Source organism: Mustela nigripes, chromosome 3, assembly GCF_022355385.1.
Source record: "Mustela nigripes isolate SB6536 chromosome 3, MUSNIG.SB6536, whole genome shotgun sequence".
Classification (NCBI taxonomy): Eukaryota; Metazoa; Chordata; class Mammalia; order Carnivora; family Mustelidae; genus Mustela; species Mustela nigripes.
Window position 1 is genome coordinate 189,650,652 of NC_081559.1, and position 72,089 is coordinate 189,722,740.

The window sequence follows — 72,089 nt, forward strand, 5'->3', positions numbered from 1 at the left end:
GAAGAGTGTAAGAGTGAAGTTTAAGACATACAAATGTCTTTCAGACACATGAAAAAATGTTCATCATCACTGGCCATCAGGGAGATTCAAATCAAAACCACATTGAGATACCACCTTACACCAGTTAGAATGGCCAAAATTAACAATGCAGGAAACAACGGGTGTTGGAGAGGATGTGGAAAAAGGGTAACCCTCTTACACTGTTGGTGGGAATGCAAGTTGGTGCAGCTAATTTAGAGAACAGTGTGGAGATTCCTTAAGAAATTAAAAATAGAGCTTCCCTATGACTCTGCAATTGTACTACTGGGTATTTACCCCAAAGATACAGATGTAGTGAGAAGAAGGTCCATGTGTACCCCAATGTTCACGGCAGCAATGGCCACGGTCGCCAAACTGTGGAAAGAACCAAGATGCCCTTCAACGGACGAATGAAGGAAGATGTGGTCCATATACACCATGGAGTATTGTGCCTCCATCAGAAAGGATGAATACCCAACTTTTGTAGCAACGTGGATGGGTCTAGAGGAGATTATGCTGAGTGAAGTGAGTCAATCAGAGAGAGTCAATTATCATATGGTTTCACTTATTTGTGGAGCATAAGAAATAATATGGAGGACATGGGGAGATGGAGAGGAGAAAGGAGTTGAAGGAAATTGGATGGGGAGATGAACCATGAAAGACTATGAACTCTGAAAAACAGTCTGAGGGTTTTGAAGGGGTGGTGGGTGGGAAGTTGGGCCAGGCTGGTGGTGGGTATTGTGGAGGGCACGTATTGAATGGAGCACAGAGTGTGGTGCGTAAACAATGAATTCTAGTACACTGAAAAGTAATTTAAAAATAAACAAATAAATAAATAAAAAATACTGCTCGAGCAGGGATGCTTGGGTGGCTCAGTTGGTTACTCATCCAACTATTGATTTCAGCTCAGGTCATGATTTCAGGGTCCTGAGATAGTGTCCTGAGTTGGGCTCCACACTCATGGGTGAGTCTGCTTGAAGATTCTCTCTTCCTCTGCCCCGCCCCCTGCTCATCCTCTCTCTCCCTCTAAATAAATAATTAAGTGAATAAATAAAATCTTTTTAAAAAAGCTGTTGGAGCAGTATCTTTTAGGATCCTTTCACAGTGCTTTAAATTATCATTTCATTTTTTATTAATTATTTTTATTAACATATAATGCATTATTTGCCCCAGGGATACAGGTCTGTGAATCATCAGGCTTATACACTTCATAGCACTCACCATATCACACACCCTCCCCAATGTCCATAACCCCACCACCCTCTCCTTACCCTCTTCCCCCCAGCAACTCTCAGTTTACAAATTACTTCTTAAACTATCATTTCATATTATGTTAAAATGCATTTGCAAGAATCTCCAAAAATGTTAATTATTGTTGGAGCCAAAAGACATCCCATCTAGTGCTTGATTTTAAGAGAAAGGGCTTCAGAATTTCTTAGGTTTTTTTTTTTTTGTATTCAGAAATGTGATCAATTTTTGAAGATATTCATTAAGCATATGTAAAAATGTGTAATATACTCAAAGAACACAGAATAATTTGTATACATATATAATTTATAAATGTGTATACAATGTGCAAAGTGAGTAATTCCCATATATATGACACCTGTGTTGCCACATGGCTTTCTTACTGTATGCCTGGTAGATCTTTATATGGTCTTTTTATTTTCAACCTTCTCTACTACTTTGTCTTAAATTCACTTTTGTCAACAGTATGGAGATAAATTTTATCTTTTGAACAAATAGGGAAGGCTTTGCCCATTCACATATGATATAAGAACAACTGGATATGATTTATTCTTTTCACTCTTTATATTTATTATTTATTGCACATTGTCATTTCCAGTTTATATTTCTTTGCTTTTGTTAGTCTGTTCTAGTCACTACACATCCTTGTTTCTCCCCTTTGTTGGCTCAGAATTTATGTCATTCTGTTGTATAGCCCCACCAAATACCTCCCCTTCCTTCACGTCCAAGATCACTCACTATTCTCCTACTATTGTGATAAAGTACGGTAGCAGTTATTACTCCTAACTGAGCTTCTTTAACCTGCCTGCTTACCCATTGTTATCCTCCTACACCAAAGTAATGAGCACTTAGAAATGTTGTCATTTCTCCTCTCTGGTCTATCCCATGTCTTCATGACTTTATTCACAGAAGGAATTTCATTCTTCCAGTTTTAAATGTTTTCTCTGGTAGTATGACTTCTGTTTCAGGAACTGTTCTTTGATATGTGTGTCTTGCATCCCAAGGCTTTTGGTAATTATGTGTATCTGACTGTACATCTATCTTTTTTTTTCTTTTACTAATTATTTCTCTACATTTTACTAATTTATATGTCCTACTTCTGTCTTTACTTACTTCACACTCTTCTCCTCTTCCTATCCTCTTCTGTTTTGAGGTCTCTTGTCAAATTCATTTCTTGGTTGATTAGGGTCCTTACTTCGGAATTTTCTTCAGCGAGGTATAGGTGACGTGTTCCCTGAATTCTTTATATCTGCAGACATATTTCACACCAACGGATAAATACCATCTTGGTTGGACATAGAATTCTTGACTCAAAATTTATTCCTTGAGCTACCTCACCGCATTATTCCATTGTCTCTAATTTGGTGATCTGGATAAGAAATTCCATGCCAGTATGAGCCTGTTTTAACTTTACAAATTATTTTTCTTTCTGTATGGAATATTCCTGAGATTCAAAAATTAAGAGCATTTTCAGAGTTTGTCTTGGTGTGTGACTTCTTTTATCCATCTTGCTTAGAATTGGTTGAGGTTTTCAGGATTCAGACTCAAGTGTTTCTTTAACTCAATGAATTTTTAATGTATTAACGATTTTATTATAACCCATTTTCCAGCTGTTTTTATTCTGTTTCCCTGGAAGCACCAATATATGCAAATTAGCACCATACCCATTTTATCTCATCTCTATCTTTTGCCTCTATAGCTCCTTTTCTTTATATTTTTTATGATTTAAAATTTTTCTTCTATTACGTCTTCCAGATTCTAATGTAACCACTTTCTCCTCGACTTACAAGGTTTTTATTTTAAAAATATTATTATATACCCTCGATCCTCATTGTTGATGGATTCTGTGTTTGTGAATTTGCTTACTTGCTAAAATGCATTTGCAACCTCAAAGCCAATACTTGTGGTGCTTTTGCAGTCATTGGAGACATGTTCATAGTGGAGAAAATTTGAGAAACTCAACATGCATGCTCCCAACTGCCTTCTTGTTTCTACGTAGTGACACATTTAACCACAGTTTTTTGTGGGTTTTTTTTGGGGGGGTTGGTGATTTTGTTATGTAAAACAGCCCCCAAACACAATGGTGTAGAGCAGACGAGGGTCACTCAATACAGAATGACTGTGACAGGCCTTCCAGAGCAAATATATGTATTAGATGAGCTTCTTTCTGACATGAGTTATAAGAATGTTGGTTATAAGTTCAGTGGACGAATTCATGATATGTACTAAACAAGGTGTCTTTAAACACAAACACACATGAAACAAAGGTCTGCATTGATCAGTTGGTGAAAATGCTGTGACCAGAGCCTGGCAGAAACCTATCCCTGTATTTCCTCCAGCAGCAATGGCCCGTATTTGTTAATTCAATGTTCACAGCAAGTGTCTAAAACAACTACCACAGGTCATGAGAATCACCTGTATCTGGTTCTGTGGAGTCTTTTTTTACATGCTATAATGTGATCTTAAGTAATAATGTGATCTTATAATGAGATCTTAATTATTATTTTGTCTCTTTAGGGTGCCTGTTATTCTCCAGTGGTTCTCTCTGGCTTTTAGATATCTTCTGATTAGGTATAAATTTTCCTTTCCCATTCAGTGGGCTCAACTTCACCCATAGGGTACCTTAGCATTGACCCCCAAAGATAAAAAAGGTACCTTGGCCTCTGCCAGACTAATCATCTACAAGATAATAAAGGGACTTAGCTTACATGTTCAGTTCCAATAAAGCTGTTCTGAAACCAGAAAAGTCAACAGGTCTTCCCTTCCCACCCCCCCACCTGCTGAATCTTTGGGTGTGTTTGTGTGTGTGTGTGGCAAGGGTGTCCAAGATCTCCACAAGTCCATATACTGTAGTGCTGCCATGGTTCTCTCCATTCATTTCCAGGCTCTCATCTGAGGAAGAAGAGATCCTTAAGCAGCATTTTCTGTCTTGACTTCTCCATGCCCCAAAGCTTTGCTTACCCTTGCCAGGCCCCTGGTGTCTATGGACACCACATTTAAAGGGGTGGTTGGCAATAGGAGTTGATAAGGGGATGCAAATAGGTGATAAAGTTGCCATTTTTCTAGAATTGGATTCTAAAAAGTATTATACATCAGTGAATGTCACCAGATTTGATGATCAGTCTTTCTCTACAAGTTAACGATTTACAAGTCTTGAAATTGAATTAAATACAACCATATCCCCCCAACTCTACATTGTCATAGGAGACGTCCCTCCCAGTGGTGGTTGTTTCATGCACTGCTGTTCATAATGCACAGGCAGATTGGTTTATCTCTTTTTTATTTATGGGCAAGTTGCTTGCATCACATGGAGGCAGTTGAACTCCGTAGTTATGAACATGAAAGGAAGGGTTCTCCATAAACGCCATATGTTTTACCAACACTGCTGCAGATGAGACTTGCCCACGAGATTTTGATCCTGCATTTGTGATAACTATTCTATGATCATACAGTCTATTATTTTCAGAATGAGGAAATAAACATAAATTTTCTGGCCCGCTAGTTCTTGTTAACACACACAAAATCAATAGCTTCTCCTATTGTACACATACTTTCTATTTGGGGTGATTCACTTCAAGCAGTTCCCACTAATAGCTTTTATATACACTTGGCTGTATCAGTTTTAACTAATGTCAATGTAGGCACACTTTGCCACCTGTTTCATAGTATATTTTTATGACTTTTTTGTTAATTTTTTATTTTTTATAAACATATATTTTTATCCCCAGGGGTACAGGTCTGTGAATCACCAGGTTTACACACTTCACAGCACTCACCAAATCACATACCCTCCCCAATGTCCATAATCCCACCCCCTTCTCCCAAGCCCCCTCCCCCCAGCAACCCTCAGTTTGTTTTGTGAGATTAAGAGTCACTTATGGTTTGTCTCCCTCCCAATCCCATCTTGTTTCATTTATTCTTCTACCCACTTAAGCCTCCATGTTGCATCACCACTTCCTCATATCAGGGAGATCATATGATAGTTGTCTTTCTCTGCTTGACTTATTTCGCTAAGCATGATACGCTCTAGTTCCATCCATGTTGATGCAAATGGCAAGATTTCATTTCTTTTGATGGCTGCATAGTATTCCATTGTGTATATATACCACATCTTCTTGATCCATTCATCTGTTGATGGACATCTAGGTTCTTTCCATAGTTTGGCTATTGTGGACAGGGCCAGAGGGCTTCCTGGGGGAATTCTACCAAACATTTAAAGAAGAACTAATTCCTATTCTCCTGAAACTGTTCCAAAAAATAGAAATGGAAGGAAAACTTCCAAACTCATTTTATGAGGCCAGCATCACCTTGATCCCAAAACCAGACAAGGATCCCACCAAAAAAGAGAGCTATAGACCGATATCCTTGATGAACACAGATGCGAAAATACTCAACAAAATACTAGCCAATAGGATTCAACAGTACATTAAAAAGATTATTCACCACGACCAAGTGGGATTTATTCCAGGGCTGCAAGGTGGGTTCAACATCCGCAAATCAGTCAATGTGATACAACACATCAATAAAAGAAAGAACAAGAACCATATGATACTCTCAATAGATGCTGAAAAAGCATTTGACAAAGTACAACATCCCTTCCTGATCAAAACTCTTCAAAGTGTAGGGATAGAGGGCACATACCTCAATATCATCAAAGCCATCTATGAAAAACCCACCGCAAATATCATTCTCAATGGAGAAAAACTGAAAGCTTTTCCGCTAAGGTCAGGAACACGGCAGGGATGTCCATTATCACCACTGCTATTCAACATCGTACTAGAGGTCCTAGCCTCAGCAATCAGACAACAAAAGGAAATTAAAGGCATCCAAATCGGCAAAGAAGAAGTCAAATTATCACTCTTCGCAGATGATATGATACTATATGTGGAAAACCCAAAAGACTCCACTCCAAAACTGCTAGAACTTATACAGGAATTCAGTAAAGTGTCAGGATATAAAATCAATGCACAGAAATCAGTTGCATTTCTCTACACCAACAGCAAGACAGAAGAAAGAGATATTAAGGAGTCAATCCCATTTACAATTGCATCCAAAACCATAAGATACCTAGGAATAAACCTAACCAAAGAGACACAGAATCTATACTCAGAAAACTATAAAGTACTCATGAAAGAAATTGAGGAAGACACAAAGAAATGGAAAAATGTTCCATGCTCCTGGATTGGAAGAATAAATATTGTGAAAATGTCTATGCTACCTAAAGCAATCTACACATTTAATGCAATTCCTATCAAAGTACCATCCATCTTTTTCAAAGAAATGGAACAAATAATGCTAAAATTTATATGGAACCAGAAAAGACCTCGAATAGCCAAAGGGATATTGAAAAAGAAAGCCAACGTTGGTGGCATCACAATTCCGGACTTCAAGCTCTATTACAAAGCTGTCATCATCAAGACAGCATGGTACTGGCACAAAAACAGACACATAGATCAATGGAACAGAATAGAGAGCCCAGAAATAGACCCTCAAATCTATGGTCAACTAATCTTCGACAAAGCAGGAAAGAATGTCCAATGGAAAAAAGACAGCCTTTTCAATAAATGGTGCTGGGAAAATTGGACAGCCACATGCAGAAAAATGAAATTGGACCATTTCCTTACACCACACACAAAAATAGACTCAAAATGGATGAAGGACCTCAATGTACGAAAGGAATCCATCAAAATCCTTGAGGAGAACACGGGCAGCAACCTCTTCGACCTCTGCCGCAGCAACATCTTCCTAGGAACAACGCAAAAGGCAAGGGAAGCAAGGGAAAAAATGAACTACTGGGATTTCATCAAGATCAAAAGCTTTTGCACAGCAAAGGAAACAGTTAACAAAATCAAAAGACAACTGACAGAATGGGAGAAGATATTTGCAAACGACATATCAGATAAAGGACTAGTGTCCAGAATCTATAAAGAACTTAGCAAACTCAACACCCAAAGAACAAATAATCCAATCAAGAAATGGGCAGAAGACATGAACAGACATTTCTGCAAAGAAGACATCCAGATGGCGAACAGACACATGAAAAAGTGCTCCATATCACTCGGCATCAGGGAAATACAAATCAAAACCACAATGAGATATCACCTCACACCAGTCAGAATGGCTAAAATCAACAAGTCAGGAAATGACAGATGCTGGCGAGGATGCGGAGAAAGGGGAACCCTCCTACACTGTTGGTGGGAATGCAAGCTGGTGCAACCACTCTGGAAAACAGCATGGAGGTTCCTCAAAATGTTGAAAATAGAACTGCCCTATGACCCAGCAATTGCACTATTGGGTATTTACCCTAAAGATACAAATGTAGTGATCCAAAGGGACACATGCACCCGAATGTTTATAGCAGCTATGACATTTTTTTAAATGAATGAACATATCCAAATGTATAAATCTTTTTTCTCTTTTTAAAAATTATTTATTTATTTATTTTTGAATTTTTTTAATTTAATTTTATTTTTTCAGTGTTTCAAGATTATTCATGAAAGACTTTGTTTTAGAAAATGTTTGTTTCATTTAAATATAGATAGCTCTTATAACTCATTATTTTGTAAATACCCTAATTAACTCTATGTGGCCCTAACTTCTATTTCGTATATCTTTAATAGTTATATACAGAATTTGAAAATTTCAGGAACATAATTATATATAAGCTAAATCTGCATTTTGTTAAATATTCGTGAACTATGTTGAAATGTATTCTGGGGGCTAAGTATTTGATACCATAACAAGAGCACGGGATTTAAAAGCAAAAGGTTTAGGTTTAAATTTCTCCACTGCTGAGAAGTTGTTTTGTTCTTTATCTGTGTGACTCTAAGTACTTTAGTTAACCTCTATGAACTTTGATCTCCTTTTAAGTGAGGATGAAAGCATCAATCTTACAGAGTTCCCAGAGTGAGTGAAGACTAAGAAAATGGCTGACTCACCACAAATACTCAATGAAATGTTCGCTGAATTTGAAACCAGGGAGAAATGTCTTCTACATATAATGAGTAATATAAATCCTTTTCAAGGAGAAAGTTTAATCTTCCTAAGTAAATAAGCAAGTCCTTTGAACCATTTAAAGAAACCCAGTTTGTAGCTGAAGTGTTAGTTTACATTCCTGTTTTTATCCATAGCATTATGTCTGCATTATCTCTGTTTCAGGAAGATTTCTTAATTCATTTTCCTATTTCCTATAGCTGTGTTTATTCTAAATTGTGTCATAGCTATGCTTGAAAATAGTCCTAGAATTTAGACCTTTTGCTAAATTAGATTTTCCTTTGCCTCAAATTGAGGATCCCTGACTCTATTAAAATCCTCAAAAAAAAAAAAAAAAAGCAGAAAAAAGTCACCTGAGAATCAGGAGTCTAGGTGAAATATTCCAATATTCCATAACAGAGGAAAAATGAAATATGTATATATCATGTACAGTGCTAGTTGGAGACAGATGGGACACCCAAAGCAGCATTTGAAGAGAACTTAATGACTTGATATCACTATTCATAGAGACGTGGACAGCGTGAAGAAACCCAAAGGATAGAGAAGCATCCAGATAAGCGATAGCAGAATCCTTAACCATGCAAGGCTCTAAAGGGGAGTGGGAGGGATCTGTCTGTGAAAAACAGCTTCCAGACAAGTAATGTGGTCACAGGCAGAGAAATGTGACTTGGTGGAGGGGAACAGGGAGAATCTCTTGCCCTCTGATATCTGCCATTCTTGGAAGCAAATGCAACAGGGCGTGGGAGAGTAAGAGAGCCTGGGTGAAAACCCCTATGTAGCATGGAGCAGAAAACACTGAGAATGCAGTGAACAACACAAGGAGAACCGCCAGTGCAGGAGGAGACAAACCCCAATGGCTTCTGAACATGGAAACGTTCAGGATCACTAAGCTGGTAATGAGTGAAAGAATGACAGTATTTGGTGAGGGGATCAGGTGCTGTTACACTTTTCTATACTGCTATGGAGAGTATGGATTGAGCCAGCTTTTTCTGGAAAGCAACTGAACAGCACATGGGAGACATCTTAAAAATTTGCATTTCCTTAGACCTAAGTTTATCCTAGAAAAATTTAATCTATAGAAATACTTGAAACATAGTCTAAGAAAATAATCGCACAACTTCACAAACATGAATATACAGGAAAATTTATCACATCAACCACTATAATACCAAAACTTGAAATAAATCTAAATGTAATAGTAATTGGTATTATCTAATGATCATATATGTGTATGTATATGCATATATATTTAATATGTTTATAACTATATAAATATATTTAATAGTGGCTTATTATGGCAAACACTGAGAAAGATATTATAAATCAACAATTATTTTCAGAAAAAGACTCACAATATACTGTTAAATGTAAAAAAGCAGATTGACAAAATATTCCTAGTTTGTAGACAAGCTAGAGTCAGAGGTAAAGGGATTTCTCAAGCTCACGCAGTCAGAAAGAGAAGGGACTAAGGTTTCAAACCAAGCTTAAGCAATACACTTAAGCAGGAGTCATGTGCTTTCCACTATGAATGACTGCCTTTCAGCAAGTTCTTCGTGATCCACTTTTGGGAAAGAGGCTTTACCTAAGACTACCTGGAAATTAAACAAGAGTCTCTTGGGTGGGTGGGTAGGGTCTGTGGAGTCTCCTTAGCATCTGATTCTGGTCTCAGTTGTTTCTCAACCTGTCTCAAGCTGTGGGCAAGTTCTAGAAATATATGGATCCTGTCATCCTGAAAGCATTTCAAAAGCATTTCAAAAGCAAGAGGTGTGGGAGAGAATATGGAGGGGAAGGGAGCAGAAGAGAAGGAAAAAGAAGACAGGAGGAGAGGGGTTTGCAGGGAGAGGAGAACCAACCCTTGTCAAGAGTTCTTTGAGCACCTGCCACTTACCAGTCCTGGTTAGGGATGTTGGTACCTGAGGCAGACATGCCTGGCCCCATGGTCGAGTGGGTTCTCTTAACCCACAGTACAGTTGTAATCACTGTACTAGTTTGCTAGGGCTGCTGGGATACAGCGCCACAGACTAAGAGGCTTGAGCAGCAGAATTTGATTACGTCACACTTCTGGAGGCTTCAACCACGTGATCAAGATGTCCAAAGGTTTTGTTCCCATGCCTCTCTCTTAGCTTTTGGTGTTTTTCTGGAAAACTGTTGTGTTCTTTGGCTTGTAGAAGAGCCTCCCCCACCATCTCTGCCTTCACTTTCCCATGGCTTTCTCCCTGCATCTGTATCTGTGTCTACATTTCCCCTCCTTATAAGGACACCAGCCCTACTGAATTAGGGTCTACCCTAATGAACTCAACCTCCAAATTAGGTCACATGATGAAGTCCTGGGGGTTGGGGCTTCAACATACAGATTTGGGGTGAGGGAGGAACACAATTCAACTCGCAACAATCACAAGTGGCGATCACTAGTGGGAACTACTTGGACGGGCATTTATAAAGCCTCCCCGAGGAGATGGCATTGAACCAAACTCTGAAGGAGTAAATCAAGGCCACTTTGGAAAGACACAGAAGCACATTTTAGGCAGAAGGAAGAGCATCCATGAAAGAGACTGCAGTTAGGAGAGATCTAAGCCTGCTTAAGAAACTCTGAAAACAGGCAGCTGAGCTGAACCAAAGTGAACAGAAGAATGTGCCAGATGATATCCTAGTGGTAGCAGGGCCAAGCCGTTCCCAACTCTGGAGGCCACAATGAGAAGAGTACATTTTGTTCAAAATGCAGCAGGACTTTAAGTGCCAAGGCTCCAGCACACCCGCCTGGCGAACTCCATTCTCCTCCTGCTCTCTCCCTGGGGCCTTGAGGCAGCCCTGGCTCCCTGCCGTCTAGCAACACAGCATCCTCGCCTTTTTACTGTCACTAACTCACCCTCTCCATGCCCCACTCAGTTCATCTCTGTGAGAAATACCATGGGACCTTATCTGCCTTGCTCTCCATTGTACATCTAAGTGCCTTGCCCATTGCTGGCCTGAAGGAAGTATTTAGTGGATTTGTTTGAATTAAATTAAAAGACACTTTCCAACCTTGGCTCCAACACTGTGGATCAGTTTCCTTTTTCAGCAACCATTTCCTAAGCTATTAAATAACAGGGTCCTGTACCAGCCAAGAAATTATATTCTGGGTTCAGACTATCAGGTTCACACCCTAGCTCTTTTACACATTTGGTATGAAATGTCATGAGAATCCTCAACCTTTCTGTGTCATTTGGTTCATCAGTGAAAGGGGGATGCTCTTGGTACCTAACTTACAGGAAATTAACTGAATTAATACACACAAATCATTTAGTGTCCTGTACATAGTTAAGTACTGGCAGTCATCATCATTATTAATTAAATTGCTTTTGGAAACTCAGTAAATTCATCTAAACCAGGTTGTGTTCATTAATGACCAAGATAGAATGGTTTAATAAGATAAAACCTCTAATTGCACAGATCAATTTGTTCATGAAACAGTCCTCACATACATCCCTACACTCTATGGGCCCTCTTTCCTCCAAGCTGGAGAACTGTGCTTCAAGATGTTCCTATGGACCCCTTACTCATGTGTGTGGGTCTGGCCTATGCACATTTGTCATCAGGTGGCAGACAGAAGGTACTAGTCCCTATAAGTGCCATGGGTCATTGCTTCATTTTACCAGTGGGCTTTATCAGTGGAAATACATCTTTTGGAACTACAACTTCTATTCTGTTCTTTTTTATTTCAAAGGAAATATTGAGTATGAATGTGTGAAGTTTAAGGACTAAAAGTTAAAAACCAATACAGAGCTTTATTCTGATCATCCATGGAGTTAATAAACATGTATTGAAGACCAAGTGAATAATGGTCATTGAGCTCAGGACTGAAACACTCACCATCACTGAATAGCTGTCTGTCTCTATCAATGTATCTATATTGACTTATTACCTACTTGCTTACCCAGATATCTAGTGAGTGAGCTATGCCCTGCCTCATTCAACAAATGATTGAGGTATTAATCCAGCTTTAGCTTTAAAGCCCTCCAGTGAAGAAAGTACTATTATTATCCATTTTACACATGAGAAAACAAAACCACCTGGAAATTAACTTTCATTTTTCAGTTCTTATTAAAATATTTATAAAATTTAGAACAAGACAGTGCATAATGTTGATAAATATCTTTGTGAAAGCCTTCGTGTATATTTCTGAATTTCTGTCCAAAATCTGCACCCTGAACCAGCCAGAATATGATTCGTGATGGAGCTCTGCATACTTGGCTGATCGAGATCTCTGATATCCCATTAGCAACCCGCAAGAGACTTGACAGGTTTGAATGATAGCAGGCTATGTTCAAAAGGATGGAAATTATATTGGAGACTGTCTCTTGTCCTCACTTCCCTAAAATCCTAGTGATTACAACTATTATTTTGGAGCCCTGGACATGGGTCCAGCTGTGAATAAGAAAAGTATTTCTGAAGCTGTAAATGAAAACTGGTGGCTGTGTGTTTGAAAGAAATTTACAAATAGGTGGGCAGTGGATTCCAATTATTCATCTGGTACACTTAGGGAATTGTATTCCTGGGTTCACCCTCATGCCTTGAAATAGCTTAGTGTCTCTCACATAGACTCTACAATGGAGCATTGAGCCTCCTTCTACCTTTCCCTTTCTGAGGTAGTACCTGAAGGCTGTAGTTGGAGGCCAGAAAGATCTTCTCTGAGCCAAGTTAGCATAATATTAACCACTATCCTGTGGGTGTCACTATGGAAAGAAAAGCCAATGAGCACCCGTTTGCAAGTGTGGGAAGTAGCTGGCTGAGAAAGATGAAGACCAAGTATGTTGAAGTGTTTACTGAAACATGTTTCATCATGGTGTCGTTGGGACTTTAAAAGGTGCTATTAAAATCGTTGCTTCAGAAAGATACCAGTTCTGTTTTTACTCAGCTACTCTTGTTCTGAAATTGTCCCTTGGTGAGGTTTTCTTCAGTTAGATCCCTAAATCCCTTGTGTGTGACTTCCTCCTGGGACACTGAGCAATATGGAGTCCGTGTGCATGTGGAATGACCATGACTGAGTGGACAATGAGGCAAAACTCTTGTTCCCCCTTCCTCACACTTTCTGGGTAAGTTATTGCAGGACTGGGGTGATGACATGCTTGGGTCATTGAGTGCAGGTCAGGGATGTACTCTGAGACATAAAAAAGCATCTGCTTTTCAGCAGTGTGACCTTGATATCAGTGAAGCCCAGAAGGGTTCCCGGTGGACTGAAATTTTCCAGTTTCTACTCTGCATGGGAATTTGCAACTGCAACTGACTCCTGGGACCCAGTGAACCCCTGGGACTTGGATTTTTCATGAGGTAGGAGACATCTAAAGAAGAGAAAATTTAGGACCTTTTCATGGGAGAAGAAATGGATGATGAAACACTTAACTATACAATAAAATGGATTTTTCTTGGAAAGGCCTTATATTAAATGCTCAAAATAAAGCATGCTAATGGCGGGTATGTTGATCACAGAACCTTTTGGCCAAGAAATATCCATTCGTGGCTGAATATTATCAGATATGTATGTATATATAACAGATCTTTATCCATTCAGCCCATTTATTGACGGGCTGCTCCCACAGTTTGGCTACTGTAAATAATGCTTCCATAAACATAGGGGTGCATATATTCCTCTGAATTAGTATTTCTGTATTCTTTGGGTAAATACTCAATGCATGAAATTAAATAAAATAAAGTATAAAATAAAATAAAGTAAAATAAAATATGCATTCATATGTCTTAAACTTATTTTTCCTTGGATTTATTTTGGGAAATTCAGAATTCCTACTTGTTCTGTTCTTGCTATCATTAAATGATCTGTATCACTTAATGGCTTTGAATTTCCCTTCCTTCCTCCCTTTTCATAAGTTTTTATGATCTTCAGTTCAGCAGGAATTCTGCTAAGAGGAATGGATAAAAGAGAACAACACATTTCCTACACTCTGGAAGAGGAGAGTAATATTTACTTAATACCATCAATATAGTTAAGTTCTTTACATACAATATTCCAAAAATACTCTTCCCAACTTTGCAAAGCTAGTAGTGTTATTTCTGATTTTAAAGATGAGAAGATCGAGGATGAGTGAACTCGTGGGCCTTATTCGCACAGCTAGTAGAGGTGAATAAAGGGGCATACTTGAAATCTGTCCTGAACCCTGTGACTTGCCAAGACACCTGTACTGCCTGACTCCCACCTGAGCCCAACTATGTATGGGGGAGGAATGGGCAAAGCGCTAAGAGCCACAGGGAGGATGACCCGGAGAAGGCTACTCTACTTGGAGGATCAGGAAATACTTATTAGAGAATATGTAAATTGAATTGAGCCAGCCTATAGAGGTCCTCTCACCACAGTGGGGAGATCAGCCATGCACACTGGGCTGGACTCTTAGTAGTTGCTCAGTTTGTTAGATTAATGGGATTTAATTTAGCAACCTAAATTAGAGGGGAATTAATATGCTGAGTGCTCTATGGAAGGTTTGGTGGTTGGACCTTCCCTGTCTATATAGGTCATGATTCATAAACAAAATGTGTAGGGAGCTGTGTTGCTCTGAAGAAAGACAGTATATGAAATCAAGGTATGATTATGGCCAATCACCATCTCATCAGGCACCATAAACTTGTGATTGTTTTCCCACATGCAGTTCGTGACAATTCTTATGGTTAGGGACCTATGTTTTATTGCCTATAAATCCTGGATATTATACTAGTTGGAAGCATAATGCTACCATAAGTTAAAAAACAATAGCCCCACAGACCCTGCCAATTAGAATGTCTTTAATGTTTAGGGGCCATTAAGTAGCAGAAAGACATCTCTATGAAGTCATTATACTTCCAACATTTGGACCTAAATGGCAAGTGTTTGGGGCCATTATAGATCAATTCTTCATAAAGACTGAGAGTCAGCTTCATATTGAAGGGCAAGGATTATTAAGTTATCATAGTAATAGGGTGTGAAAAGGACACATGAACACACTACCTTCATGTCATCATACTCGTTAATACAGAAATGTATATTCCTTTAGCAAGTATAAAGGAAAATACACAGTGGTGAAGGGGACATACTTGAGATTTGGGGGGCTGCCAATTATTGTCATGCAAAAATGCAAGCCTAGTGTTGTCATTTCAGTTTCTTGAGAGAAGCGTGATGATGTGCCAATTTTTATACAAAATTTCCAATTTAAAATGTCAAAAAGTTAAAGATACTTGGAAGGTCACAAATCTAGTCACAGTCCAGGTGTCCCCTATATTCTCTCTTTGTATGATTGCTGCCTTTATTTAAATCTAGGATAATGTCATCTCAGAAAGGAAAAGATCAGACCAGAAGGTCAGGAGATGGTATCAAGTGTCTGGGTCAATTCAGACTCAAGGGAAAGAATTCAGAAGCTTGGATAACCAGACCAAGGACAAGAATTTGGCATCATTTTGTGTTCATGACTTTCTGGGTCATTTTTATATCCTTGGAAAGGGCAGAGGAATAGTAGTAGTTCCCTGTTTGGGCTTTGGGGTCAAATAGACCTGAATCTTAGATGAGTTTCTAAAGCTCTCTGATCTTTAATTTGTTGGTCTTATAATGACAATACCTCTATCTCATGGAGTTATGGGAGGAGTAAATGAGATCATTCATCTCAATCACCTATCACAACACTCCAAGCGTGGTAAAGACAGAACAAATGGCCGCCAATAACACAACCATTCTTGTATCTCATTAATTATAGTTGATGATTCCAAAGAGTTAACAACTTATCCAAAATCATAATATATAAGGGAAGAATCAACATTTGAGCTCAGGTCTGTCTGCTTCTTTTTTTTTTTTTTTTTAAATGTTATTTATTTATTTATTTATTATTTGAAAGAGAGAGAGAGAGCAAGCATAGGAAGGAACAGAAGGAGAGGGATGAACAGACTCCATCTTAAGTGTGCAGCTGGACACAGGGCTCAATCCCACAACTCTGAGATCATGACATGAGCCAAAATCAAGGGTCTGATGCTCTACCAACCAAGCCACCCAGGAACCCCCTTCTGTGTCTTTAAGTCGGTTTGCTTCTCCCAACTGACTCACCATCTGGGATGTCTCCATGTACCACATCATTCTGGTGAACATCAGGGCATGTCACAGTGATTGGGCACAGAGACTCTCCAAGACCCCAGGTTCTTGTGGACTTTACACCCACCCACAGAAAGTCCTTTTGGGTAACATAAACCTTTCATTTTATGTGAGCTACTCCCATGGCAGGAATCACATTATAGCTAAGTCACTTCACATTTTCTCATGAGATGATAGACTCCCTGACAGAAGGAGTTTAGACTGTACACGTGTACCCTTTTCCCTCACAGTACCTAATAAGGACTGACCATTTGTTATACAGATCCCATATTCACCATTCTTAAATCCAAAAATCTCTAAATCTCTGTATTTTAAAAAATTCATTTGACAATAAGACCAAAGTGACCTTTACTAAATTAGGGGGAAAATTTGACCTGAATGACTGGCAGGGTATGTGTGCTTTTCATTGATCCCACATAGAATATTCATATGTTTTTGTGCAGATATGTTAATAAATCTGAATAGTATGTTTAGCCCAAATGTGTCAGTACCATTATATTACTGGCCACCCCATGACACCAGCAGGAGATCTACTGGAAGCTAAAGAGGTTTAGACTTCAGGGCTTTTGTGTCTGATACCATATTCAAAATTTGGTAATCTTTTTTCTGAAGAAGTTCCCCAAATTGCATAAGCTTCAGGCCTCACAAGGACTGGCCCTGGAACACTACATTAATTTTGTAAAATTTGAAAACTTTTCAATCTGAAGCATGCCCCACTTCAAGGATTACGGGTTTATGCAGTTGGAGAAAGATGACCAAGGCAGGAAGACAGAAAGAAAAGAAGACATGAGGGAAGGGAGGAAAAAAAGGTAGATACACATAGTTCATTTTGGGTAAGAAAATGCTGTAACAAATAGGCTTTCACACTCCGTGGCTGAAAACATAGCATAACAGTGCAGTACAAGTAATTGATGTGATGCCCTGTCACGTGTCCAACGTGGAAGTTCAAGTCAGGTGCAGTTCTACTCCACCAGATGGTGAAGGAACCCAGGCTTCAGACATTCCCATGTGGAGCCCAGGGTTTCCCTCATTAGTGACCCTCTCAGGCCATGAGGAAGTAGGAAAGCAACAAGTGCACATATGAGGTATTTCTCTTTTTTTGTGTACCTTTTTGTGCCTAGAGGAGATGCGCTGTGCTTCTCTGACAGTTCATTGGCTCTAACTTGGACTTGTAGCCACAGATAACAGTCTCACTGCAAGGGACATGTGGTATGGCTGTGACTTGGGAAGAAGAAGGGATCAGACTTTAGTGGAACAGAAGCAAGATCTGTCACCCTAACCCGTTCTCCAAATGAGGCTCCACAGACAACGGGTGACTCATTACCTCTCATAGTCTGAGAATCTAAGTAAGCACTTTGAGGACTCTCATTCTAGACCCCTAGCTGATGGCCAAATCCCCGGCATGTACAAAAACAAAGCTGGATGTTAAAGAACATCTGCTAGTGGTACTTGGAAAGTTCATCGAGTCTGGACTGGCCAAACAGAGTAGTTTCTTTCCTTATTTTGTAATTTTCCAATCCTGACTTTGTAATGAATGAATAAATGAGGGAACACAGGCCTTTCCTGTGGGCCTAGAGGGTGAAGTAAGAATGAAAGCTAGAATCAAAGTCTAATAATGATGATGGTGGTATGGAGTAGCCTGTCAGCCAGCAATGGACCAGCACGTCCACTTACAAATCAGGAGCGTGTGTGATATCACTGTGATCCTTGCCCCAGTCCTCCCCTGTAGACACACAGCCTATCTTATAGATGAAGACACTCGGGCTCCAGGGCTGGGGTGGGTGGCATGGCTGGCCTAGGATTACACAGCACATGTCCAGGTCTTCTGACATCATGGACAGCACCCTTTTTACACTATCACATGTCCTTGTGTACTGGCCCATGCAAAAACCCCACAGTATATAGCCTGATGGAGCAAAATTCAGGTGCAGAGGGGCCTCCCAGGGCTTATCTTTGCAACCAAGGAACCACCCCAGACAGGAGCACAACATACAGATGCAAGAGAACATTTCAGGGCCAGACTAGAGCCCAGAATTTGGAACAAACACATTTTTCCAGTGTTTGCTTTGACGAGCTCTGTGCTACATGAGTGTTGATAGAGCGGGAGTCGGGAACTGTGGCCCATGGACCAACCTGGGCCCGGCTGCCTGTTTGTTAAATAAAGTTTATTGGAGATACAGCCACACTCACTTGTTTGCCTACTGCCCATGGCTGTTTGCAATACAACAGCACAACGGAACTGCTACCCCAGAGAGCCTCAAAATCTACAATTATTTACTCTCCAGACTTCTACCAAAAAAATCCGTGGATTCCTGAGCCAGAACAGTGACTAGCAGAGAGTCAGAGAAACTGTGAGCAACCATCCAAGAAGGAAAGGCTGACAACAAAAATAGGACGGGGACACAGAAGCCGAGCACAGGAGGGAACGTCATTTAGCACCATTTTGTCTCTACAAGAGAAAAGGGGCAGTGGTCTTCCACAAAGACACAATGAATGACATCTGGGTAGCAGAGTAAAACATTGACAGTAGTTGGCAAAGTGTAGGAGGAATGAAGGCATTGGAGCAGCTCACAGGTGCTAAGGTGCTAAGTCAGGAATCAAAACGCTTTCCTGGGAGCATCCTCTTCAATAACGGAGATGAGACCCAGGGAAGACTCCCCTCTGGTGAGTCAGATGAGTAAGGCATATCGTTATGTGAAATCTGAAAACAGACCCGCCAGGCCAGTCTTACCCTCATTTTACAAAAGAGGGGGCCACAATGAAAAGAAACCCAGTAATGTGCCTCCTCTCTCAGAATAAGAGGTAGTTTCTTCCCAGGCTCCCAAAGTCTCTGCCTGGCCCTCCCCTGCACAGCCAGGTAAGTCACCTCCACCTGGGGCATCCAGCCTTGTCCCCACCCCAGCCAGCCAGCCGCCATGCCTGCTCACCTGTTTAGCCGGAAGTACCGTGGCAGAGGCGGACGTGCCTGCCGGTGGGGGACCCCATCAGGCCGGTGCTGCAGCTGTTGTGACCAGATTAACTCCTGTAATATTGAGGCTGGCTCTCATCTGCGTGGGGGGATAAGCCTAGATTGAAAAGGGCAGGGATCAGTGACCATTAATCATGATGAAAAATGGCCACAGTCACAAATTCAAGATGAGCTCATCTTCGCTGTGCTCCTGCCACCTCCTCACCTTATTTCACTGAGGAGCACTGCATCTGAAGTCTATAATCAACCCTGGTCCCAGGCAGCTGTGGCAATCCGAACAGGTTTGATTATAATCCACTTCACCTTCACACTCCAATCCCGCCGTGAGAATGTGTGAAGGAGCAATGCCTCATTTTATTACATTAATGCATATTTAAAGGACCATCAAGGGAGACAGTGTCTAAAGCAATGGGCAGAGGTGAAAAAACTATTTTTTGTGAAGCTTAGCTCATTTGAGCTTTGAAAATCAACTGATTGTCTGAATATCTTTGCAATCACCATGTTAAGATAGAAGAGTTTCTTTTTCTGCAAGAAAGAAAAAAAAAGTGGTCATCATGGCAACTTTGTAAGAACTATGTTTCATGTGTTTTCTTCTTTTATTGTGGTAGAATACACACAACAAAGTTTGACATTTTATTATTATTATTATTTAATGAATGCTTCTCTTTAAAAAAATATTTTATTGGGGCGCCTGGGTGGCTTAGTGGATTAAAGCCTCTGCCTTCAGCTCAGGTCATGATCTCAGGGTCCTGGGATCGAGCCCCGCATCAGGCTCTCTGCTCAGCAGGGAGCCTGCTTCTTTCTCTCTCTGACTGCCTCTCTGCCTACTTGTGATCTCTGTCTGTCAAGTAAATTAAAAAAAAAAATTTAAAAAAAATTTTTTATTTACTGATTTGAGAGAGAAAGAGAGAGAATACAGAGGGAGAGTAAGAGGAGAAGCAGGCTCCCACTGAGCAGAAAACCCAATGTGGGACTCAATCCCAGGACCCTGAGATCATGACCTGAGCCGAAGGCAGAAGCTTAACTGATTGAGCCACCCAGGTGTCCCCAAGGTTAACATTTTCGATATTTTTCAGCATACAGCTCAGTGGCATTAAGCATATCCACATTGCTGTACATCCATTCATTTCCGGAGCTTTTCTCATCTTCCCACACTGAAACTCTGCTCCCACTAAAAGAGAGTTCCCCATTCTTCCCTCTCCCAGATTCTGACATACACAATACGCCTTCTGTCTCGGACTCTGATTTCTTCTGCGCTCCTCATGTAAGTGGAATCATAGAGTATTTGTCCTTTTGTGGCTGCCTTATTTCCCTTAATTCTCAAGATGCATCAATGCTGTTGTGTGTATCAGAATTTTCGCCCTTTGTAGGCTGAATAAAATTCCATTGTATATATATACTGCATTTCATTTATCCATTAATCTGTCCATGGACACAGGGCCTGCTTCTACCTTTTGGCTACTGTGAACAACGTTGCCATGAACAGGGGTGTGTAAATACCAAATTCCTTGCTTCAACTCATGGGGCATAAATCCATAAGTGGAATTTCTGAATCATATGGTAACATTATTCTTGTGTTTTTGAAAATCCTCTATACTGTTTTCCATAGGAGCTGTACCATTTTGCTTCCCCATCGGCAGTGCACAAGACTCAGTTTTCTCTATATCCTCACCAATGCTTGCTTTTCTGATTTTTTTGACAAAGACGTTCCAAGTGGTATCTCACTGTGGTTTAGATTTGCATTTCCCTAGTGATTAGTAGTGGTGAGCATCTTTTCATATACTTAATCGGCCATTTGTATATCTTCTTTGGAGGCTTATTCAATACACTTACTCAAGATTTTTGCCCATTTTCTAATTGGATCATTTGGGGTTATGTTGTTGTTGCCTCATGAGGTGGAAGAACAAAGTTTGGGCCAGCTGCATCATTTTCAAGAGTGAGAGACACAGCAGGAGAACCTAAATTACCAGAGGCATCATGTTTTTAAAGATTTTATATATTTGACAGAGAAAGAGAGGGAGAGAGAGAGAGAGCACAAGTAGGGGGAGCAGCAGAGCAAGAAGGAGAAGCAGGGAGCCCAATGCAGGGCTCGATCGCAGGACCCTGAGATCATGACCTGAGCCAAAGGGAGCCGCTTCACCAACTGAGCCACCCAGGTGCCCTACCAAAGGCATCATTAATGTTATTCTTCAGGATGTCGGGCCGTTTGCACCAGGAAAGGGAGCCCATCAAAAGTTGGGAGTCCTGCTGATCTGGAGAGAGAACTACACTTAAGAACAAAAGATGATGCTCTGTTTTGCCCTTGAGGAGGACAAGCTGTCCTGCAATGTGGCTAGCCTGATGGAAGGAGATATTATTCTGGAATCTGCTTGCCGTGGGAGTGACATTGGGTCCACCTAACTCATCTGGGACTCCAAATCCCTGAAACACCACAGCTGAACATACCTCCAGCCTTGGTGACCTGAAAACTGATAACCCAGAATTTCTAGTCTCTGCCACGATCTTGAAGACATTTTTACAGAAGCTCAAATTTAGTATCTCCTGCAGGGACTTTTGGTCTGCTATGTGCATTTTCATTTCTAAATTCATTGTGATTTCTTTGACCAGTCTCACCAACCCTAAATTGTCAACCACTTATTAGGAATTTTGTTATAAAGGACAATCAACTAGCTTTACAAAGAACTGAGGAATTTTTCCATTTCTTCTTAGGCCTAAAGCTCATTTTTTATAGTCGTCCAATACCTTAAGGGCAAGACTCTTGCTTTTATCTGCTTAGGAAATTTCTCTGCTACCCCTAGAAGACTTCTCCCCTCTAGAATTCATTCCTGTGAGGTTCCCCTTCATTGTCTTGAGTGAGTCCATTCACTCACTTAAGCTTCTGCTCAAACATTTAAACCTCAATATAACCCATAGATTTTGTGATTTCCAAGGATATATTCTTCCTTTGGCCAGTTTCACTATGATCCTTAAGAAATTTTTAATTTTGTCTTTTCTACTTAACAATATTTATTTGTTTACTTTCTTTGATTTTTTTTAACAAAATTGTATTATAATAAGTTATATTAAATAACAACTTTTATTATCATAAGCTTTGTCACTTACTATAAAATTGGCTTTGAACAATAAGGAAGTTGACTATGGCTTCCCAACTACTGATCTCAGTAGACTTCCAGAGATCTGAGCCTGGACCGCAGACGATGCTGCCCTGTACCCGTGCGTATAATTTCCAAGAGGATCCAAAGGTTAAGCACTGTGCCACCAACAGGATCTCTGCATCTGGAGCTTGCTCAGATATAGAGTGACCAACTTTATAGTAAGATTTCCTAGAACTGTGAGTTTCCTCATGAGGAGGGGCTTTCAGTGTTAAAACCAGGAAAATCTAGGCAACTTGAGATGAATTGGTCACCCTACCTTGAAGGCAAACACACACGTGGCCACCAGGACCAAACAGCAGGGATGATAAAGAATAGCTTTTTTCACAGTTTCCAAGGTATACCTGGAAACTGGTAATATTTTGACACATTGTGGGGGAAACGGGTGGTGTTGCTCATGAATGCAGGTGATCAGCTTATGCATGTCACCCTGTGTGCCTTCCTGGGTCACCATAGAATGTTAAAGACGAAGGGCATTCTCTGTAACCCATTTGATCCCCTCCTTAACTAGGAAAGTAAGCTCCTGGATAAAGGGTGGAAATGTTTCCAAAGGGTACTCACAGGGATTGCCAGCCTTTAGACCAGCTCATCACATCATCTGCTCTTCCTCCCTCTTCACATGACCCCACACCTGTCTCCAGAGAATATGGACATTCCCTCTATATGATGTTGCTCCCTCCCACACCAAAGATTAAGTCCCAGAACAAACACCTAGTACAAGATGACCCTACAGAAAGATGCCAGGTTAGAGTCGTAGAAATTGGGTACAAACAGGGGCATAAGATAATAGAGAAGCTTACTAAGTAAGACAAAGCATACATATTGCTCTGTCCTTACATAAAAATGAGCATTTTACAATGTAGTTTCATTTACCATCTCTTGCTCATTTGTTTCAATGAGATGCTTATGAATAATTTTGTGTATTTTCAAAAATGTACATATGAAGAACCACTTTACACCATTTTCTTGATCATCACATCAGGATAATTGTGATCTGGAGTTGCAATCACCATGGGGACATTTTGTGTTTAAGAACAAAAATTAGGCAGAAGTAACTCAGTGTGTCTGCACCTGAATGTCCCTAAATCACCTAGAATTTAAGGGATTCTTTAAATACTCTCCAAATTGTTTGATCCTTCCCTGCATAGCTCCTAGAGCAGCAGGTCCTAAGTATATACGTGTTTGTACATCTGTGCTTGCATGAGTCTCTTCATTTCCTAAGCTGGTATGGGCTTCCTTCCATGTTTCCTGCTTTCACTTTGCTTCCAGCCACTGCCTGAGCTAATACTCTTCCACCTCCCTTCATTTCCTTATACAGCCCCGGGAAAGAGTTTGTAACAGACTTCCACTGAACATTTGCAGAGCAATGTTGTTTTGCATTCATCTACAAGTTAAAAAAAGATCTATCTTACGCATCCGCTCAAGAGTACCTGGGCTAAAGTTTGTGGAAATCTTTTAGCCTTTCCCTCAGGATCCTAAAACAACTCATGAAGGAAAAAAGGAGGAACAAAGAAAATAGAGAAAGAAGGAATAGTTTCTGCAATTATAGAAGCAGGAATCTTTCTCAAAGATCCTTAGTAAATATCTGCTTGTGTCCCATTCTCTGAAATGTGGCCTCCACTGGCTGTAAGAGGGCCTGGGCATGTAAGTCTTTAACTCCCCAGCCACTACAATAGAGAAAGGGGAAGAAGAAAATAAAAAGTTGGAAAAGTATTGAGTAACCTACCTTCCAGAATCTGTCTTAGAGAGTAGTTCACTGATCATTGTCCTTACTCTGGAGTCGACATTGTGTAAAATTATTATCAGCTGTCTATCAGCTTTCTTTTGATTAGTGTTAGTATGGTATCTCTTTTTTTCATTTCCCTATTTTTAAAATATCTATAACTTACATTTAAGGTGTTTTCTTATAGACAATATTAGTTGAGTCTTGTGTTTTATCTACTCAACCAGTTTGTCTTTTAGTGGGTGTATTTAGACCATTAATGTTTAAAGTGATTATTGAGAAGCTCTTTATAGATCTTGTATATTAGCCCTTTATCTGTAGTGTCATTTGCAAATATCTCCTCCCATTCTGTGGGTTGCCTCTTAGTTTTGTTTCCTTTTTCCTTTGCTATGCAGAAGTTTTTTTTTACCTTGATGAAGTCCCAGAAGTTCATTTTTGCTTTTGTTTTCCTTGTCTTTAGAGACATGTCTTGAAAGAAGTCACCATGGTCAATGTCAAAGAGTTTACTGCCTATGTCTCCTCTAGGATTTTGATGTATTCCTGTCTCATATTTAGATCTTTCATCCATTTTGAGTTTATCTTTGTGTATGATGTAAGAGAATGGACCAGTTTCAGTCTTCTGTATGTAGCTGTTTGATTTTCCCAGCACCCTTTATTGAAGAGACTGTCTTTTTTCCATTGGATAATCTTTCCTGATTTGTCAAAGATTAGTTGACCATGAGTTGAGGGTCCATTTCTGGGGTCTTTATTCTGTTCCATTGATCTATATGTCTGTTTGTGCCAACACCATGCTGTCTTGGTGATCACAGCTTTGTAATATAGCTCGAAGTCAGCCATTGTGAAGCCCCAGCTTTGGTTTTCTTTTTCAACAATTTCCTGGTGATTTGGGCTCTTTTATTGTTCCATACAAATTTTAGGACTGTTTGTTCCAATTCTGTGAAAAATGTCGATGGTATTTTGACAGCGATTCCATTAAAAGTGTAGATTGCTCTGGAAAGCATAGACACTTTCACGATGTTTATTCTTCCAATCCATGAGCAGGGAATATTTTTCCATCTCATTGTGTCTCCCTCAAATTCTTTCATGAGTGTTCTGTAGTTTCTAGAGTATAGATCCTTTACCTCCTTAGTTGGGTTTATTCTTAGGTATCTTATGATTTTTGGTGCTATTGTAAATAGAAGCAATTCCTTAACTTCTCTTTCTTCAGTCACACTGTTAGTGTGTATAGAAATGCAACTGATTTCTGTGCATTGATTTTTTTATCCTGCTATGTTGCTGAATTGCTGCATAAGTTCTAATAATTTGGGGGTGAAGTCCTTTGGGTTTTCCACATAAAGTATCATGTTGTCTGTGAGGACAGAAAGTTTGACTTCTTCTCTGCCAATTTGCATGTCTTTTATTCCTTCTTGTTGTCTGATTGCTGAGGCTAGGACTTTTAGTACTACGTCCTACAACAGATGAATTGATAAAGAAGATGTGATTCATATATACAATGGAATATTATTCAGCCATCAGAAAGGATGAATACCCACCATTTGTAATGACACTATGGAGCTAAGTGAAATAGGTCAAGCAGAGAAAAACAATTATCATATGGTTTCACTCATATGTGGAAAATAAGGAATAGTGTGGAGCACAGCAGAGGAAGGGAGGGGAAACTGAATGGGAAGAAATCAGAGAGGGAGACAAACCATGAAAGAATCTGGACTCTGGGAAACAAACTGAGGGTTACAGAAGGGAGGGGGTGGGGAGATGGAGTAGCCGGGTAATGGGTATTAAGGAGGACAAGTGATGAGCACTGGGTCTTATATGCAACTAATGAATCGTTGAACACTCCATCAAAAACTAATGATGTATTATATGTTGGCTTGTTGAACATAATAAAAAAATAAATTATTGATATAGCTGGATTAATATCTACCATATTTGTGATTATGTTCTATTTATTGTCTTTTTAAAAATCTTCTTCTTTTATTTTGCCCTCCCAGATTTTAACTAAAAATTTTATAAAATTTCACCTTTCATCCCTTCTTAGTATATTAATTGTATCCAAAAAATTTTTGTTTATGTTTGTACCAGGGTTTGTAGTACACATTTACAACCATTATAAGTCAACTTTCCAAATTACACTACACCACTATGTACACACAGATAGTACACATACTCAGAGTATTCCCAATCACTTACTCCTTTATCTTATTACATTGCTTTCCTTAATTTCATTTACATAGAAGCTATAATCACCCAACACATCGTCACTATTATTATTTTGAACAAACTGTTATGTACAACATCAATAAAGAGGAAAAAAGGTTTTTTAAAAATATTTTTATTTATTTATTTGACATAGAAAGAGAGAGCACAAGCAGGGGGGTGGCAGGCAGAGGGAGAGAGAGAAGCAGGCTCCCAGCTGAGCAAGGAGCCGGAGGCAGGACTCAATCCCAGCACCCTGAGATTATGACTTGAGTGAAGGCGGACACCTAACCGACTGTGCCACCCAGGTGCCTGAAAAATAGAAGATTTTATCTTAGCTTCTCTTATGAACTGAACTGCATCTCTTCAAAATTTGCATGGTAAAGGGCTAACCCACAGTAACTTAGAATGTGATTATATCTGAGAAAAGAGGTAATTTTGCTAAAATGAGGTCACTGGGTCAACCTTAATCCAATAAGATTGGTGTCTTTATAAAAAGAGGAAATTAGGACGCACACATAAACACACACATGAATTCAGAGGTAAGGTGTGAAGACACAGGAGAAGACAGCCATCTACAAACTAAAGAGAGAGGTCTCCACAGAAATAATCTTGATGACACCTTGAGGTCAGATGTCTAGCCTCTGGAACCGTGAGAAAATAAATCACTCTTAGATTGCCCGATCTGTGTACTTTGTTATAGGAGTCCTAAAAACCAATACACCTCCATTTATTTCTCTAATGTTCTTTTCCTCTTTATGCAGATTCAAGCTACTGAGCTACATCATTTTCCCTCTCTTTGAAAAACTTTTTTCAAGATTTTTTGCAAGACAGAACTACTGCCCACAAATCACCTTGATTTTTTTCTGAGAAAGTCTTTATTTTTCCTTTACCTTGAAGGGTGATTTTGTTTTACACAGAATTCTAGGGTGTTTTCTTTCAACACTTTAAAAATTTAGCTTCAATCTCCTCTTGCTTACATGGTTTCTGAAGAGAAGATGGATGGAATTATTATCTTGTTCATCTGTAGATAAGGTGGACTTACTTCCCTCTGGCTTCTTACCCCCCATCCCGCCACCATTTTTTATTGTGATAAAATATACATAACAGAAAATCTACCTTCTTAACCATTTTTAAGTAGATTCAAAATGTTGTGCAACATTACCACCATTCATCCCCAGAACTCTTTTCATTTCATAAAACTAACTTCTTTACCAATTAATTCTATACCAGTTCTGTACCAATTCTACACCAATTAAATTCTGTACCAGTTACACGATAATTCTTCCTTCCTCTGACAACTGCCATTCTACTTTACATCGCTATGATTTTGATTAGTCTAAATACCTCATATAAGTGGAATCATATAGTATTTGTCTTTTTGTGACTGACATGTTTCATTTAATATAATGTCCTCATGGCTCATCCATATTGTGGCATGTCAGAGTTTCTTTTATTTTTTGAGGATGAATAGTATTCTGCTATATGTATATACCACATTCTGTTTATCCATTCATCTGTCAATGGACACTTGGTTTGCTTTGATTCTTTGGCTACTATGAATAATGCTGCTATGAAAAAAGGTGTGCACGTATAGGATTGAGCCCTGGCTTTCAATTCTTCTATATATATACCCAGAGGTGAAACTGTTGGATCATTTGGTAATTCTACTTTTTTAATTCTTTTGAGAAAACTTCCATACTGTTTTCCACAGTGACTGCACCATTTTTCATTCCTACCACCAGGGTACAAAGCTTCCAATTTATCCATATCTTCACTGACTCTTGTTATTTTCCATTATTTTGATAGCAACTATCTAACTAAAGTGGTATCTCATTATAGTTAAAAATTGCACTTTTTTAAAAAATTTATCTTTTCAGTGTTCCAAGAGTCATTGTTTATGCATTTTCTTTTTTTTTTTTTAAGATTTTATTTAGTTATTTAATAGAGAGCTAAAGAGCACAAGTAGGTAGAGTAGCAGGCAGAGTGAAAGGAAGAAGCAGGCTCTCCACGGAGAAGGGAGCCCAATGCAGGACTATATCTCAGGACCCTGGGATCATGACCTGAGCCGAAGGCAGCCACTTAACTGACTGAGTCACCCAGGCATTTTCTTAATGATTAATAATTTTAAGCATCTTCTCATGTACTTGTGTATCTTCTTTGGAGAAGTATCTATTCAAGTCTTTTGCTTATTTTCAGCTCAGGTAATCATTTTTTGTTGTTGTTGAGCTTTAGGTGTTCTTTATATATTCTGGATATTAATCCCTTATTGATATATGATTTGCAAATATATTTTCCACTCTATGGGTTGCCTTTTGATTCTTTTGATATTATCTTTTGGTGCATAATTCTAAAAATTTTTCAGGGAGTCAAATTTGTCTATTTTTCCTTCTGTTTCTTATGACTTTGATGTCATATCTAAGAAATCATTGTCAAATACAATGTAGTGAAGCAATTTCCACATGTTTTCTTTAAGTTTGATAATAATTTTATAGTTTTAGGTCTTGTATTTAGGTCTTCTTTCATTTTGAGTTAATTTTTGTGTATGATTTTAGGTAAGCATCCAACTTTGTCCTTTGCTATGTGCATATGCAGTTTTCCCAATACCATCATTGAAAAGATTTTTCCTTTCTCCATTGAATGATCTTGGCATTCTTACCAAAATTCATTTCACCATACATGTGATGGTTTATTTCTGTGATCTTTATTATTTCCCAATGGTTTAAGTGTCTGTCTTTATGCAAATATAACACCTTTGTGATTACTATAACTTTGCAGCAAGTTTTAAAATAAAGAAATGTAAGTCCTACGGATTTGTTCCTTTGGAATTCATTTGGAATTTCTTTTTGGAATTCATATGAAGGGAGATTCCATATGAATTTCAGTATAGGTTTTTCTGTTTCCATAAAAAAGTAATTGCATTTTGATAAGGGTTACATTAAATATATAGATATCTTTGGGCATTAATAGACATGTTAACATTATTAAATTTTCCAGTCCATGAATATAAAATGTGATTCCATTTGTTTACATCTTCTTTTTTTTTAAGATTTTATTTGTTTATTTGACACAGAGAAAGAGAGATCGCAAATAGGCAGAGAGGTGGGCAGAGAGAGAGTGGGAAGCAGGCTTCCTGCTGAGAAGAGAGTTCGATGTGGGGCTTGATCTGAGGACCTGAGATCAGGACCTGAGCCAAAGGCAGAGGCTTAACCCACTGAGCAACCCAGGTGCCCCTGTTTATGTCTTCTTTAACTCCTTTCAGAAATGTTTTATTTAATTTTCATCATGTAAGTCTTTTGCCTCCTTGGTTAAGTTAATTTCTAAGTGTTTTAGTCTTTTGGGTGCTATTGGAATTGGAATTGTTTTTATAATTTCCTTTCTGGTTTTTCACTGTTATGGTATAAACGTGCAATTGATTCGTGTGCCTTAACTTTGCATCTGTTACTTTGCTGAATTCATTTATTAGTTCTAGTAGGATTTTTGTGAAACATTTAGGGATTTCTACATATAAGATCATATTATATATGAGCAGAGATAATTTTGCTTCTTCCTTTCCTGTTGGAATGACTTTCAATTGCTTTTCTTGTCTAATTGTTCTGGCTGGAAATTCCAGTACTATGTTAAATGGGTCAGTTAGACTTTAGCAAAATTCTGGTGAGTTAAACTCTGACAAAACTAGTTTCCCTTAAGGATAACTTTAGTAAAGATAACTGAAAGTTCTGGACATATTTCAAAGTCTTTACTTCTCCTTTCCCTCTGCTGGAAGCATGAGGGAATTTTTCTCCAAAATTCATCCTGAGAAGCTAGTGAGATTCTTGGCAGTAAAGCTTATTAAAGTGTGGGTCCCTGCTAAGAGCATCCCCACCCTGGATATTTTGTCAAGCTATCCATATGGAGACTCCAGCAAATCCTCAAACACAGTTTAATGTATCCCCAATAATACTGTCTCCTGCTGTGGGCTTCTGCTCCTTGTAAACTGTGATTCCCTGTATCCACCTTTTGATGTCTCTAATTTTGGTGGCAGCAGATTGCCCTGGATCTCAATTCTCCGGTGAATCTAAGAAGAATTGTTGATTTTCAATTTGTTTGGCCTTTACCATGTTGTGAGGATGGTAGCAACAACTTTGAAGCTCTTCATGTGTCAGACCAGGAGCTGAAATCCCCTCTGTGTGTTTTAACTTATTGCATTAAGAAAGTATGTTTATTAGTTTGATATTTTCTTACACATAACAAAGCTGTTTTTTGTTAATGACATTACTTTTGAATAAATGAATCAAAGCTTCCCTCTGAATTTGAATTGTGAATATGGAGCTTACTTACACATGATCTGTCCTCACACTCTCTGGGTCCCTTGGCTGACAGGTGCAGAGGGAGTAAAAGAAAGGGCATGGGGTTGGGTGAGACCAGGTTCATATTCTAGCTCTGCACTTCTCTTGAAGTGACCCAATTTCTTTGAGCCTCCCTTTTCTCATTTGTGAAATGGACAAAAATGGAATAACAGTTTGAAGAACTAATGATTAATCATACCCTTCCTCCATTATGGATTTTTAACCAATAAAGAAAAAAGCACGAATTTTATAATAATAAAACATAATATTTATGTTATTACTAAGATGAGTAAAACCATCGAAAAAAGACTGTGTAAGAACTGTGTCTCAGCATGCTCTGAAAGTAGGCAGAGGAAACAGAATTGTTTTTCTAAAACTGTTTCCTCCTAGTAAACCCAAAAGAAAACCCCCTTCCCTCAATTTCCATGTTGATATAAGGAACACAGTAACAAGCGTCTCTGCATCATCACCTTCCCTAACTTGAGGATTAAATAAGATAATATAACGTAATGATAATGAAGACGATTGTCAATGGCTTCTGAACTGTAACTTACTCTATTCCAGGCACTGTACTAAGTACTCTACATGCTGTCCTTTCAATAGCCCTATTAACATTACGTTCCAACATCTCCCTTTCTTCAGAGGACAGGGACCTCTGGGGATTAAATAATTTACTCTAGTCATTCTGCCGGCATGTGGTTCAGCTCAAGTATCAGTTTATAGGTTTATAGGCAAAGGAGTCATTAGAGCCCTAAGAGGAAGCTTGAAATCCCTCAAGGAGGGAAGGAGTAAGCACAGGGCCAGACACAAGAAAAGCATTTAATTAACACCTGTGGACATGAGGGCAGCTATTTAGGAATTGCTGGCTGCTTTACTCACTATATTTAAATGCACTGATATATACCCCACAACCAGATAGCACACACCCTTTGCAGGGATGGAATAACTATGTTACTTCACTCAACCTTCCCTCTGTGGGGCTGAGTTCTTCTCAGTACTTGTTAAATATAAGACTTATTGATTAATTCCAATATTAAAGAATTAATGTAAATAATTTGCAGAAGAAAAGAACAAGGTTAGTCTACTAAAGTAACAGTGTGTGTGCTTGTGTGTGTGTGTGTGTGTGTTTATTTTCTTAGAGAGTCAGGGTAGAGTAACTAGAAGGTGGAGATGGGGAGGAAAATAGCATTCAGTAGGAAATTTCCTGTCCTAGGTGTCCTGGGTATCCTTTTCTCCAGTGGCTCTTTAGAGTAAGAAATGGGACAATTATAGACACTACCACTACCTGGAACTCACTAATCCACCCACATTATTTGAGCAGGAACTAAGTGTAGGACAGGACCTATGCCAGGTACTGGGAAGCTAGTGTAGACAGAATGAAGAAAGCTCCTCTTCTCACAGGGCACCTGGAGAGACGAAGTCAATGAGAATGCAGTGATAAAAGCTAAAAGAATTCTTACCAGAGGCGCACAGTGTGTTCTAGGAGCACACAAGGGGGGCATATTTCACAGACTTGGGCATTACATGGGAATCCTTCCAGAAGGGTGACATCTTATCTGAGGTCTAATAGGTACGTAGGAGAAAGACAGGGTAGGCATTCAAGCAAAGGTTGAAGAATGTACAAAGTCCCAAATCACAGATGTTAATTTTTTTGCATTTTAAAAATTTTTGTAGTTTTTAAGTTTTTAATTTTTATTTTTAAAATTTCTTTTCAGTGTTCCAGAATTCATTGTTTATGCACCACACCCAGTGCTCCATGCAATATGTGCTCTCCACAATACACACCATCAGGCTCACCCAAGCTCCCACCTTCCTCCCCTCCAGAACCCTCAGTCAGTTCCTCAAGAGTCCACAGTCTCTCATGGTTCACCTCCCCCTCCGATTCCCCCAACTCCCTTCTCCTCTCCATCTCCCCATGTCCTCTGAGTTTTTCCTTATGCTCCACAAATAAGAAAGACCATATGATAATTGACTCTTTCTGCTTGACTTATTTCACTCAGCATAATTTCTCCTGTGCATGTTGATACAAAAGTTGGGTATTCATCCTTTCTGATGGAGGCATAATACTCCAGAGATATTCATTATTAATGTTACTATTATTATGTCTTTAGTGTCATGAACTACTGAATCAGTGATGTCCAAGTTCAAATCCTGGTGTTGTCACCTCTCATTGTGTGGCTTTGGGAAAGCTGCCTTATCTTTCTGAGTCTGTCTTGTTCTCTACATCACACATACATAAACTTGTAGAAAAGTTATGGAAAGATGAACATATAGCAGCATGAACCCTAGCACTGTGCCTGGCATTTAAAATACTATAGCACATTTCTCTTTTCATTCTCTTTAAAAAGTTTGAGTTTTTCATCTTATGAATTCAAAAGTCTTCTGGACACCAGATAACTTACATCAACTAACATTTTCTGAAAGATGTGAGATGCTGAACAAATATTCTATATAATTACAGGAGAACAACTAGCTGGCAGCCCATGCAGTGAGATCCCCCTGGGACATTATATGCTAGAGCACACTGTTAATTCTAGAAAGAACCCATAAAACAAATTTGTAAGATAGTAAAGCTGTATTATAAATCAGCACCACAATTCTAGGCTTTTAACTCAAAGTCGGCACAATACTCACACTTCAGCTGACTTTGGACTTTTCTTGAAAATGCATTCTCTATATCTAGAGGAAAAGAATAGCTCTCAAATGTTTTTGGTTCAATGCTTCAGAAGGGGACTGGTGGCAAGTCAACCCCATCCAACTGAAGTTTGAATCTACGCTTCCCCCCAACTCCTTTTAAGTCCATGAATAAATTGTATTATGTTTGACATAAAATCAGTATCTGTCATGCACTCTTAGGCAAATGATAATTTTCTACTGAAAACTATTTCCTTAGCGATGGTAAATCTTCAACTGCTGTTGACAGATTCAATTTTGCTTTGCAAAGCACCAAAAAGTCTAGAAGGTGTGGGGAAGTATAATTCAGCTTAGCAGATATTATTGAGCACTTAATACCTGTCATTTGCTTGTTTGTTCGATCGCTTCCCACCCTTCCTCTGCAAACAAGCTCTCCACGTTTAACTCTATGAGTGAAATTCAACCAATAGGGCGCCTTGGTGGCTCAGTGGGTTAAGCTGCTTCCTTCGGCTCAGGTTGTGATCTCAGGATCCTGGGATCGAGTCCTGCATCGGGCTCTCTGCTCAACAGGGAGCCTGCTTCCTCCTCTCTCTCTCTCTGCCTGCCTCTCTGCCTACTTATGATCTCTCTCTCTGTCATATAAATAAATAAAATCTTTTTTAAAAAAAAGAAATTCAACCAATAAAAATCATGTTAGCGCAAGAACGTTAAGAAGCACAGATATTACTGGTGCCCCATTCAGATCCCTGGGGGATCTTTTAAGTTTGGGGTGCCCATCTCCCAGCTTCTGAGTGTGCTGCTGCTAAAAGCTCATGCTTACCATCTTCTCTGTGGGACTGGCCCCTATCTCATCTGGAATTGGCTCAGAGTTATGCATCCCTCTGGAATGCTTATCCAACCCCTGACTTATACAGGGTGTACAAAAGCCCATCTCTATGCCTAAAGCATAACAAACTCTTTGTACCCCCCCAAAGCTCTCTGCAGTATGTGGCTGAAGTTAGACCCTTACCCAGGAGCCCATTCCTGCTTAAGTCCTTGTCTTTCTCTATTAGGGTCCCCCGGCCATAAAGATTTCTCTTGGGAGGCTCTCTTAGTGGATGACTTGCACACAACCCCCTGTGTCAGGCTCTGCCTCTGGAGACCCCAGGCTAGGATAGTGGGAGAAGCCGTTCCAACTCTGCTTCTGACAAACTCTAATTAGTGGTTCTGGCTCTTTCCCTATTCTGGCTCTTACCTTCATCCCTTGCTCTAGGGCCAGCTCCCTCCTGGTCATTCCAGAACTTGCAAGTGACTCTGTTCTCTAGACCCTCAGCTACCTTCTGGAGGTTCCACATCCTCCAGGCTTCCTCACATGCTCAACTTGGGCTGAATCCTAGAGAGGCCCCTCTTCCAACAATCCAACTCCCTTGCACAGTGCCAGCCAAAGGCCTTTGGCAGCACTGCCACCCATAGTCCTCAAGACAGAGGGGTGGTAGAAGCTTTCTGTGCAACCAGGGGTTGCCTCACTGCCCTGATTGCTGCTCTTCCAACTCTCTGTAATTAGTTCCCTGTATTACATTGAGCACGGACCCCTCTGTTAAGCATGGATTCTCTGTTCCTGACTAGATACTGACTGGTACACAAAAATTCTTGCATTATGCTGAATGCAGAAGATGGAACAACAGTACAACTCCAGTTACTCACAGGCATTAACCTTACAACACAGGCAACCCCTGCTCTGATAGAGAGTCTATAGCAGGAGTGGGGGGAGATAGCACAGAATCATCCTAGGCAGGGCTGGTTGTGCAATGGTCACTTGGCAAGGAAAAAGTCCCCTGGGGTGGGGGGTGACTTTGGAGCTGAATGAAGGGGCGAGATTAGGCAGGATTGCAGCCATAGGTTTTTTTTTTTTTTTTTAATCCCCCTGCTCCAAGCCAATTTTCCTCTTTAATGATAATAGAAAGGTGTTCTGATCCTACTTAAGCCCCTCTCTTTACTCCCTCATCGGGCTGGTGGTTAGTCAATTAAACTTGTAGCTATCCAGCACACGGATGTGAGGAGACTGGGCTTGGGATAGTGAGCAGGTACTCTGGGAGATGCACGTGAAAACTGAGATGAACATCAGTGATTACTGATGCACACTGAGGGAGACCATAGGGCAGTGGGGCTGGAGAAAACATTACCAGAATGGGTCACTTCCAGAATAGCCAGTCTTTCCTCTTCTCTGAATCTGGGCTTTCTAGGCTATACAAGGAGTGTTCTCACTACTCTCAATACTCTCAGAGTATTGTCTGTGGCTGGGTGGGATCAGCATCACCTCAGAGCTTGTTAGAAACGCACATTTTCCAGCCCATCCCAGTCCCACTGAATCAACAAGGACTGGTTGGTTGGGTGCCTCAGTCTGTGCTTTAACAAGATTCCAAGTGATTCTGATGCATGCAGATGTTCGAGACCCAGGTCCAGATGACCTCAAGGTCCCTTCTTGTTCTAAGGGCCTGATGAGGACACACTTGGCATCTGAATTGGGAAAGAAACAGGACTACATCACAATTGAGGAGGGCCTCACAGCAATAAGCACTCACCATGAGGCAGGTACACAAGTCTCTCTGCTTTATTCAGGCCCAACGAGTCCTCTCTTTCTGAGCTCCTAGTTATGGCACCAAACTCTCCTAGTTTTTCCTTCTAATTTTCTAGTTCTTGCTTCCTGGATCCTACCCACAGATTTGCTTCTTTATCACTGCTCGAATTTTGTTTTGCCCAGCTTTCCTGGTCTTAGCTCTCTCCATTACTCAATGACCAGAATTCCATTTAAGGCCTGGGGCCTTGCCAAACCATGGTAGTAGTCTCCCTGACCTCTCCCAAGAGGCCCATGCTTCCAGCCACCACTGGTGGCCCTCTGCCACCACTGGGAACTTTCCTGACTGCAGATCTGAGGCATCTAAAACCACAGTGGAAATCAGTGTGCATCCAAGTACATGAATTTCAAAGTCCTCCATGGTCTAGCCCTAAGCCTGATCTGTTTCTGCTCCTGCCTCATCTGGCACTTCCTGTTACGCATAATGTGTCCTCTACAGTCACTCCAGCCCCCCTCACTTTTGTTCTGTTTGCTTCCCTATCACTTTTTTCATGCAGTCATGGGGAATGCATCCACCCATTCTACTTTCCATATGAGAGAGACTAGCTAATTGTCCATCAAACAAATTTTTGTTCCTCCTGGAAACAAATCTAGACTATATTTTCTAGTTTCCCTTGCAGTTAGGCAAGCCACAGACTGACTTTTGCCCAACAGAATGTGTGTAGAACCCATAAGCCTCTCTTCACTCATCTGCTGACAGATGTGTAGAATTTAGAGAATGATGGCACCATGAAAGGCCCATGAGATGGAAGGAACCTGGGTCCATGAATGACGATATAGAACAGAGCCCTTCCTCACGCCATACTTCCTGCTGATCTTCAGTGGACTGTGGCATATATGGGAAATCATATATCTTTCATCTGTGATGCACATGGGAAAACAGTATCAAATAAAAATTAGAGTAAAAAATAGTATCAAAAAAAGTCAGAATTTGCGTGAGCTATCCCTACATCGATATTACATAATAAAATGATCTGGAACTCAATAGCTTATAAACTCTTCTATTCCTGTGCTCATGGATCTGCAAGCCAACATGAGTTTGACTCATGTGGGCTGGTCTCTGCTGGGCAGATCTGCTTTGGGCAGCATGCTTGGATCCAGACTACAGTTGGGTTTGGGTTTGTTCCATCAGTCCTCATTATGGGACCAGGTTGAAAAAACAGGTGCTTCCTGGCCATGCACTTATCAAGGCAAATCACTAGAGTCCAGGAGCCCAGCCAAACAGTGCCAGCACTTTACATAGTATTTGCATTATTTGATCTTTTTAAATCTGCTCATTTTCTATTATCTAAGCAAAAGTTAGTGAAGCAGGAGAGTCCAATCGACTCCAAAGGTCGGAGAGAGTGAAAATGTGCTAAAGAATAATTTGATAGAAGATGTGGTACATCACAGAATTATCATTGTCACAGCCCTAGTCTGAGGTTCCCAGGTTCTTCTTGGGAGTATCACTGGCCTCACCCTCATCCCATTCTAAAGGAAAAAAAAAATTTAATGAATTCCCCTCTTTCCCAGATGGGCAATTCCTTACTTTTTCTGTAGTTCCCAACCTCACCCAACCCCCACGTGACATGAATTACAAAAAGCATCTCAAGCATAACAAACTCTCAGACCCTGCTATCGATAAGGCAGACTCTGAACCCCACATCACCATGGCCCCTAAATCATGCTGAACTAATTATAAACCTACCCATTTCTCTTCTACATTATAAAGCATATTCATAACCCAAGCATAAGAATTCAAATTCACAGGAAATGCTCATTCTAAACATTTGTATTGTACTAGTAGTAGATGATTCTTAACACCTCTCATAAGCGATATACGCGTACCAGAGTACTTTCTCACATTAGCAAGTCTAAGTTGCACTGACCCTTTCTCTAGGAAGATCTTTCTTTCACTGAAGTAAGTCTGACTGCACATTCAGAGAAGGATGGGAGTTGAATCCAAGCCTCCCAGGAGCCCAGCTGTCTCATCATAATTCCCATCTTAGCAGGCTCCTGACATGCACGGAAACTGAATGAGCAGAGATGTCAAAGTGTCACATCAATATTTGTTCCTACTACCTTTATCGTAGTTAAAATATTGGCTGGTTCCATGTTCCCCAGCTTGTTGTAGTCAGGGTTCTCCAAAGAAACAGAACCCGTAGGATATGATTGATAGAAGATAGATGGAGGCACGTGGGTGGCTCAGTTGGTTGAGTGTGTGGGTGGCTCAGTTGGTTGAATGTCTGCCTTTGGCTCAGGTCATGATCCAACGGTCCTGAGATCAAGCCCCATATCAGGTTACTTGTGCAGTAGGGAGTCTGTTCTCCCTCTCTCCGCTCATGCTCTCTCTCTCTGTGTGTGTCTCTCTCTCAAATAAATAAATAAAATGTTATAAAGAAGGAAGATAGATAAATGATAGAGAAAGGAAGAGAGTGAGAAAGAGAGAGAGAGAGATACAGAGCGAAATCTATAAAGAAATTGAGCATAAGGTATTGGCTCATACAATCATGCAGGCTGAGAAGTCCCATGATCTCCCATCTATAAGCTGGAGATCTAGGGAAGCTGAGGGTATAAATTCCAATCTCATGCTGAAGGCCTAAGGACCAGGACCCTCAAAGGCAGAAGTTCAATATCCTAGCTTAAGTGGTCAGACAATGAGACCGAATGGATCCAACCTTCATATACTGTTCTATTCTCTTCAAGTTCTCATTAGATTGGGTGATGCCCACTCACACTCATCTACTTTACTCAGTGTGTCAATGCAAATGTTAATCTCTTCCAGAAACATCATCACAGACACACACAGAAATAAGAACTCATCACATTTCTAGGCATTCTGTGGCCCCACCAGCTTGACACATGGGATTAACCACTACACAATTCAAAACTATCTTTCTCCACCTCTCTCAAAGCTAGCTCCTGACCACTGGGAGGAGAAGCTCCTTCCCTTCCCTATCCACTGGTGTGTGGGGTTAATATGGTGAGAGCTGGAGCAACCATTTTGGACCCACCATCTTGGACACAGAGAAACTAAAGCTGTGTTGAGAAGGAAGAACAACAAAATAAAAGAATCCCGGGTCCTCAGGACCATGGAGCTGCTGTATCAGCCTATCTGGTTCATGTTGAGGTTGTCCTAGGATACAAAAGCAAATGTCTCTCTAATGCAAACCACTGTTCTATTTGGTCTTTCTTACTGCAACAAGAACCTATATTTTAAATAATATACCAACCTTCGTGTCTATCTATTCATAGCCGAGTACTTTGTATGCTCCTTGGATTTGAGCACTGGCCCTTTCATTGGATAGTCATGAAAAAATATTGAGCAACAAACACATGTGAGACATTGAGCTATATGCTTAAGAGACAGGAATGTCTACCCCAGATTTTGTCTCCTAAGCCTCTGTTCCATGCTCACCTGCGCTTCAGCCATGTCACTAATCCCCAGCACACTTTCATGTCTTTACACCTTAGCACATAGTCTCTCATCTGCCTGGAATGCCAGCCTTCCCCATTTTAGCTGGAAGAACTCCTACTCACCTTTTAAGTCTCTGCATCTAGGAAGATTTCCTCAATGGCCGGAGTGAAGTACTTAGCCTTTTGAGTTTCTCCAACACTTTTTTACATATAACTTTATCATAGAATTTAACATGTTTGACAACTCTGCCAAAATGCAAGGCCTTCAAAGGAAGAAACTCTTCCTCCATTCCACATTCAACAAATAATGACTGAATTCTCAGTATGCACCACGCCCTGTCCTAAACATTGGTGACTGAGCCAAAACAGACAGAATTATTATTCTCACGGGGCTGATGGCTTAGCAGATGGAATGGTAATTGAATTAGCACACAGAGGAAATGTCTAATGGTGACAGGTGCTGAAAAGAAGCAGCCCTGGTTTTAGAGGAAGTCATGACAGGCAATCTAACATAGAAATTAAGCACACAGAAGGCTCCCCTTAGAGTGTCATGCTTGAGCTGAATCTCAAGGGTCTAATTCATCCTGGGACCATGATGAGTACCTACAAGGTTGCTTGATACATAGGAGATGCTCATCAAATATTGGTTGGAGGAAGTAATAATAAGCTATAGATAAATGTTTTAGGTCCTAATTACATTTTCATTGCATGGCACCGCTTAAGCCCCTGACACATTGTATCACTTAAGCTCACAATAATAGAATATATTCTATGACTAGTATTCCCATTTAATAGATGAAGAAACAGAAGCAGAAAAACTTATGTAATTTTTCCAAGGCTACAAAATCAGGAGGGGTTGGAGCTGTGACTCGAACCCAAGCAGTCTGGCTGGCATCCTGGCAATTAACCATGACATGGCTATACACCTGTCCGGGCCAGCTGTTCCACTTACATAATTTCATCTTAGACCTGGGACATGTAGATACTTTGTGTTGGTGTTTTCTCTCCTTTTGTAAATGCCAGAACTAGAAATGAGGCATAAAAGTCTCTCTACCCAATACAGTAAGGTCAAGAATAGGGTCAAGTTTGCCCCGCTGCCCCCCTCCAAACCTGTACCTGTATTCTCTTCAGCGTACCAAAGTGCCCTCTGGGGCCTGAGAGGGTGACCGTGACGGCCAAGGGTTTATAAGAAAGAGGAGGAAAAGAAGGGGGAAGGGAAGAGGAGGGCCCTAGGTTCCTCTCTAGACCCTCTATCCTTTTCTTGGGACTTGGATCTGGGCTGTTAGAGTAATGTGAAAGTTAAAGGCAATCAGCCCTTCAGGAACACCCTGGAGCCCTTACATTTCTTTATTGCTCTCTACCTCTGCCGTGTCACTTAGCATTTGTAAAAAGCGTTGCAATCACTTGTAATACAGCCTGATTACAAGCTCGGTCTATTTTCCTATGCAAATAGGACGCTGCCCATAGTATGAAAATGTTATAGAAAAATACTTGTAGTCAATGGATTTTCTTAAAAAAAAAAATTACAAGTTGTATCTGCAGATTTTAAATCTAGTTCCCCTCTCTCCCTCCTCCCCAAAGTGGATGGAACTAATATGGAGCTATTGTTAACCACTCTAAAAGGTGTGTGAGCAGGGAACAGACCAGAGAGTGGCGGGGTTGCAGAAATCTCTGCTGATTCAGCTACAGAGCTGCAAGATGCAAAGTATCCAGACCTAGCTGTCTGAGCACATTCCATACCAATCATGTTAATTGGAAGCTGGAAAGAGGCAATGGTCACAATCAACACATTTATCACCCAGAGGGCTGAGCATTTCATAAATTTAATCCAGCAAAAGAACTGGAAAATAGGATTGATGCCGATGAGCATCCAGGGTGGGGAAGGGGCCCCCTCTAAACAACCTTCTCCAGCCATATGGCTGGGAGTACTGAAACATATTTTATTTGAAGCTATTAGAAATATGAAAAGGCAGCTTCCTCCTGGCCCCTGGCTAAAGTATTGTAGCCTTTTTTTATGGTCTTTATAAAAGAAGAGCAATAAAGAGACACAAACAGGGTAGTTAAGTTTAATGACGGTAAAAAGCAGACACCTGAATATATGTAATTTATTTTCCTAAAAACTCACCCGATTGAGGCTGCTATTAATTAGCATGGAAATGTATCATGCAGCCAAGACTGCATGAGGTCCGCTATCTTGGCTACCTTATAAAAAAGAAAAACAAAACAACCAGAAAAATCTTTGTCACTTCCTTGTAAAAGGGGGTAGAGGAAAGTCATCCAAACAGCTTGGAGGCTTTATCCGGAAACATAATTGTGTAAGATCCCAGCTCTGCAGAATTTGGGCAGGACCCTCGCTCCACCAGGGGGTGGGGGCAGGGGCAGTGCGGCGGAAGAGGAAGGTACATCAGCGGAGGACCTGCTATGGCCTGGGACAGGGCTGTGTGCTCTACAAATGGCCGGCACTTATGATCATCCTCATTCCTCAGACAAGGAAATCGGGGCTCAGATCAGTTAAGAGCCTTGGCCCAGGAGATGCCTCATTAAAGAAGGGTCAAGGTCAAACACAGGTGTGCCAGTGGCAAGGCCCATATCTGACCAGTTCTCTGGGTCTTCCTCAATACAGCTTCTTCGCTGCCAAAGAGACCACGTACCTGGGTCCTGGAACATGGAGGAAGCAGAGCCTGGAAACGAGCAAATTGCAGTAACTTCTCTAAAGCTTTCGTTTACGTGTCTGTGGAATGAGAAGAGTTCTCCATGTGCAGCTTGTTCATCTGCACTATTCATCACTGCGGGCCTGAGTGGGGATGAGTCAGTAAAACTCAGTTGAACAGCTACATTATCTACAGCAAGCTATGGCTCAATAAATATTTAGCAAGGAATGTGGCCGGCGCTACACAGATTGTTGGAGGTGATCTGACCGAACCACCGTATATGTGCACGCTTTTGAGAAAGATGTCCCTTAAGGAGCTGCTTGCTTTCCCCCGCCTTCTTCCCTCCCTTCCTCCCCCATTCCCTCCCTTCCCCCTCCCTTTCCTTCTTGGCTTCCACTCGCCCTCTCTCTCTCTCCCTCCCTTCTTTGCTGCCTCTCTCCTCCCCTCTCTTCCTCCCTCCCTCCCTTCCGTCCATCCTTCCTTCCTTGGAAAGAGGGTCGGACCTCACTTTCCCTGTCCACTTGCTGTGCATCTTTGAGCCCGTTCCTTCACCTCCACACCTCTAGGTTTGCTGTCGGTAGTGAATGCAACCTGGCTTTGAGTGGGGCTCAGAGGAGAGAACATATGGGATGGTATCTGGAGCCCTGCCAGGCCATAGCATTGCTCACTCCGTACGTGCCAGTTCCCTTCTCTTGAGTGCCCTCTCAACGTTCAGGCTGTAACAGTAACTTCTAAAGTTCTGAAGAACAGTGGACTTGTCTCACACCATGTTCTTTTGCCTGGTCTTCACCTCGGATTCATGAGGTTAGCCAGACCAGGCCAGCATCCCCACTTGTGTGCACTGAGGAGCACGCTAAGGTACCAGGAGATGAGACTGCCTGTCTGAGTCCACACAGCTCACAGGGGTTGCCTTGGGTGGCTCCTGGATCCCATGTCCCAGGGTGTTGTTCCCCCTCACTGCCAGCACCCCACATTTGCTATTTAACAATGTCTACCCCACACTGCCATTCATGTTGTTGTCTGATACCCTCTCGCGCCCCTCAGGTCCTCACATACAAAATGGGAACTGTAAGGTCACCCTCATGGGGTTCGTGTGCCAAGCCATGTGCCTACTGTGTGTGCTGGCCCCTGCATTGTGTCAGGCAAATGCTCCAGAAAAGGCACGGTTGAGCTTGTTTGGTTGTGACATCATTGGGATTGTCCTGTGCTGGTCACAAGTGCCAGTGGGTGTGGGGGATCCTGTTCAGACATTGTAGGAACACCTCGTTCCCAAGTATTCCTGTTGCTTACACAAACATATACATATACATGCAGGGTAGAAGAAGGAAGAACACCAGGCTCTTTGTGCATATGCACGCAAAAATCACTCTGAAACACTTCTCTGCTTCCTTAGATGGAGGAAACATTAACCAACAAGGCCCCCCATTGAAGGAGTAATGCATGAGCCCGTTCCTTCCTGAGCCCGTATGGACGCAGAGAGGGAGCCCACGGGCGCCCATCACTTGGTATGAAACTCTGACTTGCCAAATGGTACCTTCCTTTAGAAAGCGGAGTTTCTTTCCAAAAAGAGGCAAAGGAAATGTTCCCGTGATTAACAAGGTGCCAACAGGCTGGCCAATAACTCAGAGAATCAGCAAACACAGCTAACAGCTGGCCTGAAAACACTGGGAAAACAATTTATGAGCTTCTGCTTGAGTCAGAAAACGAGAGGCTGCAAGTTCTGGCATCAGAAGCATATTTCCTACGTGCTTTGTCCGAGAAAAATCTTTGCCCAGATGAAGAGGTTTGTTTCCTTTGATGCTCCTACATCCTGATTAGAGAAACATAAACCCTTTTGTGATTACCTCTGCAATCCAGTGGCCGCCCGCCAGGAGACAAGGCCATACTGTCCCCGTGCCGTAAACAGCGGCTCCCTAATAAACCAAGTCTGTATTGATGTTTGCTGGTTCAAAGGAGCCTGGAACCCAACTGAACATTTCAGATGAATGATAATATAACTTCTGGTCAAGCGGATTATTGGGTAATCAGTGGAGGTGAATTACAAAGGGGAGATGAAGAAGGAGGGAGGAAGAATTTATAGACTAGAAAGAGGAAAGAGTCCGTAAGGAGGGAGAAAGGCAGGGAGGGGCCAGAGCAACGGCGAGGATCAAGGAATCAGAGCCGACAGCAGCCCCCAGTTGTGAAGCACGTGTTAAGCAGCAGAGAAGCCATCAAGGACCACACACGCATTTTCTCATTTAGTATTAAAGATAGGAGTGGGGCGCCTGGAAGTCTCTGTCGATTAAGCGACCAGCTCTTGGTTTGGGCTCAGGTCATGATCTCACGGGTTGTGAGACTGAGGCTCACATCTGGAGGGATGTGAAGTCAGCTTAAAGCTTCTCTCCCCCGGCTCCTCCCTCCATAAGCATAACCGCCGCTGCTCACTCTCAAATAAATAAATAAGTCTTCTCAAAAAATAGAATTGTAAGTGGGAACCATCACTTCAGACAGAAGGAAGGGGAGACGAGCAGGTTAAATAATGTAACTCAGGTCCCCCAGCCGGGACTTGGAAGAACTAGGATTTGAACCCAGGAGGGAAGAAGGAAGAAAAGGGAAGGAGGAAGGGGGGTGACTCGTCTGTGAGAAGTGACGGCGGAGACGGCAAGCTCTGTGTTGGAAAATTCGTGGCTTTTCCATCCTAGGCAAATGGGCATAAACCAAGAGGCCCTTACACTGTGCTAAGCTTAGCTTTCCACTCCAGAGAGTGAAAATTCCCACTAGAAGTGAATCTGGCCTGGAAATTCACACTCACTAATAGGGACAGAGGACATCAGCTTGATGGGCCAATGCATTAGTAGCGGCCCCTGTCTGTTCATTCAGACGGGTGGAGGCAGTTTATAAGCTGCTACAGCCCTGGGCTGTTTTGCATGATAGAAAGGAAAACTCCAGGGAGCTCACATTCTATCACCCATTTGGTCCAAAGAGCTAGGAATATATCAAAGCTCTAAGAAATCACCCTTTTATGGGGCTGGGAGAAAGGGGCACTAAAGAGCAGGATCACACTAGAATCACAGCAGACGCATTTTTTTCCACTAGAAATAAACAGGAATGCAAAGAACAAAGACAAAGACGATAAGACTACATAAAAGTGGCCTAGTGGGTCTGTGGCTGAAGAACAGAAAGCCAGTAGAAGCAAAGACACTGGAAAGGAAGTAGGGCAAATATGTTCCCTTGTGCCTTCTTCTGACACTCAGCACTGCTCCCTGTCCTGGGCACCAGGGACACCCCTGGGGTATGGAGTCAAACTTCCCAACTGGGTACCCCAACCTTAAGTCCCAAGGATCTGGCTTCCTGACTGCCATTTGAACCTCGTGACCTTAAGGCTCAGCTTTGCTTCAACCATATACTTGATCATTGTGGTTTCGGCCTCTTTGAGAGAAGCTTCTTACAAAACAGAAGAAACATATTTAAAAACACATCAAGCATCAATGTGTTTGTTCATTCAATGTATGTTTATGGAGCCCTGGACAACAGGGGCTCTGCAGTAGACGAGGTCTTTTTCTTCATGGAGGGACCCCAAAGGGACCCAGACAAACCCCAAGGGACTGAGAAAAAAGAAATGCAAGCCTGTGGTATGCTTGGAAGTTCATGCATACTGTTCCGGAATGGAGGCTAATTGAGGCAGGTGGGCTACTTAAGGCTCCAGGTGCCTCTCTAGGGGAGGGTGCATTTACCATTCTGGTCACCAGGATGAGAACAGAGGCTGCAGGAAGTGCCCATGCCACAGCAACAGCGTGGATGGGGTCCTTAGGATAGAGGGGCGAGAGCACTGGGCTGGAGCCAGGACCGTGGTCCTGTCCACAATTCTCTCCTTTAATCCTCAAGTTAGTTTAGGTATAGGGAACCATATCAGACATGACCCTAAACAAAGGATTTTCAGAGAATATTCTGCAGGTCAACAGCCAGAAATACTGACTCTTAGAGAATTTTTTTTTTTAAGATTTTATTCATTTATTTGAGAGAGAGAGAGAGAGAAAGAGAGCCTGGTTCGGGAGGGGGAGAGGGAGAGAGACTTTCAAGCCCCCTCACCACTGAGCGCAGAGCCTGAGGAGGGCCTAGATCCCAGAATGCCGAGATCATGACCTGAGCCGAAATCAAGAATCGGATGCCCAATGGACTGAACCACCCAAGCGCCCCAACTCTTAGAGATTTTCATTGCTGCTGCTCTGTCTGGACTCCTCACAGCCAACACTGCCCCATTGACTCTGAACTATCACCTATTTCCTTCCCATCAAGCAGTTCCGCTCCAGGGCTCTGGTCCTGCCAACACCCTACTTAGGAATGTGAGGGCTGCTATGTCCATCTCAGCTCAGGTCTCATTCTTCCCCTCTCCAGCCAGCCCATCTCTGTCCCACCTAGCAATCTCCCTGTCTAACTGCAGTCACCTATGTCTCCTAGCTGCGCTCTGAGCACCTGTATCTCTTTGTGCTCCTCTGTCCCAAGCTCAGTGCCCGGCACACAGCTGACTCCTGGCACCTCTGGGAAATGGAAATATGAAATATGAACCACATAGCACGTGTCCTATTTGACCCCCAGGCACACATTGCAGGAGGCCCCTCTCCATGCAAGCAGAGAACGGGAACTCCCAACATCCGGGCCTTGCCTCCCCCATGCCTGCCGGGAAGCATGGCTGCCACACTAATGAACACATTCCCTTTGTCAAAATCATCTTCTAAGTCCCATCCTGCCTTGACACCCTCTGCTCTTGCATCTTCAGAGCTATTCTGAGATGGCGACTCACTTCCTCGCACATTTGGTGAGTGGGTTCATGATGTCGCTGGGGACCCATTCGTTTGTGCAGTTAGAGAATGCTGGAAAGGAAGTCTTGGCTTAGCCACAAGTACAGAGGTAAGACTGAAGCCCAGCCTTTTTGATGGTCACCTACACTGGTGGAGTTCCTTTGCCCAGGAACACAGCAGGCTGGCCCCTTTGGTGTCACTGGCTGGAGGTGGCTCAGGAGGGGGTTTTCAGCTCTGGTCATTGTGGTGGGCACAATAAAGTAAGCTTTCCCCCCACAGAAGTGCAGAGATGTCCAGGTGCTAATTCCCCCTCAACCCCCTACCAAGAGATGTTTAGTTCTTACTCTCCAAAACCTGCAAATATATTACCTCAGATGAAAAGGTACTTTGCAGATATGATTGAGATGGATAAATTATTCTGGAATATTTAGAAACTCAACATAAAAACAAGGGTCTTTATTAGTGAAAGAGGGACACCAGGAGAAGCATCTGAAGACAGGGGAAAGGGTTATGAGTCAAGGGATGCAGTCTCTCTCTAGAAGTTGGGAAAGACAAGGAAGGGAGTTTTCGTCAGTACCTCCAGAAGGAAAGATGCCCTGCCAGTATATTGATTTTAGACCCAGTGAGCTTCATATCTCCAGAACTTTGAGAAGTCTCAGACAGAAGTAACCCAAGCAGCATAATGCAAGCTTAAAATGCATCTGAAGACTCCCAGTTTTATTCTTACAAAAAAAAAAAAAATGTGCATCAATTGATCTCTTCAACATAACTGGTTTTCCACCAAGATCTTTCAGAAAATTTTGTGTCCCTGGTCCATTTCATCTCCTTGTTGTCCCCGTTTGAGAACTATAGTTGAGATGGGGATCCAGGAGGGTGTTAAGCAGGAAAATGACCCAGGGCAAGGAAGTGTATGTCTTCAAAGACTAAGACCTATGCCACGAAGACAGAGGACACACAGCGGAGCAGGGCAGGTGGCAATAGAAAGCAAGGGTCACATGACATTAAGGGTCAATATTGTTTGGAACCCAGAGGAAAGTGGGATGTACAGAAAGAATGCAGAAGTGTCCTAGTTCAAATCAGATGAGTCAGATCTGCCTAGCCAGGTGTGGTGAGATGAATAGCCCGCCCCACCCACGTCCATCTGGAAACTTAGAGACCTCATTTGGAAATCAGGTTTATGCAGATCTAATCAAGTCAAGAGAGGCTTTCCTGGGTTAATGCGGGCCCTGAATCCAATGACTGTTGTCCTTACAAGAAGAGGACAGGACACACAGAAATGCACCCAGGGAAGAGGTCATGTGAACGTGGAGGCAGACACAGGAGAGGTACAGCTATAAGCCAAGGAAAGCTGAGGATGACTAAGAGGCCAGGGAGGATGCTCCTCTAGAGGTTTGGAAGGAACAGAGCTTGCTGACACCTGGATCTCAGACTTCTGGCCTGGGGAACTGTGGGAGAAATCCTTTCTACTGTTTGAATCCACCCCCTTCCCCAGTTTGTGATTTGTGAGAGTAGTCCCAGGAAACTCATACACTGGGCAAGAGGCTAGGTCCCAGCCTCTGGGAAAAGATGTCAGGGTAAGTTTCCAGTTCTGTAAAAACTAACAAAAATGCTGCGTATTGGGTGTGTGGGGGGGCGGTTCTTCCATTCAACTACTACTCATTGAGGCTCTGTCTATGTTGGGTACTGGGTTCAGGGCGGGGAGGTGGCACACCGTGGGGAAACATAAATAAGCCAGAGCCTACATTAAATAGTTCTAGTGGAGAATTCATGAAAGTGTGATCCCAGATCACCTTCATCTGAATCTTCTAAAGCAGTGCTGGTCAAAATGTGGTCCGTGGACAGTCAGTATCAGTCTCCTCTAAAGCTGGGCCCCATCCCAGACCCACTAAGTCAACCTCAGGGAGAAAAATCCAGGAGTCTGCATTTTGAAGATGCTCTCCAGCTGATTCTGGTGAATGCTAGGGTTCAAGAGCCTAGGACCCAGTGATGGCAGCTTAATACCTAATGTGTGGCAAAGTGGCCTAAGGCAAGGGAGAGTAACTCACAGGCTGCCCCACCTGCAGGGTGTAGCCTGGACCTGGAATCAGAGCTGCTCCGGTGACAGGTGAAGACATCAGTGTCCACCAGCAAGGGACAGAGAAGGGTGAGGGTGGAAATGGGAGATTCGTACTAGTCAGAATCTTACACAGCCTTTGTCCAAATCTGGTGCACCTGGTTCACCCCCTCTTCCCCACCAACTCGTAGTCAGTTCCTGTGGAGCCTTGAGGTAGAACCCACTAAGGGAGAGCTTGTGGAGGCTGAAGTGAGTGGCAATGGGGAATACCAGCCCTAGCATCACCAGGACTGCCACTCCTACCTGTGTCTACCATCTGTCATTTCTTAGACACCATATGAAGTTATATTATACATCTCGTATCATGTTAATCATCCTCCCAACCACAAGAAGTAGAGTCTATTGTGCCCATTTTCTAAGAAGCTCCTGGGTGATACCCATGCTGCTGATCCCTGTGCCTTGTTACACTTTGAGTGACAAGGAGATGATTTCTGGTCCACTGCATTTCTAAACCGGGCAGAAAAGTAGAACCCCCTCATAACTTGGTCTGTAACACAGTTAAGGCAACTGGACCTATTATTTAGAAAACTGGGTGGATTTTGGTGAAGTTGCTGTACGACGTAGAGAAAGCAAAAAACATCAAAAATGAATCGGGTGCAGAAATTCAGATCTCACTGGGTGTGGTGCAAAAATAATGAATACTGTTATGCTGAAAAAATAAAAAATTTAAAAAAAAAAGAAATTCAGATCTGGCCAGCTGGGTAGACACTGTCACTTCTCTCTTTGCCATCCTCACCCAGCCACAGGCAGTCAGGACCTGACCCCTGCAGAAGCTGCCCCAGCTGGTCCCTGGGCCAATATTGAGCAAAGAGTTTTCAAGATGGCCACAATCCCACTCCTGCAGCAGTTGGATCCCAGACAACTATCCTCAAACCAGGGCTGCTGACTTAGGCTTGGCCCATGGCCTCTTGTGGTATGTCTGCACCAAGGATCGGCCCCCTAAACATTTCCCTCAGCTTCCATGACTTTATTTCTAACTTGACTCTTTGTTTTCTTGGCCTCTTGCCCTTCATTCTCTGAAGTATCTACACTGGCCTATATTTTCCATCTGGAGAATGATGCCCCTACCTGCTTTGCTCAGAGAGTGGATTCCAACTCTGCTAGGCTAAGCCCATTATGTCCGACTTCCTCCACTGAGGAGTCCTCCTGCTTCCCTGAGACATTGCTACTGGGCCCACCATTTCCCTCAGCAACCTCAGAATCAACCGAGTACCCTAAACTCACAACCAGCCACTGATCTCAGCTCTCTCTTCTTCCCAAAAACATGTCCTTAAGTGACAGTATTTGCTCTTGATGCCAAAACCCTATGTCTAATGAAAAGAAGTCTCTTTGTTCCATCATGGTGTTTCAAATGAAAAAAGGTTAGAAAAAATCTAAACCTCTGTTCCTTCAATGAATAGATATAGTTTGGAATCATTCTTGAGTAAGAATGTGGTAACGTGTGGTTAAATCTTATAGGAAGTTAGATTTCATTTAGATTTTGTTGTCATGCTAACTTTGTGTGCAGACAGTGATTAAGTTTGTCATTTTATAAGATAAGGACACTTACAGTCAACATCTCTGGGCAAGATTGACTATATTCCTTTGGGTAAAATACAAATGTTGTTGGACCAAAGAAGGAAAGAGGACAGGAGCCTTGGTTTTTTAACTCTGTACATACCATATCTCATATCTGATTAATTCATGACTAGCGGCAAATACAGTAATAGGATGAACAAATATTGAGTGGCAGATTATAAATCAGAGAATTATTAAGGTCAGATTATTAAGCTCTCACTACACTCCAACAATTCAAGTTCTGTGTCCTTCTGCTGAAATGTTGTATAGACATGGTCCATCCCCAAGGTTGGCCTCATAGGGAGAGACCATAACAGAAAGATTGAGAGTTCAGGTCTGTGTCTCATAAGAACTTATCTTCAAGTCCTACTCTGCTACAGGAAAGTTTTACCATTTCATCCAAAATATGTAATTTCTCTCAGCCTTGGTTTCCCCATCCCCCAAACTATAATGACCATATCATCAATCTCACTAGTTATTTTGAGGGGGAAATGAGGTTTTCAGCAGTAGGACTCCAAGACCATGCCCTGAGACTTTGCTGAGCCCCATCTAACCTGTCTTGTATGGATAAACAACCCCTATTTTTATGACTTTTTCTTTTAAAGATTTTATTTATTTATTTGACAGAGAGAGATCACAGGGAGGCAGAGAAGTAGACAGAGAGAGAGGAAGAAGCAGGCTCCTCACTGATCAGAGAGCCAGATGTGGGGCTTGATCTCAGGATCCTGAGATCACGACCTGAGCCGAAGTCAGAGGCTTTAACCCACTGGGCCACCCAGGCACCCCTATGACTTTTTCTTTTAGATACGGAAACCCAAGGTTGGTTCTTAGTTGTGCTGGACCTGGAAGCTTGGGTGGAGATGGGGCAGAGCCCTGTGCCAGACCAGAAATGAGTTCCATATCAAATCAACGATAATTACTATTCTTGACATGGCTGAAGCACAGTGTTAGTTTGGGGGCTTAAATGTCAGATGTCTTTTATAGCACCCCTAAAAACATGAGATAGGAGCATTAATGAAGAGTGGGAACCGGTAAGAGGGGTGCAGTGAGCCTCCTTATCCAGAAGCATTTTGTGTGGGCTCTGATCAGCACTGTTGTGCACACGTACCTTCCCCTGCTTACGTTGTTTGGCTCTCCCTGTATCTTTGAACTCATTTCTAGCAACTCAGAGCCATGTGATCACTCACACCTCCATCCAACTGATAAATGATGATCGAATGTCCACTGCTATGAATGGTGAAGAATGTGAACTCTGGTACCAGAATGCCTGGGTTCAAATCCCACCTCTACCAGAGTCCTTGTTTGGATCCTTTTCATTTGAGCTTCTCTAGGAAACCCGGGCAGTTGGGTTTTGCTACCAGCCTCCAAGTACAGTCAAAGACTTTCCTTCATACCGGACTGCTCGCTATTACTGAACATGTCTACAGGTTATGTCCCCTGGCCTCACATTTGGGTGACCTCTTTCTGCCCCTCTAGCCCATGGGAATCCTCCTATCAGAAGAGGGCCAGCTTAAGAGCTTTCCTCTGTGTCACCGTAGTCCTGAGACTGGTTCTCCCGTGAAACAGTCCATGCCACTGGGAGCAGTATGGTGCTCTGGGGACAGAAATTCTCGACTTCCCACTGTTGCTGTCAAGGACCAAAGCCCCAGTACCTCCATTATTCCTGTGAGTCTCTGCGGTCATTAGGAACGTCATCTTCACTATGCCAAAAATGTATTTCCTCATTCCCACAGAGCAGGGGAAGTAAGTTAATAAACCACAAACAGGGTATTCAACAAGCATATCCTCTTGGTTTTCTGCATCTGACCCTCTCTGCTCTGGGCCTCCATCCCACTGGGTAGAGGAAACATACACTCCACATACCTCAACTTGCTGAGAATGGCTAACTCATCCTTTAATTTTCCAGAATGCCTTTTCTGTATAGAAAATTCCTCAGTCTTTCTGAGATTCTCCACCCCCTTTCCTCCTGGCCATTATGGGGTCCTGTGAAGAGAATGTGTCAGTATTTTAGTGGTGGTCTACATAGAGAAAATTCGGGCTTTTGTTTTTTAGGTGTCCTTGCAGTCTCGAGAGGTCACTTTCTCTGCGTGTCACAAGGCTGACATGTGCAGCAAAGATCTGGGGCTGAGGGTGTGGGCAGAGGGCAGTGAGGAGGCTCTCTCTTCCCTTGCTCTCCTCTCCTCCTTTCTGTTAGGCTGTTTCTCAGCTTTGGCTCAGGGCAGAAGCCAGCGGCCTCAGCAATCTGCAGGATGGTGCATGCTGGGTCCTGGCTCTCTAGCCTCAGCTCCCGTGTACCTTGTCTCCTCAGAACCAAGCAGAGATGCGAGATGCATGCTCCCTTCTGCAAGCTGGAGCTGAGGGGCCTTGGAGTGCTCCCACTGGCCCTGTCTTAGCTCTTCACGAATCCATCCTGGGCTCTTGCCACTGAGCCAGCTATACCGGGCCACGTGCTGGTGAGCAGGTGCCTTGCCAGGAGTCTTGTCCCGAAGTTCGAACAGGGAAGTGAATCCTAAGACCTGTGCCTCTGCCTTCCCTATACTTTCTCTGAATTTTCTCTCCTGGCATTGCCATCCTAGATTGAGATCAGACAAGCAAGGGATGCTGAGCCCAAGGCCCAGCGACCCTTCCCTGCCTCCCTTCTGAACCCGTCCCCTGCCCAACTCAGAGGCTTCCCTCACCTTAGGGCTCACAGATAAAATGCAAAATGCAATATTTTCATTTCTGAAATCTGGCAGCGCAGCTCCGCCTTCTGCCTAGGGGGGTGTCAGGGTGAGTGGGAAACCCTCCTGAGTCATATGCTGCTTCTTTCCCAGTTTTGTCCTAGCGGGTAGCCTCCTCTTGCCAGGAGACACTGAATGTCACAAATTCATAATGGATGTGACACAGAAAGAGAAACCAGATTCCTGAAAGGTGAGGTGTGGTGGGAGGTTGCCAGGCACAGAGGCTCGCAGGAAGTCATTGAAAGCTATCTTTTTGAAATCAGACACCTCCAAATTCCAATCTCAGGCCAGTTTGCTCTGCCTGTCTGAACCTCAGCTTTTTCATCTAAAACGGAGGTAATAATAGCTTTTATCTAGTAAGGCTGTTGCAAGAACTCGGTATCTGTGAAGGAGCTATTGCATAGTAAGTGGTCAGGACATGGTTTTTGAGTGACTCTGCGATCTTTCCCATGGGTGTCCATGGGGATATTGTGACTTCCTTACAGCTTCTACAGAGTAAAGAAGACCCCCTTCCGCTATTTCCTTACTTGGAACTTTGCCACCAGTGGCAGAAGGAAAGGGCTGAGACACGCATTGAGCACACATGACTCAGCAGGTGCTTTGCGGGTATCACAGAGCTCACTGCTCACAGTGATCCTGCTAGGCAAACAAGGTCACTCCCTCGAGACAGACAACAAAACCAAGGCTCAGGGCAGGACGGCCAGGAGAGTCTTGAGCCCTCATTGTGCGCCTGCACTCCCCAAGTTCAGCCACAGCCCGCTTTACCCCCGCACAAACAACCTGCAGAGGTGAGGTGAGGTGGAGTCTGAAGACGCTGGGCGTGGGCCAAAAACAGTCAACAGTTGGTGGACAGAGAAGCTGCCAGTTGCAGAGAAACTGACGCAGACTGAGAAGCACCCAGGATTCCCTCCGGAGCCCAGCCCCAGTCCTCTGCCAGCTGGTCACCTGGGGCTGTTCTCCTTGTCCTGTGCTGTCCCTCCTTAGGCACATCCAAATGTCACCTTTGCGGAACTGCTTCCGTGGTGTATCATGGAACTGAGCACGTTTTTTTTGTTTGTTTGTTTTGTTTTAATCAAAGTGAGATCATGTCTCCTTAGCTCTCAATTGAGGATAAAGATCCTCCTGTGTGTCTGCCTCCTCCACTGGTCCTGAAAATCTGATGTAATCAGAGTCATACCAACAGCTAACATGTTGCTCTTACCTTGTGCCAAGTTTTGCTATGACCATATATGATAACTGGTGAGATGCTCAAATCACAATGTCAGATCCTATTATTATCATCCTCATGTTACAGATGAGGAAAGCAAAGTCCAGAGAGGTTAAATAACTTGTCCAAGGTCACACAACTAGTAAGGGGGCAGAGGTAGGAATGGAACCCAAGGAGCCCATCCACAGGCTTTGTTCTCCACAGGGGCTGAGAGGGTTCATTGGAAGTTTCTGGGGTGGGGTCTGTAGGCATGTTAGAGTCAGACCTGGCCTCACTCACCATGACTCCTCCCATGTACAAGAGCTTAACCTGTAGAGCTATCTAATTATTACCCATGCAATCTTTCTAGCTCAGACCTTGGGAAATCTTGCCCTTTATAACATTAATACTCAGGGAATTCTCTAATACTTAAAAATGTTTTTTCGGGGCACCTGAGTGGCTCAGTCAGTTGAACATCCAACTCTTTGTTTTGGCTCAGGTCATGATCTCAGGGTCGTCAGATCTAGCCCTGTGGGCTCAAGTTCAGCAGGAAGTCTATTTGATATTCTCTCTCTCCCTCTTCCTCTGCCCCTCCTCCTGCTTGTGCATGTGCACTCTCCTAAATAAATATAAATTAAATTACATTAAACAAAATGGTTTTCCTTTACTCTGAGACTCAAGAGTTCAGTTGCTTGCCCATGCCTGGAATGCTTGGGTATAACTCTTGCTTCCAACCCTTCTTTCATTTCCACCCATCTTCTTCCTCCCCCAGCACCACCCCACCTCCACTAAGTGGGATGCCTGGAACTCACCACTATTCTGTTAGCTGACTTGCCAATTTCTTCCCTCGCACTGCCATGGTTCCTCCCTGAAATGTTCTTCACTGGGTTGTTCATGTGGCTCTCTCTCACCTTCCAGGTCTTCATGGAACATCCCCTAAAGGGCCTCCCCTTCCCCCCCCGTGGCCTTCTGGCCCCCCCCCCCCCCCAGCCACCTCCTCTGTCTCATCACTTACCCCGCTTATTGCTCAGGTCCCAGAGTCAGCTGCCATCCTTGCCCACAAACTATACCTTTAGGATTCACAGAAGCCTCTTTGAAGAAACCCTGCCCTTTAAGCTCCTTTATTCACTCCTGTTTGGGTTCCGGACCTTCTGGGGCCAGCCTTACACTGGGACGGTTCAGGTCCCTGACCGACGGGGTCCTCCATCTCCCCTTCCCACCATAACCTGCACTTGTAACCTCCCCATGCCTCTGGGGACTCTTCTTGGGACCCTTTATACTCTTAGTTTTAGGATTTGCATTTGGTTGGACAGGCCAGGTATGAGGAGAGTGATAGCTGAGTCTGTAGTGTGGCTTCTGAGACCTTGCATCAGCCTCTCAGAAAACCCTCCCTCCCGCCAGACAGTGCCTTGGATTTGTCGTGCCATGGACAGATTTCCCTTCCACAGGAGGAGATTAACAGGGAACTGTGACCTGTTAACAGAGCTACGGTGGCTCCCATGGCACCTAGGTGTCCGTGATGCCCAGCCAGTGACTTCCCAACAAAATGTTCAAGAGGGTAGTAAAGGCGAGCAGAAGAGGCGAGCAGGGGACTGTAGACACCAGATCTAGATCCAGAGAGCTGGAATGTAGACCACATTCTCCAGAAGAAGCCTGGCACCACCTAACTGTCCTCATGAGAAGTGAGAGCCAGAGTTAACAGACTCTAGTATGAGTCCTACCTTTACCACTCAGCTGCTTAATAGATGTATGAACTTGGACAAGTTATGTAATATTCCCAAGCCTCTATTTTCTCCTGTGGAAAAGCTGAATAATAATACCTATATAATAATAATATGACAGTGTTTTGCTGAAAAGAAAAAGTACATGATTGGGCACATGCCCATTACAATGTAGATTCTCAATAAATATGTCCCATACTCCACAGTCCTTCTCCATGTCCAGAGTTACCCCTCCTCCCTAAGTGTTTGCAGAAGAAGAGAAGAAGAAAAGATAATGCTTCCCCATCACCAGCTCAGTTGCTAGGAGTCTGGATCTCCAGCTGGGGAATTTGCAGAGCAGTTCGTCAGGACTAGAGAAACTCAGAACAAACCTGTGCTCCCCAGAGGAGTGTTTCCAGAGTGAATGAGAGATGGGCGTTGCTGCATCTGGGTGAGGCAACGTCTGTTATTTGAATTAGGATGGACGAGCAAACACATGGTTCATACTCTAAATAAAACCAAAGACATTTCCTCATCAGCAGTCTTCATAATGTGAAAGACAGCCCACATAGCACCCAGAAGACCTTCACCAAGAAGCCATGACACAGGAATCTCTACATGGACCACTTTTGTTTCCTCCCTTGCATGTTACCAGAATTGCAATCGGGCATGGAATCTGAAACTCACCTCAGAGTGCACACCACGAGACTCAGTGATCCAGGATGGGGGGGGTAAACCCTAGGGCCCCACCATGCTGGTCAGTGCCTTCCCAGGCACATCTTGCTGGTCCTCCTTGGCACCCAAGTGAAATGCTATGCCATCCAGCTGTGTACTCTGAAAAAGGAAGTTCACAGAATGGGAGGAGGCCAACATTTCTTCAAAACCACAGGAAATGTCAAAGTCATCAGACCAAGTCTTCTTTCCCGAAGAACCATAAGTCTTGGCTCATCGAGAATTCATGGGATTCATCAAGAATTCATCACATCATCAAAGAGATCATGGGAAAATCTATTTTCTGACCATACCTCCCCCCTTTCTATATGGCTTTGAAAGAAAAATTAAAAATAACTTAGACTGGGTGATTGTGATTACCTTCATCTTTATAGGACTTTAAATATCACAGTGATATGTTCAGGCTAAATCTTAATAACTGAGGAAGGAACAGGTCAACAGAGAAGAAGACCAGGACTGAGGGCCTTTGGGAAACTGTCCCAGGCATACAGGACAGAATGAGCCAAGTCAGGCTCATCCACTTGCTTTGCTTGTTTTTTTGGTTACTTACTTTTTCCCCCTTTTCACTTGTTCTTCTGTTTGCCTGTCTTTCAACCTCTGACTCTAACCTACTTTTCCTACTAAACCTAATATGTTTCTGTTTTCATACTTAAGTTTCTGGACTCCACCTTTTTTCTGGTTAGCAGATTCTGTACTTGCAATTCACCTCATTCATTCACTAATTCATCCATCCACCTTCGATCCATCCATCCGTCCATCCATCCATTCAATAAGACCTTAGCATCTCCCATGTATGTTACCTGTGAGGCATGGTGATAAGTACAGAGGCACAAAGAAGGGCACCACCTGCTTCAAAAAACTCACAGTCTAGTAAATGAAACTGACCTGAATTGGCCAACTGTGATTTACATGAACAAGTCCGTCAGTCATCCATTTATTCATATATTTGACAAATATACACTGAGTTCCTATGTGTACTGGGAACTGTACTGTATCCTGGGGGTTCAGTAAATGAACACAAGTGAGAGTTCCTGCCTTGTAGAGTTTCTAGTCTCCAGGTGGGGAAGCTTGTGAGGTGATTGGGATGAGTCCAAGAGAAGAGGTCATGGGAAAATTACCGGCTGTGAAAGATTTTCTTCTTCTTTGCCCTCTTTTGTGTAAGCACGAACTAACTGTCAATTTCTGGAACAGGTTTTGGTTACCCATGGCAACATCTGAAGCACGCAGTAAAGAGCAGAGGAAAGCACACATTCACACCCTCACATTAAATTATCCACATGGCTCTCTGAGTGTGCCGATCAGGAACATAAAATGAGCTCTTGGTTAATTAGAAATGCTCTAGTGCTTCATCATTAGAGTGGGTGTGTTGGTTTTGGAAGAGATCTTTAATTTTTTTTTGTCTTAAAATTTTCAAAATGTGTTATTTGAATAAACTAAGTTATTTATAATTTTGGAAGAAGAAAAGTACTGAGATTTTTTAAAGTTTAATAAGACAATCTTTTATTCTCTAGTTCTCTCTTCATGAAGTCCAACTTTTTTTTTAAGATTTTATTTATTTATTTGAAAGCGAGAGAGAGAGAGAAAGCAAGTAGGGGGAGGGGTAGAGAGACAGGAATAAGCACTGAACAGGGAGTCCATGCAGGACTCAATCCCAGAACCCTGGGATCATGACCTGAGCCAAAGGCAGATGCTTAACCAACTGAGCCATGCAGGCACCCCATGACTTCTTGACAAGACTCACAAGTGCTTATGTTATCCGAGCTCAGCCTTCCCTCCAACGTGATCCTTCTACCACTTCTTATTTTGCCTTTGTTTTATTGAAAAGCTTTCACATTCCCTAATTGTCTTTGTTCTGTCTCCTGGGACACTGCACATGCTGTCCTTTCTTTCTGCCTGTGACACCCTCTCCTCCCCCCACCGTCTCTCCTTCCCAGGAGTCCTCCTGTCCCAGCTAACTTTAATATCACTTTCTCCTCCGATTACAGATGAGATTTTGCTTCTTCCAGAATTCTCTCTTGCCCATAAACCCACAAAGGATCATGTCCTTCCTATGGTTTCCATACCCTACTATCATCCCCCATCAGGGTTCTAACAATATACTGTTCCAATACTTTATTTAAATACTTGTTAAATATTCTGTATTTGAGTTTATGACCCTTGGCCTACAAAATATAATTCAACCTCCTAATACGGCATAAGAGGCCCTTCCTGACTTGAGATCATTTCTCTTTATAATCTTGCACCAAACACACCAGCAATCTTGCACAATTTGAAGTTGTTCAAAGATTTCATTGCATGCTGTGCCTCTAATATTTTGGATATTCTGGTCTCTTGGCCTCTACAGTCCTTGCTGCATTGTTCATTTGGTGGATCCTTTTTCGTTTTTCAATATCCACCTCTTATTTTACTTCTTTGGGAAATCTTTTCCATGCTTTTCTTGCATTTCTCCCAACCAGAATGATTTCTCCATTTTAACACTTACCCTTTTGCTCTTTCCCCAACTAGGCTATGATGACTTGGCTGTACCTGTTGTATTCATTTCTTTCTTTCTTTCTTTCTTTCTTTTTTAGAGCCCAATATAGTAACTGTCCAGTAAATAGTAATTGAATAAATAAATATATCAAAATCATCAATGAATGTAATTTATATTGGTAATAATTGCATCAGTCAGCTACAGCTAGATAACAAACTACCCCAGAACTCAGTAGGTGGAATGGGAAGTGTCCAATCACAGTTCTGTAGGCAGCTCTGGTGGCTCTGCTTTAACTTGCAGGTCATGGGTCAGGTGAAGCAACACTCCCCGACATGCCTCTCAATCAGTTGGGACCAGCAGGTATACACATGGTAAGGGTAGAAGTGCAAAATACTTGAGCCCACCCCCATAAGGACATTTTAAGACTTTGCTTGTTTCATGTCTATTAACATACCATTATCAAAATAGGTTACATGGCCAAGCCCAACATTAATGGGCAGAAAATATACTTTTCCCACAGTGACTGGGTGAAGGGAGCAATTATCTGCTTAATAATAATTCAAGTTATGACAATGATGCAGCAACAATCTGCGATCTAGCCAACATGTATTCAAAAGAAATTCTCTTTTCCTCATAAGCAGTTATTAAGCAAATTTCACTCATGATGCACAATACTAGGTGGCTTATATAATACATAATTAGAAAATAAGTTTGAAATATGCCATCAGCAGCATACAAGGAAGATAAATATGGATACAAATTATTATTCCACAAGAATATGCAGTATGTCTCTAATGAAGGCTACGTATCATAGTGGAGATGGCAAAGATGTTAACATCGGGTAGAGCTGAGGTCCAGATTGTGGGTTTTGTCACTTGCTGGCACGTGATGGTGGGTACTTGTTTGACTTTTCTCAGTCTCTTTGCTTCCCTTGTAAAATGGACATGACACCAGTGCACATCCCACAGGGTGACCACAAGGAAAAATGTCACAGGGTATGTGTGATGCCTGGCAGAGAGTGAGGACCTCGTGCACATCCAGTCTCTCTCTCTCTGTATCCTTCTGCCCTATTATGCTCTTGTCAAGGCCCAACTGCAAAGTGCACAGCCATCACCTGGGAGAAACTGTGGGTGACATTTCCTACTCTATCTCTTTCCTGGGGCCCACCTTGACCTGAGGTTCATTGGGATGAAATCCTCAAGGAGCAAGGTATGAGTCAGATCTCATTACTTAGAGCCTATCACCTCATACATCTAATTTGGATTACTTTCCCCCAAGCACATCAGCTTTCATTTAATGACTTCAAAGGACTTATAATACACCTCTGTTGATTTATGTCTTTGCATGCCAACCTGGCCATCCCTCTCTGAGTGGTCTCAGCCCTCATACATTTCAACTGCCAACACATGTATGTGCTACCCTAAACTAGTCTAAACCCAGAGATCCAAATCTATATGTCAGGTTGCTTACACTGGATTTCTCCAAGTAAATGTCAGGCAGGTGTCTCAAATAGAGTGTATGAAATACTGAAGTTATCATCCTATTTCCATGTCTTTGCCTCTTACATTGCTCCTTATCTCAATGAATTACTTTATAATCAGCCCAGCCACAAAGGTTAAAACCTCATGATTGCCTTGACTTCTCTTCTTCCCTCCTCACCCTAATGCATTCAGTAATAAATATTATCAGTCAAGATAATTTTGGCTATAGGGTAACAAGAATCCAATGCAAACCAGTTTAACTAATAACAAAATTTGATTATTTCATTAATAATTAGTCCAGAGAAGCATAGGCACCAAGTACCAACGTTCTGGCACAACTTTACTCTAATTTTCTTTGCTTTCCTAACTCTGTCCTCCCTGTGTGAGCTTCAGTAGCACACTGACCACAAACTGACTATAGCAAGCATAGGCATCATTATCAGTAAAATAATACCTAGAGTTTCTCTGGGGGGAAATTGTTTCTTCTTGTACCTCTTTCTTAGGATTGAGGATATCCTCAATAGATGCTTCTCGAAACATGGAAAAACACACTTATTTTGGCTCTCCTCTTCTTCATTCTCACTCTCCTGGGCTCCTCATTCCTTCTTCCCGGAAGAACATCCCCAAATAAACTACCTGAACCAAATTCACAACAGAATCTGTTTTCAAGAGAATTCAAATTAAGAGATGATATGAGGGCATAGTTTTTAATCCATTTCTCAACTGTATAGTCTCAGTATTGGTTCTATTCCAAGAGGTCTCTCCCAGAGCACACCTAAGAAATAGTGTGAGTCACTCGGACTCATGCATGCCCATCTGGAGCTTGATCTCATGGCCAGGGTCATGGAATGTGTCCGTTAGCCAAGGCTGAGTCATATGCTTATCCGGAGCTGGAGGTTGTGGTCAGCCCCACCAATATCACATATGTGGATAGGTAGAGTGAATTTCCATGGAAAGTTACAGTTAGGTAACCAAAAGGAGGAAGAATAAATGCAAGGTAGATTAAACAACAGATATTCATACAGAAAGTCACCAGAGTCCCTTTAACTATGGTACCCACAGGTGGCTCTGACAGCAGAAATGAGTAAGGAGGCCATAGTATCTTCACCAAGGGAGTGATATCCTTGTCAACTACGAATGGTAATGATCTGGAAAATGATTTCACCCAAACTTCTCAAGTGTTGGAGAAGTTTGGAGAGAGAGTAAGCCCTTTTGCTTGATTAGTACAGCCAAAAAATTGGTAGTTCTAGATCAGGAATCCAAGACTCCAACCTTCCAGTGCTGAGCTAATTACACTGTAAAAACTGAAGTGGAAAAAAATTAATTATCCATCCTTCCCTTATAGTGGCTGCTTTCTCGGCAAGCATGACAGTTCTGAGTTATAAGGACTACAGAATTATGCTCCAAAAATACCATATTGTTATAAAAATGAAGGACTTTGCTCTAGGAAAGGCTCCTTTCTGGATTGACTAATTCAGCCCATTAAGTTTAATCTGTGTCTGTAAAGAAAAATGTTGACTTCTGATTTATGTAGCTTACAAGATATATTTCTTTCTTTCTTTCTTTTTTTTATTTCTTTTTACACACAGAGTGCCTGGGACAGTCCCTGACTCAGCTCTCAGCTGTCCTACTTTCATGATGATTTAGGAAATAACAGAAAAAATAGTATTGCAAGGCAGGGAAAACAGATTGGGCTGGAAGCTTTCAGAGCTTCCTTGGTTTGTCAGAGATGGGTTGACTGGGAAGGCAATGTGGGGAAGGGTGCAGAGAGGGAGGTAAGACGGTTTGGGCAGGGGTGTATCTGCTTGCACAGTGAGGACAAAGTCATTGACCCAAATGAATAAATAAATCAGAGAAGATCTGATTAGAGTGAAAATACAGTATAAATATGAACATCCGCAACAGCTAGTGTTGCTTTCAGAATGAAGCTACAGGGGCAGGAGGGAGAAGTGGAGGAAAGGAAAGGAGAAGCTAAATTTAAGAAACACCATCAAGAGAAATAGAAAACAGAACTTACACTTATCATTAGTGTTATAAAGGCAACTGGCAGAGTGTAAAGCTTAGCAGTAGTACTCTCAGATGCTGGGGAGAGGTGGGTGAGATGGGAGGAAAAGAATAAATCAAGAAAAACAGTTTCAAATGCGGTACTTAGAGTAATGGAGGCCAACAATGGAATAAATAAAGCAGAAACGGTATGAAAAGGAGGCTGTTTCTGAGTAGTGGCATTAAGAGTGGGGAGGGAGGAGTATTCACTCCACCATGAGCTTTCCTGTACTACTTGAATCATTACCATCTGCCTGCACTGCTCTGAAAGTTGAAAAACAAATGCCATACTTTTACAGTCATCCTGTTAGCATGGACTATGCACCTGTTCTGTGCCAGGCACTGTACTTGGGTTTGGAATAAGACAGAGCAGAGGGGTAAGTGTCAAAATGGAGAAATCACTCCAGTTGAGAGAAATGTAAGAAAGGCATGGAAAAGATTTCCCACAAAGGAAATATAAGAGGTGGATATTGAAAAGAAGGAAGCCACCAGATGAACAATGTAGCAAGGACTGTAGAAGCCAAGAGACCAGAATGCCCAAAGTATTAGAGGCATGGAATGTAATGAAATCTTTGACTAACTTCGAATTATACAAGATTGCTGGTGCATTTGCTGCAAGGTTACAAGGATAAATGAGCTCAAGTCAGGAAGGGTCTATCATGCTATATAAGGAGGTCGAATTATACTTTGTAGGTCAGGGATTGTAAATTCAAATACACAGAATATTAGTGGGGATGCCTGGGTGGCTCAGTTGGTTGGGCATCTGCCTTTGGTTGGGGTCGTGATCCAGAGTCCTGGGATCGAGTCCCACATCCAGCTCCCCACTCAGTCGGGAGTCTTTTTGTCCCTCTCCTTCTGCCCCTTCGCCTACTTTTGCTCTTTCTCTCTCACACACACAAATAAATAAATAAAATCTTTAAAAAAGAAGAAGAAGAAAAATATTTGAGCAGATAATGGAAATAAGATGAAGGGGAAAGGGAATGATGGGTGAACACATTTCCCAGCTAAGCTCGAGGTACAGTGACTTGCTGTCAGTCAAGTGTTCCAACCCCGCATTAGAGATTTTTGGGGTTTTTCAACTGAGACTAGGATTCACAATTTTTATGTGAAACCTCTGAATTTGAAAATAGTAGCAACTTAATTAGGCTATGCTATGCTGTGCTGTGATAACAAAGAAGTCCCCAATGTTCCATTGTGGAACATCATCATGATTTATTTCTCACTTATACATAGTCCAATGGAGATAGAATATCCCTCTTCCTAGTTTCTATGTCAGCAGGGTCCTGTAGTCTTCAAGATCATTAACCCAGGAGAGAAGGAAGTACATTGCTTCTTAACAGCCTTGATGGCAGACTCCATTGGCTAGAATGAGCCACTTGCCTTCAACCTAATTTAAATGAACACAAGAAAGTATCACAACACACCCTTAACTATGTCTGCCACAGCAATTAATGCAAATTTCACTCTTCAATCTCACATGATCTTATTTATAATGGATGGTTTTGGCAGAGAGGTGGCAGATTAAGAAAACCTCTGCCATAGTCAAGAATGGAAGATTTTATATATATATACACACACATACACACACATATAAATATATATTTATACATATAAATATTTATTTGTATATTTATATATAAATTTATGTATTTAAATATCTATATATCTATTTATATATAATATATAAATTATATATATTTATATATATAATATCTATCTATCTATATATCACATTTTCATTTTATAAAAGATAATAATTCCAGGACTGTTGACTGAAGAGTATAATCTGGGAGGAAGGATTTTTTTTTTTTAATTGTCTTGGACAGCAATCTTGAGGACCAGATCAGGACAGAACAGGACAGGAACAGTGGGACCAGAAGAGAAGGGATGACATAACAGACATTAACTCTCTTACTTTGCAAATAAACAGCATGCCCACAACCGTTTCTGTGAAATGCCCAAGGTTGCAAAGTTAATAAGCAGCTGCCCAGAACCTCTTTCTGAGTCTGGCACACTTTTCATTACATTGGTAGAATGGGAGAAAGGAAAACTAATGGAAATGTAAAATCTTTGACTTTGAGAGTTAGGCTTTGGGGAGCTTATCTAATGCAAACACTCGATGCCATCGGATTTTGTTCATAACTGATTTTAAATGTGAACCCCTCATAGATATTACTTTCTTCTTAACTTATAAGACCTGCCAATGGGTAAACATCAAACAGATAACGTATTCATTTTTTAACCTTGATTTAGACTCTTTTCCTATCACCTTCTGGGAAATCCTCAGCTTAAGAAAGAAATGTTTTTATCTTTCTCACCTCTAAACGTGTCCTAGTGCTGGAACAGTAAGCATTCTAATCAGCGTGGCTCCGAACCATCTGTGATGAGATTTCTTCGGGAGGATTCATCTCAGTCTCTAATGCTCAGAAGTAGTTAATCCACTTGAGCCTAAAGCAGAAAGAAAACAGAGAAAAGAAAATGGTCAGGAAGGAGGGAGTACATATGTGGGGGAGAGAAGACGGATTAAATGTAGCAGTGCTTTTTTGCCCTAAAACTTCAGAAAATGAAAACATAATGTATCTGTGTAAAGGCACATAAGAAAATTAATGTTAAGTTAAGAGTTCTAATATTAATTATATGGAGACTTCATAGTAGGTACTGGATTAGCCATTTTACATGGTCATTTCAGTGCACCTGGCCTACTTCCATATTACCCCCATTTTACAAATGAGCAAACTGAGGCAGAAATAAGCCAAATCATGAGCCATCAGAAAATCCTTGTTATTTATGCCCAATACCTGCGTTTTTGCCTTTTCTGATATCTTACATAAAACCTTTTATCTGGTCTCAATAAATGTTTATCAAGTATCTACCATGAACTCCAAACTCAGACACAATTCATCTCATTTAATCTCTAAAATAATCCCACTAGGTCAGTACTGTTCTAATTGTTACAGCAAAGCAAAGGGGAGTACAAAATAAGAATCAGGAGATGGCTGGTGTTTTATTCCAGGTCCCAATGGAGATAGAGGCTAGAACATCAACTTTCTGAGGAAGGGGGCCTCTTCATCTGGGCATTTTTTCTACCTTCCTTGGGAAAATCTTCCTGATAATGAGTCTCTCTAGGTTTCCTCATCTCATCTGGTCTTTCTCTCTTTGCCTAGAGGACCTAATGAAAGAATATGTGGGAGGAAAATAATTTTAATTATGACAACCATTTGGGTATGTATATACCATCAGCATGCATTCTTATAACAGCGTGAGGCATATGTTAACAGAACAGCCAGTATAATGATGTCCTTAAGGGAAATTACTTTGTTAAAAAGGTAAGTAGATCTGAGTGTAAAGTTGGTCTCTGGGGCATCTCTGTTATGAGAGTTTGAGCAAACATTTGAAACTATATGATTCTCACATAGAAAAGCCATTGTTGGAACATAATCCAAATGGGTTAAACATCTGGAATGATATTCACAAGGTTGAACATACAGTAAACACGATATGCCACAAACGCAAAAATGTGCAAGAAATGACAAGCACATGCAAACAGCTATTGAAATCATGTTCATGAGAAGGGTGGACCTAGGAGTGAATAGGTGGGGAATCAGTGCAGAAATGAAAACTACAGAAAAGGGACAAATGGAAAATCTAGGGCTGAAAAGTCTAAAATCAGAAGTGAATAACAACATCAAAAATAAGTGAACAATTTGCCAAATGAGTATGCTGAGATTTTTCTCTACTCATTGTAACAAATACTGAAGAAGGGTGATAACGTCTCCAATTATGATTATAGAAATGGGTATATTTTAATTTTAATTTTAATTACCATATTTTGCTTTATGGTGTTTGAAACTCTACTAGTAAATGCATAACCATGATGGTTAGTATTGTGTCCATTTGGCTAGACCATGAGGTACACAGATATTTGGTCAAACATTATTCGAGGTGTTTCTGTGAGGATATTTTTGGATGAGTTTAACACTCATTTATTTATTTTTAAATATTTTATTTATTTATGTGTTAGAGCACAAAGCAAGGGGAGTGGCAGGCTGAGGGAGAGGGAGAAGCAGGCCCTCTACTAAACAGGGAGGCCGATGCAGGGCTCAATCCCAGGACCCCAGGAGCAAAGGCAGATGCTTAACCAACTGAGCCATCCAGGTGCCACAAGTTTAACATTCAAATTGGTATACTAAGTGAAATAGATTGCCCTGCCTGGTATGTGTGGGCCCCATCTAATCAGTTGAAGACCTGAATAGAACAAAAGAATGGACCCCCACCCAAATAAGAGGATATTCTCTACCTAACTACCTTTAAGCTGAAACATCAGTCTTTGGACTCACACTGAAACATGGGCTTTTGCTGACTCTTGAGGTCACCAGCCTTTAGACTCCCAAGTCTCAGGCTTTTGGGGGCACACTGGACTCCCATTATCAGCTCTTTAGAGTCTCCAGCTTGCAGAATATAGATCTTGGGGCCTGCCAGTCTCCATGATAGCGTGAGACAAGTTCTTATAATAAATCTCTTTCTGTGTATATGTATACATATCCTATTGGTTATGTTTTTCTGGAGAATCTTAATATAATAATTAAATTGGATTGTTAGATTTTCCTAGAGAATAATCATTTTGTAATCTTTGTCAGGCAATTTCTAGATCTCCAGGTCTTTGGAGTAATGGAGCTTTATTAGTTTCCTTTGTTGGTGTCATATTTGCCTGATTCATCACCATCCATGTAGCCTTGTGTTGATTTCTGTGCCTTTAAAGAGGCGAATGACTTTTCCAGGCCTCACAGACTTGTTTTCAATAGGTAAAGATATTTTCTTATCAGTTTCCAGGGCTACTGACATGGCCTCTGGAATCACCATCATACAAGGTTGGAGCAAGTTGTGTCTGCACTGTTGCTGGGTTTGCAGAGGGGTTCGTGGTTAGGGGTCCTGTCACCAGGGACTTGGGTGGGCATGTATCTTGTCTGGTCCCTGAAAAGACATGCCTCCAGGGATGGAAATGCCTCCAGCAACTTGGTTCATCAGGATGGTATTGAGATAAAGGTCCATTTCAGAATCCTCAGTTCAGTCCACAGACAGCTGGCCTGATGCCAGGTATGTGGTGGGTGTGACTCTGGTCAGTTCTCTAAGTGGGCACCTGCCTGGTCACTGGGTGGTCACTTGAGAGGTTAACACTGGTCCCAAACCATGGCTGAGGGGGCTGGAACCATGCCCTATAGCTGTTTCAGATTCTACAGCTAAGATTAGAGTCTGTGCACCTGCCTGTGGAGGCATCGATGGGCACATCCCCCACCAGGTATCTGAGTGGAGGCATGAATGGGCAGGTCTTTCTGAGTGTGGCTGGGAAGGGCTAGGACTGAATTATAAGGCTGTTTCAGGATTTATAGTCAGTCTGAAATTTGGGGTTCACTCTGGGAGATACAGGCAAGCATGGGTACTGCTGGGTTTCTGGGTGCTCTTTTCCATGGCCATTTTAGGATCTGTTGCTGGACCTAGGTTGGCTGTTCTATATTTGAGGGCAATTAATGGCCAGGTCTCCCATTGGGTACCTGGGTCAGTGGGATTGTTGTAGTTAGTGGCTGGGAGGAACTAGATCTGAGTCACAGGATCATTTCAGGATCTTCTGTCAGACTAAGGTGCTTGACTTACCTCTAAAGCATGATGGACATGTCTCCTCACTGGGCCCTGGACCACAGGGACTTCTCACAGACAATGGTTGTATGGGATTAGAACCAAGCATAGAGACATTTCTGATATCTGGGGGTGCTGATGGAGTCTCTCTTGCTGGGTCTCTGGGATGGCAGGACTGCCCCTGGACTGTAGCTACAAGTGGCTGGAGCCTAGTTAAAGGGCTGTCATAGGGTGGCCTTGTGTCCAGGGGCTCTCAGGCCAAGGCCAAGAGAGCCTGAAGCCAGGTCACAGGTTGTTTCAGGGTCCACAGCCCAGACTAAAGTATCTGGACCTATTACTAAAAGCATGGGTGGGTGCAACTCCTCTAGGACCCTTGGCATATGGTGCTGATAGCAGGCTGGTGACAGCCAAATGGGGCTATAGCCTAGTCTATAGGGTACAGAGCTATTTCTGGGTCTGCATCCAAAACCAGGTTTCTTGGTCTTGGACTCTACCTGAGTTCCATAATCTGCCACCTGGGTCCCAAATCTAAAAAGGCACTCTTGTCCAAAGATGGTTGCCCAATCACTGTGCTGAGGGGAGATACAAGTAGAGAACTCAGTATCCCACCATTTTGCCAATATCATCAAAGTTGTTTTTATTTATTTATTTATTTATTTATTTATTATTTGGTTTTGGTAGTTTTATGATTTTATTAACACAGATATGATGGGCATATAAGCTTCTATTCATTTTCTTTGCTGCACAGCCTGGCGTGGGATTGGCAACTCTGATGGCCAGCTGGGCTGTTCTTGCTATGGTGTTTCTGTGGTTCTTGGAGAAGACACTGTGAGCACTCTCTGTACAGTGAATTGTGTTGCACATCAGCGACACTAGAATCTTCCAGAAGCCACTGGGCCTCATGTGCTTTGTCTTCTTGCTGCTCCCACAAGCAGTTTTGGATGTCAGGGTCTGGCCCTTGAATCCTCTGTGCCCCCTATTTTCAGTGTCTCTGAGTTTATGCCAGTTGTGCTTAATTTTGACATACCAGTTTGACTCGTGTCTGATGAACTTTTTGGTCCTCTTTTTCACAACATTGGGCTTCATCAGAAGTTTGAGGACAGCCATGAGGCCAAGCAGGAGATGGCTGTCACCTCTGTAGGCAGAACCAGGAAAAAGACAAAACTGTGTTTTTGAATCTCTGATTAATTTCAAGATTTCTCTTGGTCTTTTGCTTTAAGCTGATGATTTTAAGTTTTAAGACTGTTGTTTTAAATTTTAGTTTGACCCTGATGTTCCTAGTTTGGTTTCCTTTGTATTTATCCTACTTAGAGTTTGCTCAGTTTATTAGACCTTTAATTTTTTCAAATATTTTTTTCTTCCCTGGTGTTACTCTCTTTTCTCTCTAGAGACTTAATGATTCAAATTGTAGGTCATTTTCCACATATGAGTGAAATCATATGATAATTGTCTTTCTCTGCTTGATTAATTTCACTTAGCATAATACCCTCCAGTTTCAATCATGTTGACACAAATGTGGGTATTCATCCTTTCTAATGGCTGAATAATATTCCATAGTATATATGGACCACATCTGCTTCAACCATTCCTCTGTTGAAGGGCATCTCGGCTCCTTCCACAGTTCGGCTATTGTATACATTGATATTAAGGAGGGCATGTGTTGTGATGAGCCCTGTGTGTTATATGTAACTATATTGAATCATTGAACACTACATCAAAAATTAAAGATGTACTATATAGTGGCCAACTGAACATAATTAAAAAAAAAGTTTTAGGCCATTCTCTTTTTATTATATCAAAAGTTCTGGTGGTTTTTGTCTCCCCTTTCTTTTGTTTGCTGTTCTTTGCCTAGCCTAAGATTGAAATCAGGTGAAAGCAATTTGATTTTGTTGCTTTGTTATATAAAGATTGTTTTGGCTATTCTAGGCCTTTTGAATTTCCACATAAATTTTGGAATCAATTTGTCAATTCCATGAAAACAATCTGATTTGAGTCATAACAAATTGGTAGATAAATATATATTTAGTAATACTATAAGGATAAATGAAGATACTAGAAACATGAGAGTTTTTTTAATAAAACAATAAAAATGGGATATATGATTATCAATCTTACAAAATAAGAGGGAGTAAGAGGCAATTAGTGATCAGGAAAGACATGTTAGTGAATAGTGGATATCTTAACATGCCTGTAATCAAAACACACAGGAGATGTAACTTTTAACAAAGGTTATCAGAATAATAATAAGATAGCCACTTCTACCTCTTATTATCACAAGAGACCCTCGTAAAATAAAACTGCAGATTAGATTACATATAGGTAGGAAAATACATATGATGCATATTCTAAGCAAGGGAATGTAGACATAGGCATCTCGCTCTTTTAAAAAGTGTAACTTAAAAGAAATAGCATTAATAAGAATGAAGATGTTCATTCCTTAATATTAAAAATATCAGTAACAGTATTTGGCACATAGTGAACATCAATTAGTATTTCTTGAGTGAAGAAATAAATATAGCAAGAGGGAAAAAGAAAAACATGGTTTTATGCTTCCTGAAACTGAAGATCAAGAATATTGAAGAACTGGAAAGCACATAAATTATTATTTAATTATTTGAATAATACAATTCATGTAATGTAAAAATCTATACCCAACAAATAGAAGAGGATTTTTTAATGAATACATTCTCTTTTTAAAAATGGATAAGGAAGGTGTGGTCCATATACACTATGGAGTATTATGCCTCCATCAGAATGGATGAATACCCAACTTTTGTATCAACATGGACAGGACTGGAAGAGATTATGCTGAGTGAAATAAGTCAAGCAGAGAGAGTCAATTATCATATGGTTTCACTTATTTGTGGAGCATAAGAAATAACACTGAGGATGTGGGGAGATGGAGAGGAGAAGGGAGTTGGGGGAAACTGGAGAGGGAGTTGAACCATGGGAGACTATGGACTCTGAAAAAAAATCTGAGGGTTTTGAAAGGGAGAAAGGTTGGAGGTTGGGTGAGCCTGATGGTGGGTATTATGGAGGGCACGTATTGCATGGAGCACTGGGTGTGGTCCATAAACAATGAATTCTGGTACACTGAAATTTAAAAAATAAAAAATATATATTTAAAAAAATTCACCATATACTAAATCACAAAAAAGTCTTATAACCTTAAGAAACTCAGATAATTGATGTTATATATACCAGTGCTTTTCAGACATAATTGTAAATAAGAATCACCTAAGACTGTTAAGACACAACAGATCACTAATTGACTGATTAGTCAATTATTGCATAAACAATAAAATCTATTACACTGAATTAGTGATTGAGATCACTAATTGACCTCAATCCCTAGAGATTCTGTTTCAGTAGATTTGGCTGCAATATTGCACTACTGGGTATTTATCCCAAAGATACAGATGTAGTGAAAAGAAGGGCTATCTGTACCCCAATGTTCATAGCAGTAATGGTCACGGTCGCCAAACTGTGGAAAGAGCCAAGATGCCCTTCAATGGATGAACGGATAAGGAAGATGTGGTCCATATACACTAGGGAGTATTATGCCTCCATCAGAAAGGATGAATACCCAACTTTTGTATCAACACAGACAGGACTGGAAGAGATTATGCTGAGTGAAATAATTCAAACAGAGAGAACCA